Source organism: Schistocerca gregaria, chromosome 11 (genome assembly GCF_023897955.1).
Source record: "Schistocerca gregaria isolate iqSchGreg1 chromosome 11, iqSchGreg1.2, whole genome shotgun sequence".
Lineage (NCBI taxonomy): Eukaryota > Metazoa > Arthropoda > Insecta > Orthoptera > Acrididae > Schistocerca > Schistocerca gregaria.
In genome coordinates this window covers 150354702-150426790 of record NC_064930.1, presented here as the reverse complement: position 1 = coordinate 150426790, position 72089 = coordinate 150354702, and the positions used below count along the sequence as shown (strand labels likewise).

General features: G+C 41.5%; 1 protein-coding gene and 1 long non-coding RNA gene across 5 annotated transcripts; one reads left to right on the top strand and one right to left on the bottom strand.

The window, feature by feature from the left end:
* Window positions 1-16251: 16251 nt before the first annotated feature.
* LOC126295489 (uncharacterized) lies at window positions 16252-17087 on the bottom strand. The gene is made up of 3 exons (XR_007552497.1): window positions 16986-17087; window positions 16714-16862; window positions 16252-16634 (listed from the first exon to the last, which is right to left on the bottom strand). It is a non-coding gene; the product is annotated as an uncharacterized LOC126295489 (long non-coding RNA).
* A 25470-nt stretch (window positions 17088-42557) lies between these two features.
* On the top strand, window positions 42558-71352 carry LOC126295481 (uncharacterized). 4 transcript variants are annotated; one of them, XM_049988030.1, is made up of 5 exons: window positions 42569-44190; window positions 48010-48208; window positions 53404-53495; window positions 61591-61796; window positions 70694-71352. In XM_049988030.1, exon 1 carries the CDS (start codon window positions 42622-42624, stop codon window positions 43996-43998), a length of 1377 nt encoding a protein of 458 aa, XP_049843987.1. In that variant the 5' UTR covers window positions 42569-42621; the 3' UTR covers window positions 43999-44190; window positions 48010-48208; window positions 53404-53495; window positions 61591-61796; window positions 70694-71352. The 4 variants fall into 4 exon arrangements, with proteins under 4 accessions (XP_049843988.1, XP_049843987.1, XP_049843986.1 ...); XM_049988028.1 differs by having other exon boundaries at window positions 42582-44190; window positions 48010-49140; XM_049988031.1 differs by lacking the exon at window positions 48010-48208 and having other exon boundaries at window positions 42558-44190; window positions 61591-61803.
* The last annotated feature ends 737 nt before the right edge of the window (window positions 71353-72089 follow it).

The following is a 72089-nucleotide window of genomic DNA, read 5'->3' as shown; positions in this document are numbered from 1 at the left end:
TCGCTATCCGCGATTTCGTGTAACTAAATGTCCTTTTGTTACTCTGATTGTATACCGTAGTTATTTCAAACTCACCCCTATACTTTTTCACAATGCACAATTAGCACTTCTTTACTTGTTTATTTCTAAAAGTAAACGGAAGAAAATGACGCCCTATCATCGGCTTCGTCGACATAAAGCAAAACACCTCAATATGCCCAATTTTACCTCTTCTTATAGGATCGGCTACCTTACTCATTAACTTATTACACAGTATTTCCAATAACGCTAAACAGGTATCACCGTTATATTTTAATTGTATTCAAAAGCATGTTGTTATTATTATGACCGACCAAATCTTAACAAATCGCGCGGCGTGCGTTTTTAATAATAGCTTTACACTTGTCCAGCCTTTATTCAGGCAATATTATATATAAATATACAGACAGGACTGAAATATCGATCTATCTACTGTAACCAATAGAGGCAAATACGCTATTCAAGTTCCATTACAGCTATCTTGACATGTAATGTTACAGTATTAAAGCTATAAAATCTGAAAAGGGAAATACAAAGACTGAATCTAGATATAGTGGGGGTCAGTGAAGTCAAATGGACAGAAGGAAAGGAATTCTGGTCACACAGATATAGTGTAATACCGACAGAGGCAGGATTCATTACGAATGGGAAGCCAGGGCAGGGAGGGAGCTACCGTGAATCGTTCAGTCGCAGCGTCATCCCCGTCCGAGTCGGCAGCAAACCGAGGCCGACAGTGGTAGTTCAGGTGTACGTTACGATGCTGCAAGCAGAAGGTGGAGAAACAGAGAAAGTATACACGGATATCGAACGGGTAATTCGTTATGTAACGTGAGACGAAAACCTAATGATGATGGAGGGTTGGAATGCGGTTGTAAGGGAAGGAACAGAAGAAAGGTTTAGGAATGAGACAGAAGAAAGGCTAATTGAGTTCTGCAATAATTTTCAGATGGTAACTGAATACTCTGTTTAAGAATCACAAGCAGAGGCTGTATACCTGAGGGACACACACACACACACACACACACACACACACACACACACACACACGGAAAGATTCCAGCCGGATTACATCGCGGTCGGACAGAGATTCTGAAACAGATATTGCACAGTAAGGCAAACCCAGAAGCAGATGAGCACAATTAAGTAATGATGAAGAGTACACTGAAGTTTAAGAGAATCTTACAGAAGAATCAGTGCAGAAGGAAGTGGGATACTGAAGTACTGAGGAATGACGAGGGACACCTAAGTTCATTAACGGTACGGATACTGCGGCGAGGAGAACCGTAGCGGGCAGTAGAAGAGGAATGAGTGTATCTAAAATGTTGGACAGGTGGACACAGGTACACGGAAGATTGCATTGAAGAAATCTCGAGCAACAGAAGAAATACTTCAACTGATCAACAAAACGAAGAAGTACAAAAATATTCTGGGAAAGAGAGGAGTGTGTACCACTTACAACTGCAGAAGAGGGAGAGGAGGGGTGGAAAGGGTACAATGATGGCTTCTATGAAGGAGACAACTTATCTGATGAAAGCAAAAGAAACTGGAGTTCATAAGGAAGATATATGGGGTCCAGTATTAGAATCAGAATTTAAAAGAACTTGGAACGACTTCAGATCAAATACAGTGGAAGGGATAGATAATGTTCTGCCAGAATTTCTACAACTTTTGGGGAAAATAGCAACCAAACTATTCAAATGGGTATGTAGAAACTATGAGACTTTTAGAAAAATTTCATCCACACAATTCTGAAGATAGTAACAACAGATACGTGCGAAAACTATCACACAGTCGGCGAAATATCTCTTGCATCCAAGCTGCTGACAAGAATAAAGTACAGGAGAATGGAAAAGAAAATTTAAGATCTGTGAGATGACAATCAGCCTGGCTCCACAGAAGATAAAGGCACCGAAAAGGCAGTTCTGAAACTGTGCTCGGTAATGGAAGCAAGATTTAAGAAATATCAAGATACATTCTTAGGATTTATTAATCTAGAAAAAGAGTTTGATAATGTGATACGGTACAACATGTTTGCAATTCTGGGGAAAATAGGGGGCAACCTATACGGAAAGGTGGGTGATATACAATATCTGCAAGGGAACAATTAGGCTGGGAGTCCAAGAATGAAGTGGTCAGATTGAAAAGGATGTATGACAGGGATGTAGTCTTTTGCCCCTACTGTTGAGATTAAACTGAAAAAAAGACAAAAGTAATGAGAAGTAGTAGACATGAGAAGAGCAAAAAACTCAACATCAAAATTGTGGGCCACAAAGTAGACGACGTTAAGGAATAAAATCCACTACGTACGAAGCAAGAGGGACTAAAAAAGCCGATGGACCCAGACCAAGAGGCATTCCTGGCCAATATAAGTCTGCAGGTGTCAGACAAGGGCTTTAATTTAAGATTGTACGGTACTGAAGCACGGACAGTGGGAAAACTGAAACAGAAGAGAATTGAAGCTTTTGAGATGTGGCACTACAGAAGAATGCCAAAAACCAAACAGTGAAAACTCCAAGTAAGAATATCAACAATGTAGATAAAGACAGATTGCTACTTATCATCAAGAAGACACGTTTAGTTGCATACTGGTACAATTAATTACGTAAAGCTTTAGGCCACAGTCTTTGTCAGTAAAAAAGAGAAACACACCATTCGTACACAAGAGCAAGTACACACAACGCACACACGACTGCCGACACCTCACACACACACACACACACACACACACACACACACACACACACACACACACACACACACACACACACACACACACACACACACACACACGATCACCTACTCTAGCAGCTCAGGCCATAATGGGAAACATAGCGGTGTTTTCTCTCATCAGTGAGCATCGCATGAAAGATGTGAAGAGAAATATTTGTCTGATCTGACTCCAATGCACAACATAAAAATGAAATTGCAAATATCGGCTGAAACACCAGAGAAAATGTTGTTGTGGTCTTCAGTCCTGAGACTGTTTTGATGCAGCTGTCCATGCTACTCTATCATGCACAAGCTTCTTCATCTCCCAGTACCTACTGCAACTCACATCCTTCTGAATATTCTTAGTGTATTCATCTCTTGGTCTCCCTCTACGATTTTTAGCCTCCACGCTGCCCTCCAATGCTAACTTTGTGATCCCTTGACGCCTCAGAACATGTCCTAGCAACTGATCCCTTCTTCTATCCAAATTGTGGCACAAATTTCTCCTCTCCAATTCTATTCAGTACCTCCTCATTAGTTATGTGATCTATCCATCTAATCTTCAGCATTCTTCTGTAGCACCACATTTCGAAAGCTTCTATTCTCTTCCTGTGCAAACTATTTATTGTTCATGTTCACTTCCATACGTGGCTACACTCCATACAAATACTTTCAGAAACGACTTCCTAACACTTAAATCTATACTCGATGTTAACAAATTTCTCTTCTTCAGAAACGCTTTCCTTGCCATTGCCCGTCTACATTTTATATCTTCTCTACTTCGACCATCATCAGTTATTTTGCTCCCGAAGTAGCAAAACTCCTTTACTACTTTAAGTGTCTCATTTCCTAGTCTAATTCCCTCAGCGTCACCCGACTTAATTCGACTACATTCCATTACCCTGGTTTTGCTTTTGTTGATGTTCATCTTATATCCTCCTTTCAAGACACTGTCCATTCCGTTCAACTGCTCTTCCAAGTCCTTTGCTGTCTCTGACACAAATACAATTTGTTTTGTTTCCTTTACTGCTTGCTCAATATACAGATTGAATAGCATCGGGGAGAGGCTACAACCCTGTCTCACTCCCTTCCCAACCATTGCTTCCCTTTCATGTCCCTCGCCTCTTATAACTGCCATCTGGTTTCTGTACAAATTGAAAATAGCCTTTCGCTCCCTGTATTTTACCCCTGCCACCTTCAGAACTATACTAGAGAAAATACTATACCATACTAGAGAAAATATTCCCAACAATTCTCCAACATTCTGCACTATCTTTTAGAAGGAAGGAAGTGGTGAGACTGATGAGCAGTTATTAGTATCTGTGTGACTACATTCACTGTAAAGGGGTCAAGCAATAGCATATCTACGTCTTCGGAATGAATTTTCCGACTGTGGCACTGTGTGCACCGATACGAAACCTGCCGAACCCGGGAGGTGTACACAGACCGACCTCGTAGGCAGAGTCAATAATGAAGCTGTGAGAGCAGGTCTCAGGCAGGCGCCTGCAAATGGTGAGGTTTGGCACACAGTTGTAGCCTGACAGAAAGTTTAGTTTTTCACTCCTTCTGAAAATACCACTTACAGAAGTGTTGTAACGGGTATGTGATTGAACACAGTTTATATTTGTGAAGAACATTATTTTGCTACTTTACGAGATAGTATCAACTCCGTGAGAGTTTATGGATTCCAGGGAATCTGTCACAGTATTAATTTCTTCAGCAGTATGTGGCGTAATTGTGATTTGCCTGTACTTATCGGGATTCCTTAACGACAACGTCCTTGGATTAATTCGGGTATTTCCAGTTTCACTTTTCACTTTTGCTCCTATAAATTTTATTTTATTGTCCGAATTACTCATTTTGAACACTTACACAAAGATTCTCCAACAAGACAGACGTAAAACATCCTGAGAAAGTCTAATTACAAAGTTTTGAGAACTGACTGTAAATGATGGCTTTTGAAATATCCAACAACTCCCTACTTATTGTTCACATAGGCATCTTGAGGACAAGACTAGAATGTTTGTTTTGTTTCGCTTTATGGCACACAACACTAGATTAATCACGGCATACACAGCGGCATTCTTCCCACACTTTCTGCGTGAATGGAATGGGAAGAAATCCCAGTACATTGTACAATAATGGGATGTACTCTCTGCCATGCACTTCACAGTGGTCTACACACACACACACACAGGATCCCACATTCTCACGTCCGATCTCACAGCGGGCGGCTCCGCTGCCCACCCTCGGTCGCGACGGGCAGCCACCCTCATTCCCCGACAGGCGGCCCCTCGGCCCGGGTCTGCAGTCGGCGTTTCGGCACACTCGGCTGCCCGGCAGACACTGGAGTTCCACTTTCGTCACGAGATCTCGCAGCAACCCACTCCGATCCCAGCCTGCCCCGCGACCGCTACCTGGCGCCGTGGCCTCCCTCCTCCTATTCGACTCTGCTCCGTTCCGTCCCTCGACTTCTTATTGCCGGTCCGCCATAACCCCGTGTCGTTCTGTCACTGAACGAGCCTCTTCCCCTTCCAGACGTGGCGTACCGCGTTCGTTTTACAGGCCGGCTGTTACGGACCCGTGAAAACCGATCCCTTGTCGCCCCTTTCCTCTTCCCACTCCCCCCCCCCCCCCCCCCCAAAAGCTTCATCAGTTTCTGCAGCCATAATCTCTGTGTTCTCCTTCTTAAGTACCATCCTTCTTCACAAGGTGGCCGTCATTACAGCTAATCTTGTTCCTGACTTTGTAGATTCAAACAGCTGCAGGAAAGTTTATCTGAACTTCTTTCTCACATTATGAAGCCACTGGTTTTTTACCTACACCTTTACCTTCCATTACAAGTCTTAGAACACTTTATCTTTGTCTCGCCTTAGTATGGCCACAGTACTCTAGTTTTCTGGTTCTAATCGTGTCCCCATATTCCTTACCCTTTTGCCTCAGAACGTCTTTGTCGGTGATTCTTTGCATCCAGAAAATTTCTAATACTCGTCATCACAGCTACATTTCAAATGCTTCAGCCTTCTTTGTTCTTGCCTCATTAGTTGTCCTCATCTCCAGTCTGTACGAGAGTATCAGTAGTATACAGCACTCGTTCATTTGGAAGAGCCTTAGTTCCGAGTTTAAATTACAGATACTAAAGAAATGTCTCGTATAAAAAGACAGCAGTAGTCTTTTCAGTTCTGCTACTGATTTCCCAGGTCCGGTGGAATTTATCACTGGTCTGAATGGTGAGACATTTATATTTTGATAACCTTTCCGTGGGTATGGTGTTAATTGTAATACCTCATCAGATCTTTGGGAGCTTCGGCAATAATCATGTATGTATCTGACTTCGCTAAAATTCATTTTGAGAACCAAAATCATTGCCAACTCTCAATTTTTGTAAGTAGTGTCCACAGCTACATTATGTTCTCTGTAACTAATAGTGTGTTGTCAGCATTAATCGCTCTTCTATTAACTTTTGTACGTATTTCTACATTTTGTACGGCTTGCCTGAAGCGTGTCGCCAAATAACAGTAAACTACCAGCAGGGAAAAAAACCGAGCCTCGTCCTACACCCATCGTTATCTTTCTCTACCTGCAGTGATTTAAACTTTAGCACACAAGTCCAAGCACTTAACAGCTAAACTATAATTTGATTTCTATAAGCTATGGTGCTAGAAATAAGCTGTACCAGAAAGACAGCACTAAAGGCATATGAAGGTTGTCATCAGGTGGGGAGTAACATTCTGGGCAATGCACCATGCAATCAAACTGCATTCCAAACTCAAAAACACGTCTTTAGAATAATATGTACAAATATTCCTCACAATATATTTACCACGACTGAGTGCACATCAGCAAACAGCTCTACGAATAGTCGTAGGACCAAAAACTGTAAAAACATTCCTGCATCTGAACCCAGAAATCCTGTATATCAGAAAACTCTGCTCCACTGTGGAATACGATTGCACAACCACCCTCCAAATAATACCAAATTTGTGTTTGAAAGCCTATCTGAAAATATAATAATAATAATAATAATAATAATAATAATAATAATACTTCAATGATTTCTAATGGACCACCATTGTTACATTGTAAGTAAATTCCTTGAAAAATGAAGTGCAATTTTTATAACATAAGATTGTCACATTACCTTACGATATTGCATTAATATCCTCATAGGTAAAACTTTACAATGGCCCGTTGGGGATATCTAGAATGGTGGAACAACTGAATTGTGAATTAATGTTTGATACGATTCCCCCCCCCCCCCCCCGCCCCCCCTTAATTAAAGCACGGGGCCAGGGGCATTGACGGGTGCGCATAATGGATCATGCACTGAAGCAGGGTATACACTGAAGCAGGGTATTTTCCCAGATAGACTGAAGTATGCCATTGTTATACCACTGCATAAAAAGGGGGATACGTCTGATGTCAACAATTACCGCCCGATCTCTCTTCTGACTGCCTTATCCAAAATTCTTGTAAACGTAATGTATTGTAGAGAAGCTACACATTTTTGTAAAAATAAAGTTTGGTTTCCTGAAGGGTTTTTCAACGGAAAATGCTATATATACTTTCACTAATGAAATATTAAATGCTCTGAGTAACCGGAAGTCACATGTTGGGATTTTTTGTGATCTCTCAAAGGTTTTTGATTGTGTAAATCGTGGAATACTTCTAGATAAGCTCAACTACTGTGGTATGAATGGGACAGTGCTCAAATGGTTTAAATCATACCTAACTGGAAGGGTGCAGAAAGTTGAAATAAACAGTTCACATAATATGCAAGAAACTGGTGATTTCTCAAACTGGGGAACAACCAAGAATGGGGTGCCACAAGGTTCGGTCTCGGGCCCTCTGCTGTTATTAATATGTATTAATGACTTGCCATTGTATATTCAAGAAGATGCAAAGCTGGTACTTTTTGTTGATGATACAAGTACAGCTATCACACCCGACAGACAAGAATTAACTGGTGAAATTGTAAATGATGTTTTTCAGAAAATCATTAAGTGGTTCTCTGCAAATGGGCTCTCATTAAACTTTGACAAAACACAGTATATACAGTTCCACACAGTAAATGGAATGAACCCATTAATAAATATAGACTTGGATCAGAAATCGGTAGCTAAGGTAGAATATTCAAAATTTCTAGGTGTATGCATTGATGAGGGGTTGAACTGGAAAAAACACACTGAGGATCTGCTGAAACATGTGAGTTCAGCTACTTATGCTATTAGGGTCATTGCAAATTTTGGAGATATAGCTCTCAGTAAATTAGCTTACCACGCCTATTTTCATTCCCTGCTATCGTATGGCATCATATTCTGGGGTAACTAATCATTGAGTAAAAGACTGTTCATTGCACAAAAGCGTGTAATCGGAATAATTGCTGGAGCTCATCCAAGATCATCCTGCAGACACTTATTTAAAGAGGTAGGGATCTTCACTGTAGCCTCACAATACAGCTTCAGTTCCTTTCACCCATTAAACACCCATCTCAGCTATTTCCAACAACTTTCGTTTTATTTCCATTCCCGTTTTTCCCACATAACCGATCATTTTTTAGCAGCTTCCCACAGGTTTAAACGTTATCATTTCTTCATCAAACAATTGTTAGCCTCATTCTCATAACCTGCCAGTACACAACCAGTCTTTTAAATACATTTACACGCATTTTTTTCGAGAATTTTTCCGAAAAAAATTTTCAAGATTTTTTTCGGGAAATTTTTTTCGCAACTTTTTTTCGAAATTTTCCTGAATTTCCCCACCCTTTAACGTGTTTTGGAGACAACACAACTACCTAACCTTTGCACCCATTGTTGTTCACCAACCTAAGTTCAGCACAGGATCAACATAGCTCATCTCAAACCAACACTTTTTCGACTTTTTTCACACCTTTATCTCTCCCTATATATATTTCTATTTATTTTCACTTTAACCTCGTATTACCCTTTCCACCTTCTAATACCATGTCAACCTCACAACATCCCTACAACGACCCCATTAAATTTTATTTACATTCCCTCCGCAAACATGCCTTCTCCATAGCCAGATTACGCTCCCATATTTTATTTACTCAGGCTTGTCTGACATTTGGCATTACCCCCAAAGGCCTCACACTTAAAGTTCCCATCTCTGGCTGCAATCCTCCTTTCCATCAGTCCTATACCACTTCCAAACTGCACAATCCATAGCCCTCACCCGCCTAAGCCTTCACCTATACATCGACTCGGCCAATGAACACGCCCGTCAACTCCTATCCCAAATCAAAGTCCTCAATCTTTCCTCTCCCACATCCACACCGGCTGTTCATAGCATCCTCCTACAGGCCAACCGCAAATTAGAACAGCATGCCACCCTCCACCTCAAAAAACTATCCAATCTCCTGGTTTCCCACCTCCGGAAAGGCAACTCACTCACCCTCCACAACCTTTCCAACAAACCTCAACCTCCTCTCATTGCACACAGACCCAGTCTCTCCTATCTACTCAATCTCCCACTTCCAGCTCCACTCCCCCCAACACCTCAAAATTCTAGTCAACACAATCTGGAACCACAACACCCCAATTCAGTAGTTAACCTTTCCTCCAAACCCCTCTCCCAATCCGAAACCTCTGTCCTATCCAAAGGCCTCAACTTCAGGCCCACTCCCAGGTTAAACCAAACTGCCTTGTCAAAGATTTACTGTCCTACACTCGTAGTCTCTGCTGGAAATATCACTTTGCCACGAAGGAAAATAATCCTGATCCCACTCCTAATGATCCAACTCCCCAAGACACTACCCAAATTGAACCCTGCCTGGAAGAGTTCCGTCCTCCATCACAGCGGGACCCACCTCCTCTTCCTCAAAATCACCCACTCCAAACCTTCCAGGAATTTCTCACTTCCAGCCTTGCCGCTCAATCTTTCTTGAAAAACCTTAATCCTACTACCAACATCACCAAAGCCGAAGCCCAGGCTATCCGTGATCTGAAAGCTGACCGATCCATCGTCATTCTTCCGGCTGACAAGGGTTCCACGAGCGTGGTACTTGATCGTCGGGAGTATGTGGCTGAGGGACTGCATCAGCTTCCAGACGACTCTACATACAAAGTTTGCCAAGGTAATCCCATTCCTGATGTCCAGGCGGAGCTTCAAGGAATCCTCAGAACCTTAGGCCCCCTACAAAACCTTTCACCTGACTCCATCAAACTCCTCACCCCACCGACACCTCGCACTCCTACCTTCTACCTACTTCCTAAAATTCACAAACCCAATCATCCCGGCCGCCCCATTGTAGCTGGTTACCGAGCCCCCACAGAACGTATCTCTGCCTATGTAGATCAACACCTTCAACCCATTACATGCAGTCTCCCATCCTTCATCAAAGACACCAACCACTTTCTCGAACGCCTGGAATCCGTACCCAGTCTGTTACCCCCGGAAACCATCCTTGTAACCATTGATGCCACTTCCCTATACACAAATATCCCGCACGTCCAGGGCCTCGCTGCAATAGAGCACTTCCTTTCACGCCAATCACCTGCCACCCTACATAAAACCTCTTTCCTCGTCACCTTAGCCGGCTTCATCCTGACCCACAACTTCTTCACTTTTGAAGGCCAGACATACCAACAATTAAAGGGAACAGCCATGGGTACCATGATGGCCCCCTCGTACGCCAGCCTATTTATGGGTCGCTTAGAGGAAGCCTTCTTGGTTACCCAAGCCTGCCATCCCAAAGTTTGGTACAGATTTATTGACGACATCTTCATGATCTGGACTCACAGTGAAGAACAACTCCAGAATTTCCTCTCCAACCTCAACTCCTTTGGTTCCATCAGATTCACCTGGTCCTACTCCAAATCCCATGCCACTTTCCTTGATGTTGACCTCCATCTGTCCAATGGCCAGCTTCACACATCCGTCCACATCAAACCCACCAACAAGCAACAGTACCTCCATTATGACAGCTGCCACCCATTCCATATCAAACGGTCCCTTCCCTACAGCCTAGGCCTTCGTGGCAAACGAATCTGCTCCAGTCCTGAATCCCTGGACCATTACACCAACAACCTGAAAACAGCTTTCGCATCCCGCAACTACCCTCCCGACCTGGTACAGAAGCAGATAACCAGAGCCACTTCCTCATCCCCTCAAACCCAGAACCTCCCACAGAAGAACCACAAAAGTGCCCCACTTGTGACAGGATACTTCCCGGGACTGGATCAGACTCTGAATGTGGCTCTCCAGCAGGGATACGACTTCCTAAAATCCTGCCCCGAAATGAGATCCATCCTTCACGAAATCCTCCCCACTCCACCAAGAGTGTCTTTCCGCCGTCCAACTAACCTTCGTAACCTCTTGGTTCGTCCCTATGAAATCCCCAAACCACCTTCCCTACCCTCGGGCTCCTACCCTTGCAATGCCCCCGGTGTAAAACCTGTCCTATGCACCCTCCCACCACCACCTACTCCAGTCCTGTAACCCGGAAGGTGTACACGATCAAAGGCAGAGCCACGTGTGAAAGCACCCACGTGATTTACCAACTGACCTGCCTACACTGTGACCCTTTCTATGTGGGAATGACCAGCAACAAACTGTCCATTCGCATGAATGGACACAGGCAGACAGTGTTTGTTGGTAATGAGGAGCACCCTGTGGCTAAACATGCCTTGGTGCACGGCCAGCACATCTTGGCACAGTGTTACACCGTCCGAGTTATCTGGATACTTACGTTCCCACCAACACCAACCTATCTGTACTCCGGAGATGGGAACTTGCCCTTCTCGTTATCCACCAGGCCTCAATCTTCGCTAATTTCAAGTTGCCGCCACTCATACCTCACCTGTCATTCAACATCATCTTTGCCTCCACACTTCCGCCTCGACTTACATCTCTGCCCATACTCTTTGCCTTTAAATGTGTGTGTGTGTGTGTGTGTGTGTGTGTGTGTGTGTGTGTGTGTGTGTGTGTGTGTGTGTGTGTGTGTGTGTCCCTAAGGTAAGTCTTTCCGCTCCCGGAATTGGAATGACTCCTTACCCTGTCCCTTAAAACCCACATACTTTCAGCTTTCCTTCTCCTTCCCTCTTTCCTGACAAAGCAACCGCCGGTTGCGAAAGCTAGAAATTTTGTGTGAGTGTTTGTGTGTTATTTTATTGTGCCTGTCTACTGGCACTTTCCCACTTGGTAAGTCTTGGAATCTTTGTTTTTAATATACAGGGTGTTTCAAAAATGACCGATATATTTGAAACGGCAATAAAAACTAAACGAGCAGCGATAGAAATACACCGTTTGTTGCAATATGCTTGGGACAACAGTACATTTTCAGGCGGACAAACTTTCGAAATTACAGTAGTTACAATTTTCAACAACAGATGGTGCTGCAAGTCATGTGAAAGATATAGAAGACAACGCAGTCTGTGGGTGCGCCATTCTGTACGTCGTCTTTCTGCTGTAAGCGTGTGCTGCTCACAACGTGCAAGTGTGCTGTGGACAACATGGTTTATTCCTTAGAACAGAGGATTTTTCTGGTGTTGGAATTCCACCGCCTAGAACACAGTGTTGTCGCAACAAGACGAAGTTTTAAACAGAGGTTTAATGTAACCAAAGGACCGAAAAGCGATACAATAAAGGATCTGTTTGAAAAATTTCAATGGACTGGGAACGTGACGGATGAATGTGCTGGAAAGGTAGGGTGACCGCGTACGGCAACCACAGAGGGCAACGCGCAGTTAGTGCAGCAGGTGATCCGACAGTGGCCCCGGGTTTCCGTTCGCCGTGTTGCAGCTGCGGTGCAAATGACGCCAACGTCCACGTATCGTCTCATGCGCCAGAGTTTACAACTCTATCCATACAAAATTCAAACGCGGCAACCCCCTCAGCGCCGCTACCATTGCTGCACGACAGACATTCGCTAACGATATAGTGCACAGGACTGATGACGGCGATATGCATGTGGGCAGCATTTGGTTTACTGACGAAGCTTATTTTTACCTGGACGGCTTCGTCAATAAACAGAACTGGCGCATACGGGGAACCGAAAAGCCCCATGTTGCAGTCCCATCGTCCCTCCATCCTCAAAAAGTACTGGTCTGGGCCGCCATTTCTTCCAAAGGAATCATTGGCCCATTTTTCAGATCCGAAACGATTACTGCATCACGCTATCTGGACATTCTTCGTGAATTTGTGGCGGTACAAACTGCCTTAGATGACACTGCGAACACCTCGTGGTTTATGCAAGATGGTGCCCACCCACATCGCACGGCCGACGTCTTTAATTTCCTGAATGAATATTTCGATGATCGTGTGATTGCTTTGGGCTATCCGAAACATACAGGAGGCGGCGTGGATTGGCCTCCCTATTCGCCAGACATGAACTCCTGTGACTTCTTTCTGTGGGGACACTTGAAAGACCAGGTGTACCGCCAGAATCCAGAAACAATTGAACAGCTGAGGCAGTACATCTCATCTGCATGTGAAGCCATTCCACCAGACACGTTGTCAAAGGTTTGGGATAATTTCATTCAGAGACAATGGTGGATATGTGGAAAATATCGTACTATAGAGTTTCCCAGACCGCAGCGCCATCTGTTGTTGACAATTGTAACTACTGTAATTTCGAAAGTTTGTCCACCTGAAAATGTACTGTTGTCCCAAGCATACTGCAACAAACGGTGTATTTCTATCGCTGCTCGTTTAGTTTGTATTGCCGTTTCAAATATACCGGTCATTTTTGAAACACCCTGTATATATTCACTTAATGAAATTTGTTATTAACAATCCGAACAAATTCAAAAGTAATAGCAGTGTACGTGGCTAAAACACTAGGAGAAAGGATGATCTTCACTACTCAAGGTTAAATCTAACTTTGGCTCAGAAGGGGGTAAATTATGCTGCCACAAAAGTCTTTGGTCACTTACCTAATAGCATCAAAAGTCTGTCATATCAACCATGTAGCATTTAAAAGGAAATTAAAAGAATTTCTTAATGTCAACTCCTCCCACTCATTAGATGATGATGGTGGTGATGATGAAGAACATCTTTGCATGGACGGCCCATTGTAAACTTTAGCCTACTCATACATACTTAATGCCAAACTCATTGTCTGTAAGATCACGCCATAAACTGCATAAATGTTATGATACTCTACACGATTTTGTAATGTTTCATTCTGTGTCATTTACTGACAGGTCCCGATCTTTCCATCAGGTATCATGGGGCCAATATGAAATAAATATTCACCCCAGTGAATCTGGAAGTCAGAACTGTCACGAACCAACCCCAAACTATTAACTAACTGTAGCAGCATACACATCTGTCACTGACAGTCGTACTACTATTAACAATTACACACATATATGTTTCAATGTATTAGTGGCCTGTTACAGTTGTGTTTACAACTGGTGTGCACTGTAAACAGACTAGGTCTACCTTTGTGATTTCTGGCACTGAATAATCTTGCAAGACCTTGACAGAAGACAGACCTGCATTAATTCTGTATACACAAACACCTAACTTTTCACACAAAATAAGAACACAAACAAATCAAGATGAAATTCATGATACAATGCATTTGCAACCCAATTAGAATAATCTGGCACTTGATTCTTCTTGTGTTTTACAGCTCTCAATGAATTATTTTGAAAGTAATTGCCTAGGCAGCAAACCTTAGTAAGACCAAGTCTTGGCATACTTCCAACTAAGGTGTAAATCTGGACGGATTCATTGGCATGTCGGTCTGACAATGGCAAGGAAATTATACAACAGCTTTCCTTGACGTAATATCAGGCAGGCACCTGCCTCGGTAAAATCACATGCAGTTTTTTATGAAGTTGAATACAATGTTCAGTTCTGAACTTTGAGCAAATGTGTACATCAGAGCATCCACTCATCACACATGGGGATGTGCTGCAGCCAAACATACAAATTGCGTCCATCCCTCAAAATTAGTTAGTAAAGGATTCTGTGCAATCTCAGCTACAATGAGTTGTAGAAAGAGCTGTTCAATAGTACCAAATTAATTATACTGAAGCATTCCGCACCAATTCACGACCATACTGTTGCACGAGCAGGACTGAAGATGATAATGCATTCATTAATGTTAACACTAATCACATATTCATATCTTGTAAACTGCCTCGTTCCACATAATTTCAATTAATAAAATCATTTGAACAATTTACGTAACATGTAACTAACTACTGTCAAATTTCGACCTAATATAGATTTCAGTCTACACTAAAGATCTGAATGTCACTACAACTTAGACTTCATATTCACATTCGTCAGTTTTTTCAACTCTCGACCGAACTGTCTGCTTTTCATCTGACCTACACTTCTACAGGTCAGTCTGTCTCCAGAACCTATGCTCCAAAAATTAATACTGATACAAAGGCAATACTGCACATGTTCTTTTCTTCTTCCTGTTCACAAACATATAACACAAAGCGCTACCTCATCATCACATCACGGGACACAGCCAGGTGTTATGTTCAGCACACATACATTTCTGAAAGTACACAACTAACTACAAAACATGAGCGCTGTACGATCTAAACGGGAGTGCAAACATTATAGCAGTGGGAGAGATCTGACAATCACTTGGCGAGACACAGCACGGACAACAGGCCTCTTTACACAGGTATCGAAACTTACAACTGACTTCAGAGGTACTTAAAAAATTTAAAACAAAGCCGTTATGACGTGGCATAAAAAGAGTTTCTTATCACTAAAATGTATTTAAAGATCTCGTATCAGGGGAATAACCTATCTGCTCATTTCTACTTCTGTGGACACATTTTTAGCTCTCACAAAGGCTTTCTATCTGGTGAACTGCGCACTTCTGTCGTAGAAACTGAGGGTGTGTAATATCAAACACCCATCTCAGGAACTCCTGTCTACATACCTAAAAGGACATAAATACTGTACAAATATAAATTATTTTTTTAAAAACTGAGCATTTAGTCTACGGGTGAAACAGCAATGCAGGATGCTTGCACCAGGGGTGTGTAGATGATGCTGCACAAACTCCAACATCACACACAATGTGACTCGTGCTGACTAGTCAGTCTGCTGCTTTATGGTGAGAGAGAATGAGGAGGATGTAACACACGACAAAAGAAGTGACTAGTAAATAGTTTAGTAACAAGGGCCTAAAAGGCAATAGTACAAAAGCACAGTTACTGCAGTTTAAAGAAAGCAATTCATGCTACAGATCTGTAGGAAATATTCGTGGAATTCACGTACAAATAATGAACACTGTAAACATATTATTTTGTTCTTGGATGGTAATCTTCAGAGGGAAAACTGTGCAACATTGTACAACACAAAATTAGCAGCAGATTGTACCTACACATGTATTAAAACTTTGTACACAAATATTTTATATGTACCATACCTTTGTGAACAATATGATGTTTGCAAAAGTCACCATATGGTTACAACATACAAAAATAAATTTAAATGAATAACTACTAAATCACTGACTTAAGATGTATTGATTTTTGTTGTTGTTGTGATGACTGACTGCACACATGACAAACTGCAACATACTGTGTAACCATCCAAAATAAAATCTTGTATTTGTCTAAGAACACTAAAGAAATAATACAGGAGTCACAGTAATGGTTCAAGTTTTTAACATAATGTCAAAATCTGATCAAGAATAGAAATGGTGAAAAATCAAAATGGTTATTCACAAATACATACTCAAACAGTATTACGTTATCATATCAGATACAAGTGTAAACAAACAGGCAACATTTGCACCAAAACCGTTTCTGATACAGGATCAAACTATATGTTGCCAAATTACATTGCACAGCTGGAAATACCGGTAAAAGTGTTGCCTCGAAGTGGCAGAGGCGTCCGCCATACACCGCAGGCTGGAAATCTTCAAACATCAACCTCAGATTTGCATACGTGAAGTTTACCTACAAACGTAAGGAAATTTATGTTTTTTTACTAACGATCACCAACCGCCATATTTTGACAGCGTTTAGCTTTGCTAACCTGGAATATATGCTTGTCTTTCTTCTGACAGTTGACCTTAAGACGTGTTGGCGATTTCCAACTCAAATTTTCATGTTCAGAGTGTCAGCGAAGCATATATACACAACTAAGAAACGGCTGCAAGGGCGCCGTTAATTGGTGGTGTGCAACTGTGAACATGAAGTCGTAAAATCCATTACAGCCCATACTGACATAAGCAACATTAAACAAAAGCCATATTTCGATGTCAACGTGAAATGTAAATAAAACAGCATCAACAAGTATTTCGTCACCTGTCAACGCACAATTGTCTTGGCTCGTGTCCGGCAACAACAGACGGATCAGATCGATAACAAGTCCAAAAGCGCATACTGCAGAACCATCTACCGGTTATTCTGCCAAACAGTTCAATAACAACGCGGGAAATAATTTTAAAATCTAGTTTCATCTACATCGAACCACTGTGCAGTACATGCAGAAGATACCAAGTCACGCATTATTGTTCATGTGTGGGTTGGCAAAAAACCATACATTTTGTTTATAAGATGCATTTTAACCTTCAGCTGCTTGTTTGCCCCATTAATCAACTACCGGTTTCTGATATTAGCCGTTATCCATGAGAGAGAGTACAGCAGACTAGTTTCTTCTGTGATTGTACATGGTGGCGGCCAGTCAAGGAATATTTTAAAGAATTGGTTTAAAAAATTCATTTCGAAGGCCCAGTCAAATCTTTACAAGTTGACTCCTAGCGCAACTTAACGCTGTGCCTACGTGACACTAGTCGCTTGCCTTTCGAAACCGAGGCAGCTCTGTCCAGTTAAAGCTGCTGATGAGAGACGCCTCTCTGAAACTGCTAGCGAATTCACGCCATTGGTTTTAGCCAATAGCGTTCTTGGGATACAGGTCACGTTCGTGGATGCTGGAGTGTTCTGCGGTGCGGAACGCGGTTGCCTCTCTCTCTTGTGATCCAGACCTCGAGCAGAACAGACGTCTCTTTGGAAGTCAGAGCCTCTGGCTCTGCTTTTCATAACCGGCCACCAACGTATGTTAACTTGAACCGCTTCCCCTTCCGTTACCTGTTTCAATTAACTGTTCGACCTCCTAGACTGGCCCAAACGTGGCAACTTCCGACGCTAGGCGCGCCCCTTGTACGCTGTACCTCGAAGTACATCCTCTTCGTTGTACTTAATTTCCTGTTCTGTCATCCAACGGCAGCCCTGGATGCCCACTGCAGATCCTGGCACGCTGCCGCCACGAGGCGCACGTAACCGCCTAGTCCCCCCTTCCCTGCCCGTATACATCAATGTTGGTGTCAGAAGTATATTTAACACGATGTCTGTCCGTCTGGCAGGCATAAGATATGACTGTCAGTATTCTGTGACAAATTGTTTGCACAATTTCACTGGTTAATTTCAATATTGTTCAGCTTCAAACGAATCTATTGTACCCTACATGCTAGATGACGATGAGTAATCGAAACTGGTAGATGAGTAATGGGACAAATAAACAGCTGATGGTTAAAATGCATTTTATATAATATCTTACAGCTATTGAGTCTCACCTTGTGTAAACATTACAATATTTTTTGGATGCTATATTTGTTGACAAAATAGTTCGGTTGGCTTCAGGACTGCACTGTAACTGCTACCCTGAAAGAAACGGTACAACAATTCTATAAAAAAACATTTAAAATTCATTTATGTGCTTTCATTTTTCTGATGACTGCCAGTATGGATGCACGGTGGACTTGCAAGTAGTTGACGAGGGTTTCCCGGTGTTATCCATCAACGGGGTGTTGGGGGGGGGGGGGGGGGGGGGGGAAGCCTATTGCGACATATTCATGCACAAGACTTTCACCCACGACTTACTTATTATTTATTAATCTAAGACAATGAAAGATCGAAGTAGATGAATGTAAAGTTTATGGCACTATAAATCGGTAGACAAAATCTCATTTTTGTAACGTTTGCACATTGCATTTATTAAGCAGATCCTAGCAGAAACTATGCCGAAAGAATGGTCAATATGATGTTCACTAAAAATCATTGTCATCTTTGCTTGATTCAAGATCATCGTCATTTCTTGAGAGTGTGGTATTTATGATAACTTCAACAGTAGTCATTTCAATTATTCTATAATTATAGTCTTGCTTCAGCTGCTGCAATTTTCCACAGTAACCTCGCCAGTCCTGTGCAGTAACTGAAAAGAAGGCACCCTTAACAAGATTCTGCAGTGTTTCCTTCTACATGTAACCAGTTACATTTTTCTCCTGAAACCGCGTTTTATTTTGGCCCATTAAAATTCTGTAGGATTCAAATCGTAGTTACAGGCCAGCAAACAGCCTCTGCTCTCAGCGATTTTATCCATGACCTAGGCTGGTTTGTTGCATTTTATTTGAGCTAACAGTCCAGCCTTTCTCAGTCGTTGAAGTTTATTTTTCTGTCTCGAAACCACTCTAACATTGTGATCCTGAGACCTTATTTATTAGGCGCTCTGTCAACTTTGCTGGGTATGCCGCATTACCCGTCACCATTACAGAATTGGGTGGAATATTAGGAACTACCGTAACTGCAAACCATTTTTCGGAATCAGTGGAGTTCATTTGTCCACGATAAATTACCTACAGTTGAGTTCGCCCAAAACCGGAGGTGTGGTTACTTGCCGACCCTACGCTACCAATGATCTATCGATATTTTTTAAATTGTACCAATATAGTTCGGGGAAATTTTTCTTCATCGATATATTGATATCGAAATTGCAGTATCAAATGCCGATATTATTATTTTATATTATTTTTTTCCACAATTTCCGGTAAATATTTGAAGTTGTTAGTTGAAATACTAGTAGAACTTAACTTCACATTCATGCTTTCACCCCGACCAGTCTTTCTCTGTCACTGTGAGAAACAAATACAGATGGCACAAAGAAGAAGTCCGATAGGGGACCGTGAGAATGGAATAACAAGATATCCGACGTGTGAAGAAATAGTACACCAGTTCCGTTAAAAAACAATTTTTAACGCAACTAATATATCATTTATTCTTATTGACATTCTTCAAAAACAACTGTTGAAACTAATTTTAAAAAATCTAAATTACAAGTTTGGTCTTTGCGATGAGCAGGACGTGTGAGACGAAATATTGACATTGCTGCCAACAGAAACTGCAACGTCTAGTTTCACCACGTAAATTTGACACTATAACTTCTGGGTCGCTGGCCTTTGCAAAATGAAAAAAAGAATAGGGAAGACGGCATGATGTGTTCCAGATAAGTCAGATATGTTTCACCTTATATTGTGCCACTGACCTGTAGTTAACACTGTTAGCAAAGTGGTTGTCGCCAAGCATGAACATGCACCGTTTTCCTTTCAGTTATTGCTCTAAGGGGAATGCTGCCAACTTCATAATGTACAGAATATCTAATAATACATCAAATCTTAATTATACAGCTCTAAAACTGGCAGTATATTTACAATGTGCAGCCAGTACTTTTTGGCTGGTATGTCGATATATTTCCTGTCGACATATCGATAATTTCTTCGATACATCCATGTCCTACAATTATACCCTTAAAAATATCGATATATTGGATTCCTGTTCCTTACATTGGCATTACATCCCAGGTAGGGGCTTGGACTCCTCGATAATTTTCTACCATTCCTCCTTGGACTACACTGTAGACCTCTAGTTATGGCAACCAACTCGGACAGTGTCTTCTTCAACTTCATCACTCCATCTCAGCCTTGGTCGTCCTCTTGTTCTTCTTCCTCCAGGTTCACTGCAGCAGGTTTTCCTTGCAGGATCTGTCTCAGTGTGTCGTATTACGTGTCCAGCCCATCTCAATCTCCACAAATTTATGAACTCGACCACACCGTCCTCCTTACAGCAGACATAAAGCTCATCATTCCTTTGCATTCTCCAACTCCCATTTTCATACACAGAGTCAAAGACTCTCCTCAATGTACTCCTTTGTATGATGTCAGTCTACCTTCACCCTGCTCTGTAGTCGTCCACGTTTCTGAACCATATGTCAGTGCTAGGTGTATCAGCATTTTGTAGAATCGGCACTTTGTCTCTCGTGATAGAAGCTTGGATTTAAAATGTCAGAGAATTCCAAAATATCATGGATTTGTATGCGAGCCTTAATTTCTGTCAAAGTGCTGTCATTTGCTTCTATCTTCGCTCCCAGATAACTGAAACATCTCACTCACTCACAAGTCATACCATCGAAGGTTACTGTGGGCTGTGAAAGTTGATTTGTACCATTATACATCCTTCATTAATTTTCAGGCCCATCTTCTCTGCCCTCAGTCTTACAGCTGAGTAGGGACTTTCTAAGTCTCTAAATGTTCTACTCATTTGGTCCAAATCATCTGCTTATCCCAGTAATTGTACAGAGTTATACCTCTTGCCTGTATACCCAATACGTGCACCACTTTTGCAAGTGCCAGATTGAAGAGCAGTCACAGAAGGCCATCAGTTTGCCTTAGCCGAGTTGATGCGGGAAACTGGGGTGATGGCCTTTGGTGAACTCACACAGTATACTGTGCGTGCCTTAGGGTAACGACTATCAAACACATCAACTTCTTAGGCACCCGAAATTCTCGCATTGCCTCATAAAGTTTATGCCCTGTTTATTGTGTCTTATGAAGATTTGAAATCAATGAAAAGATGGTGCACACCAACATTAAATTCGTCGGTCTTTTCTAGTATTTGTGGAGAGTAAAAATCTGGTTCACAGTTGACTTTCCTGTTCTGAATTCACATTAATATTGTCCAATAATGTTTTCTGCTATTAGTGGGCGTCTACCAAACAAGATATTTGACAATACTTTATATGTATAATTTTGGAGTATTACGCCTCTGTAGTTGCTGCATTTAGCTTTCTTGTCTATCAAACACACTATCCCTACATTCCATTCTTCTGACCACTCTTTGTTTTGCCAGATAACGCACAAAATCTCGTATACCCTGCGATTTAACTCAGCTCCTCTGGCTTTCAATAATTCTAGTGCTATATTATCAGTCTCTGGTGCCTTAGCGTTCTTCAGTCAGGCTTTTTTTTGTCTTTTCTGCTTGAGAGAGAGAGGGTGGGGAGGGGGGGGGGGGAGTGTGGCCTCACCATCTTCTTCTGGTTGCTCTGGAGCATCATGCAATTCACCTGGTGTTCCAATATCTCTTGGGCATCAGTCAATAATTCTCTGTTTTTACTTTTACATTTATGAACATGCAGCTTAAATGTTCTTCTTTTACTGTCAATTGTCTGACAGAATTTTCTGACAACATTTTTTTCAGCCGTCTCCAATTCTTCAGTCTGCTTTGTTTTCCATTTCCTCTTCTTCTTCTTCTTCTGATCCAGTTTCTTCTCTTCCTTCCTTTTATCTTGATAATTTCTTTCCGCTAAACGTCTATACGATTTATCTAGCATTTTCCTATAAACCGAGTTCATCTCTTTACTTATTCTTTTACAGTCTCAATCGAACCAGGAATTTCTTGGTTGTTTTCCTTCTTTCCTTAGCCCTTCTTCTGCTCCCTTAATGACTGCATCCCATTCCTGACCCAGAGTACCACTTACATTAGGAGTGTATACCACAAGTTTCCCGGTAACCTTCTCAGAGTACGTTTTTGCTGACTTTTCAGTTTTTCCTTTTATACCATATACTTTCTTTGAGACGTTCCTCTGACTGTCTGTGCATTAGATATTCGAGCTCTTAGTTTTGCAATTACAAGATGATGGCCTGAATCCGCATTAACTCCTCCATAGGCATGTACATCTAGTTTGAGAAATACTTGCCATCAATAATTACATGATCGTTTTGGTTGAGGGTATGCTGATCAGGGCTGCATCATGTTGTTTTATCGATCATTTTGTGTTGGTACTTAGTAATACCTGCAGCCACGCTATGTGGTAGTGCAAACCGAACAACTCTGTGTCCATTACCTTTTGTGTATCCATGGAAGTTATGCTTTCCTATTGCTGGACAGTAATAATCTTCTTTCACAATGTGTGCGTTGACGTCTCCAATAATAATTTTAACATCAAGAACAGGGCATCTGCTGTAGGTACTCTCGAAGTTCTCACGACACGAGTCTTTGTTCTGGCCATCTCCTCCTTGTGGCGGTGCACGAACATTGCTCAATGAATAGTTTGCGTATTGGGTCTTCAATCCCATCAGTGATATTCTAGATGTTATTCCACTAAATTCACCCATTTTATGTCTAAATTTTTGTCTTACCGGGAAGTCTGTAGCAAATTCACAATCGCTCTCTGGATCAAGGTAGAAAAATATCCAGCTTCCCATATTGAGCACTCTGTGTCCATTCTGTCACATTTCCTGTAGGGCAGCTATGCGTGTCTCGTGTCTCGGTTTTATCGAGCTGTTCTAGCAGTGTCCTCAGCCCCCCCCCCCCCCCCCCCCCCCCCTGTATAATGATCTTACATTCCAGGTTCCAATAAACATACCGTTTTCCGTTTTCCATTTGCCTTTGCCTTCCCATTTAACAGTGCTGTGTCGTTGTCCATGCATCAGTCTGGCTTCTTTACTTTGAGATTACTGAACAGGTTTTTTTTACAGAAAGGGGATGTTGGCCGCTTGCCCAACTCCCTACTCGGAGGACAAGGACTCTTGTCGGGTTTCCTGCTTCAGAGAAATCGCCTTCTCGCCCCCGTGTTGTGGGGCACACTTTGTCTGGCCCCTCTGTCGAGACAGAACGTCTCCCCAGGTGACCCTGCCAGTAGCTACGCTACCGTCGGCGAAGCTCTCGACTCTGACGGAATACGCGAGCTGTGCCGGTGTCCTCTGGGATGGATATCAGATTTCTGATATTTGTTGACAGTTGTACCTCCTGGGTCGCATTTAGTGTGGGGGCGCTACAGTGGAACACGTGGTCCCAGCTGCCAATAGCGGCGCCCCCGATAGAGCACGTAAGTGCCTGCCTGTAGCTCATCCAGCCCCCACGCGGATCCTCGAAGACCTCCTTCCTTTCCCCCATCTGCTCCTATTCCTCGAACATCTCCGCACAGTCTACACCTCCCACCGCCTTGACCCCCTCACCCCCCGGCTGCTCCTCTCCTCTCCCATCCCCACCCCCTGCCACGTCTTCACTGTTGTGTCCCCCCTATCCTCCATCTCTACACCCTTCATCTCCTATCCCAAGGTGGCTTCCATCAACTCCCCCTCGGATGATGCCCTCTCCCCCTCCATTTATCCCTCCTATCAATTCCGATTCTCTCCACCCTCCCTTCCTCCGTCCTTTTCCTAGGCTCCCTCTCTCCCTCTTCCGTCCTCTTTTTTCCCCACCTACCCTCTCTCCGCCCCCTTCTCTCCCCCGAGTCCTTTTGCATTACCCTCCTCTGTCTTTTCCCATTCCCCCTCGCGTCTGCCCTGCCCCTCCCCCCCCCCCCCTCGTGGGTCCTCTCCCTTCTTTGGTTCCCCCCTTTTCGTTTTTCCTCTCCTCCCTCCCTGTTTTCCCCCTCATCTGTCCATCCCCCCCCCCCCCCCATCTGCACTAGGCTATGGTATGGCCTCTTTGTGCCGACATTTTAGTCCTGTGTTTACATTGAGTGTTCAGTGTTGTTTGTCTTTTCTGAAGAGTTGCGAACGGCCATCATACTGTTGCTGGGTGTGGTTTTATATCTCTTGCGAACAGAAACCAGACTGTCGCCATGTTTTTTAATTGTCTGTCTACTATGTTACCTGTCTGCATCCTGTGTACTTTGATTCGCTTTGCCAATCCTTTGCTTTATGTTTTAACTTTCCCCAAGAGCAGCGTAGTAAGCTGCTGGGGAAAAACAAAGCTCAGCCAGCCAGTCTAACGACGCGTACGTCGGTTGACACCTCGACTCCCGTTAGACAGTTTGCTTTCTCGTTCTGTGAACGTACGAGTGTGCGCGGCTGTTCGGTTTTCTTGTCCCTCTGTCGTCTCGGTCTCGTCGTTGTTCGTTCCGTCCATCTGTCGCGTCCGTCCTCTCCCGTTGTGTTGCTCGCGGGCCTCTTCGCGGCTTCCGCCACGCTTTTCGTCATCGCTGCCCCGCGACCGTCCTGGTCGCAGTTACAACTGGCAAAAGCTTCCGCAAGCTGGGCACAAGCTGTCTGATGTAGTAGAATTTCCCCAGAGTGTTTCGAATGTCCTGCATATTGAAATCGTTTCTCTCGTGCATAACCTCACCGCGCCTCGTCTTAAGTGAAAGCACGTACATTCGTCAGATAGCTGGACAGAACTGAGAGTACGTACGTGCACTGCAGGTCGGTACTTCACGTGAGGAATGCTGGGAGCAGAGGAACGGGAGACTCCTGCACGTTTATTCCAACCCGGCGTGCGACACGTCAGAGCTACGGCGCGTGTACAGTAATCCCCTGCATGTACAACTGAGCTGGCTTCAGGAACAATAGAGCATGTGTTACTCAAAAATGATGTTATTGAAAACTGGAACACACCCTTCTAAGTAACTCTCAACTTATAAGCACTCATTACGAATTACTGGCGGATATGGGAAAATATTGAAAATGTTGAAATTATAATAATGTAGCAACAGTTACCTATTCTTTCGCCCAGACGAGGTTCGGAAAACCTCCTCGGCAGTGTACTTTCCTGCGTACGTAGCAGCTCTCAGTTGAGTCTGCGTGGAATAGGCCTTTCTTCTCCTGCGCTGAGTCACAGCACTCTAGTACGATCTCCACCATTTTTCGTTCACAGCTGCGAGTTGCCGGTTTTCAGGAGTCGACGGGGAACCAGAAAAACCTCGTGACGGACCAGGTTGGGCCTCTCGACGCACTTTATAAATTAAGACAAGCAAACGCAGCACAGCACGACACAGCACAACTACAACGAAACGCACAGCAGTAAACAGCCCTGCATGACTGTAGCTCGAAACACTCCCAGCTTCACCGAAACCTGCGGGTTGTTTCCTGTTGACGTAGGGTCGTCGACTCGTGCCAACGGGAAAGGTTTCAAAGTAAAAGTAAAGAAAAAAGTCCGAAAAGTATTAATTTCTAATTTTGTAACATGAAAAAACATTTTTGTCGTTTTTTATCCGACTTCAGACTTGAAATTAAATCATTCTCGAAATTCTTGGAACTCCTGGGACCGATACCTTGTCAGCATCAGTGCCGATGGCAGGCAGAAACCGTCGGGATTCTCAGTTCCCAATACGTATGGAGTGGCTACATATATACCGGGTGATAAAAAGTCAGTACAAATTTGAAATCTTAATAAACCACGGAGTAATGTAGATAGAGAGGTAAAAATTGACACACACGCTTGGAATAACATGGACTTTTATTAGAACCGAAAAATACAAAGTTAACAAAATGTCTGACAGAGGGCGCTGGAAAGCAAAACGTCAGCGACTGTGCATGACAATCGCGTATAAAAGCAGCTGTAATGAGAGAGATAATCAGATGCGGCAGCAGTCGCAGCATGTTGACGTTATCTGAAAAGGCATTTTTAGTGAAGCTGTATTATCAAAATGGGGAATGTGCTAGTTCAGCGTTACGATCCTATCCATAGGGAGGGAATTCGAACAGGTAAAGGTCCGTTGACAAATGCAGCTGTGGCGAGAATGATTTCCAAGTTCGAAGCCACGGGTTGTTCAGACGATAGACCCCGCAGTGGCTGACCGAGCACGAGGCGTAATGCTGCTGAGACAGTTCAGGAAGAAATGGAGACTGTGGCGGGTTCGTCTCTGCACGGGGAAGTCAGCGCTCGTGCAGTCGCACGTCACACCGGCATTCCGTATACTACTGTTTGGTTGGCACTGAGGCGTACCCTCTGATGCTATCCGCACAAAATCCGTCGGCATCGTGAACTGTTACCTGGCGATTTAGTGAATCGGAGGTCATTTGCGCTGTGGCCGTTTCAAAAGATGGCGGAAGATGACGATTGGTTGAGTAACATGTTGTGGACCAACGAAGCTCGAAGCTCTTTTCACGTTCCGAAGGTCTGTCAGCGCCCACAACTGCAGAATTTGGGCTACTGAAAATCCTAGAACTATCGTGGAAACGCCATTGCACGACGAGAAAGTCACAGTATGGGTTGGATTTACCACATCTACTGTTATCAGGCCTTTTTTCTTCGAGGAAATGCGTGATTCTGGTTTTGTAACTGCTACCGTGACAGGTGAGAGGTACGTCGATACGTTACAGAGTCGCATCATCCCCGGCCTGGCTGATAAACATCTGCTGGAACGTACGATGTTTATGCTGGATGGCGCTCCACCCCGTATTGCTAGACGCGTGAAGATCTTTTGCACGCGTCGTTTGGTGGTGATCGTGTGCTCAGCCGCCACTTTCGTCACGCCAGGCCTCCCAGGACCGCAGACCTCAGTCCGTGCCATTATTGGCTTTGGGGTTACGTCAAGTCGCAAGTGTTTCGTGATCGACCGACATCTCTAGGGATGCTGAAAGACAACATCCGACGCCAATGCCTCACCATAGCTCCGGACATGCTTTACAGTGCCATTCACAACATTATTCCTCGATTACAGCTGCTGTTGATGAATGATGGGGATATACTGAGCATTACCTGTAATGAACATCATCTTTACTTTGCTTTGCTATTCTGATCAGATGAAGCGCCATCCGTCGGACATTTTTTGAACTTTTGTATTGTTTTGGTTCTAATAAAACCCCATGTCATTCCAAGCATGTGTGTCAATTTCTACCACTCTATCTACATTATTCCATGATTTATTGAGTTTTAAAATTTATGCTGACTTTTTGATCACCCGGTATAATTAAGTTTTGTACGGAACCCTCAGTGTCCGAGGCCCACTCATGACCAGTTTTTGGCGTATTTTTTACCCTCTTTCGTGGCGAAATTTTGGTGGGACTTTGAAAAGACATGGGTCCAGCATCAGTTCATGGGTTGCGTTTTCTGAAGCGTCCCGCTTACTTTAAAAAAAGAAGGTATTGGTACTGACGGATTTCTCTTGTTATTTCTCAGTTCACTGCTTGCAAGACGTAAGCGCGATTAAGGTGCGCTCCCTTCCAACAGCCCGCAGTCGCGAGCTTCGTGGCTGTAGTGTGCGCCCTTGCAAACACTTGTGGCCCACAAATGTATCGCCGGGCAAGGGTCTCCTGTAATGTTGTTGTAAAAGCGGCTGGAACCACTCGTGTGGTCGCAATATTGGAGGACTATACTTTCGGCATACAACGTCAGCAGTACGCAATTTTTATGGACCGTGTGAAGGTATCTTTCACAATGCGGAAATATGGGAATCTTAAATAGTACCGTAAACTGAGGCTACATTGCTCCTATGGTGATCACTTTCTTCTCTGGAGGGGAAGTCATCAACTAAAATCAATACCTTTCATCTTTCAATCTTTAGATGGCATCACAGTCTCCCGTTCAGTACTTTCTGGATTTGCCATTTTGTGTTAAGTTGCTGAGTGGAAGCCATTGAGTTGCAGTATTTTTTTATCAAACTGGAAGTTCGTTTCGAAAGTTGTCTCTAGCAGAAAAAAATTTATTACTGAAAGGGAAGTATACAACCATTTGTTGTAGAATTTAACGCTGAATTGAAATTTAGTCAGTCTGATTATGCGGTTACGTTTGTTTTTCTCTTATTCAAAAACAAATAAGTGAAGTTACAACTTCAACAATTGTGGGGCTACTTTGCACCACTCATAAAATGGAGCAAAATAACCCCACTCATTTCTATGAGATGTTTTTTAGTTATATTTATGTATTATTTCTCATAGATATGGTTCGTGAATACAAAAGGAAACCAGGACCATGTCAATACATCGACTATTCAGCCCAACATTTAGAATAATGCCTGGAAAGTATGAGGAACGGCACACTTTCCAGCAGAAAAACTGCGGATCACTTCACAACCCCAGGATGTGCGATTTTTACCAAGCTTAAACGGAAAACACCAAAACACCCCCAGGTTGTTAATGAAGATGAAGAGAATGCGTTTATATCGTATATAGAAATAATGAGTGATCACGGCTTCCCCCTAAATTCTGCTGTTCTGCATTATGTAGTAAAATCTTATCTGGATAGAACGTAGTGTAATGTGAAAGCATTTTCCAACAATATACCAAGGAAAAATTAAACAAAAGGTTTCCTTCAATGACATACTCAACTGACTGAAAGATTTGCCGCCAACATCACGTACAGCAGGGCAGCAATTGATGAAACCGTGTTCTGTAAATACATTGAAAATCTGACCAGCAGCGGCAGATACAACATAATCACACATCTGGAATTTAGATGAGACGAATCTCACAGACAATCCTGGTAAAAGCAGAGTTATTTGTCGCCGAGGTGCAAAATACCTGGAAAGAATTTGTAACTTTTCTAAATTTAGTTGGTCCATTATGATGTGTGGCAGTGCAGCAAAGGAACTTTTGCCAACCTATGTTGACTTCCAGTCTAGGCAGCTGTGGAACACATGGCCAGAGAGAGGTCCAAAGGGATGAGGTGAAGTCATTATAATCATCTTGTGGTGTTGCAGTTCTTCTTATGTCCGTGCTTGCCTTGAAAATAGGACGAGGAATTGCGCCTCGTGCAAGACACCTTTTTGGTTCCGTTTTACCCATCACCTTTCAGCACCTTTTGTGCTATCTTCAGTGGCTTATTTTATTTTATTGCTGTAAAATTGGTTTTATATATTAACATTTAGATAAATGTTTGGTACAAAATCGTTAATGAATAACTGTTGTAAAATATTATACATCATTTGTTTACACATCACAGGTGAAATATGCATTAACGACATGAAGCACTGTATGTTGTTTGTTACATGATGTTTAAATTTCAAATTGTAGCTTAATCGGCAAAAGAGTGGATGTGTGCATTAGTTTACATACCTTACATGAAGCTGTTGGGTATTTATGCTGGTAGCAAGTCTGCTACACAATCTACAGCTCGTCATCTACAAACATCAAAACATAATTTTTATTTTTCTGTTTATTATGCATTTACGAACGGTAATGAGAATATGTCACATTTTATTGTGTAATATACGGCTTTGATGATGTAGTATTTTCTCATATATTTTGGACAAGGTGGATACACTGATTTCTGTGACTTTTGGTCGTCTAACAGCACATACTTCTACGTATTTTCAAACATTCCACGATGCTACTCCAGGTGGGTGTAAAATTCATGTGCGCAACGGAAAATATTTAACGTTAAAACGATCATTTGGCCCTGTCTGGCTACATCCTGAAGCAGATGTTAGGAGCTCTTAATGTTCTTTAACATATAAATTACAACCTCATCATAAATGAATGATTAAAGCAACTAATACTTCTAAATGATAAACATTGTTTCTCATTATACATTTATTGTAGATTAAAAAACAACCCTTTATAATTCAATTGTCTATATTTCCTGACTAAAAATTGCTGATCAATTTCCCAACTCTGCCCATTTTTATGACCACCTGATCTAACATAAATAACGTGAAATGACTGACATCTTCTACGTACCAAACACTAGAAGATAATCTACGGTGGTGTGGATCGTCAGTGGAAATAAACTAGAGTAATCACAGCTGTTTAGCTTCATAGCCCTAATAAGCCAAAGCAATTAGCATTATATATATGAAGACAGCAACTGTTCTCGAAAGAACAGATTACTGTTGTTGACCGTGCAGCTTTTCCCTGGAATAAATGATGACTAACTGAAACCCTCAGCTGCTGACAGGTGTTGTTGATATACCTCGATGTGGACAGCTGAAAATGTGTGCCCCGACTGGGACCTGAACCCAGGATCTCCTGCTTAACAACACCTGTCGGCAGCTGAGGGTTTCAGTGAGTCATCATTTATTCCAGGTAAAAGCTGCACGGTCAACAACAGTAATCTGTTCTTTCGAGAACAGTTACTGTCTTCATATATATATATATATATATATATATATATATATATATATATATATATATATATATAAAGGCTACCCAGCCATAGACCTTCGTCTGTGTGTTTGCGCACAGGTTTCCCAAACTCTTACGGGAATCGCCAAAGCGTGCGCGAGTAATGAGTGAATGGGAAAATGTCTATAAGGTACATTACATATGTAGAATTGTGGATAGTTGGGAATGTGAGTCTCACGGGAAGCGTGCAAGAGATAAGTCCCTGCAGTCGCGCTATTCATCTGTGTCCTCGGTGGCTCAGATGGATAGAGTGTCTGCCATGTAAGCAGGAGATCCCGGGTTCGGGTCTCGGTCGGGGCACACATTTTCAGCTGTCCACATCCAGGTATATCAACAACACCTGTCGGAAACTGAGGGTTTCAGTTAGTCAGCAATTAGCATTATCATCGTATGTACTGTACCCGATTCGTTGGAATGATAGTTCTCGTACATGTCTACGGCGATGGAAGAACTCCAGCCACAAAATAAAACTCTTTCAGACACTAGGACAGCAGAAGGCGGTTCTCTGACTTGTATATTCTAATACTGTCTTCTCCAGTCTGTGTTCAACAGACGAGAAACGCGAACTCACAGCCACAAGGACAGAGTTCAGATAACGTCTCAACGTGAATATATACAGAAGGAATGCTCTCAATCACTGAACGCTACATACTCAGTGACGACTTCCAACCCGGAGGCGAAGTCCAGAGCCGTATAGGTTCACAACAGCACAGTGCCTAACCCTTCTAACTGTAAACTCTCCTGAGAGCAAAGACAGCAAGCCAGCCTGTACCAACAAAGCTGACAGCGTCCGACCGTCACGCAAGGGCGCTCGAAAACGGAAGGCCTCTTCTCTCCACCGTTGGCTCCCGAACAAGGCTTGGCTCCCCACCCCCGTAACTCAGAAAACAAATCACCTTCTCGAAACCACGGAATATTCTCCCTCTCTACTTATTCTTCTGTACGCCGACCAATCATATTTTTGTCTTTTGTCATCCAGTGCAAAAAGTTTGCCAGGAAATATCTATACTCATACAATGGTACGCTTCTGAGTAAAATCCTCGAAAATAACCCAGCCTGCGTGATTTCCGAGGTGACACTTCCTCGTTCCTCTCAGCTGCATCCAAGATTTTCATAGTTTCCAAAGTACAATGTTGGCCAGCCGCCGCTGTATTGTGTCCAGACCGTCCGCCTTGGCCCTTCCTGTGTGAAGCAGCAGCACCAGCAGCACACCTGCGCGGGCTTCTTTCTCCACCCAGGGCTCGAGTTCCGTCTGCCGTCTCATCTTCACTGGCTTTCCTACCTCTACTAGTATCGGCAATCATTCATTTTGCTGTTTTGGTAATAAAGACACTCGATCACCTTTCATGGAAAAGCGTTAACAATTGTTTACAAGGCATACGTGACAATGTCAATCTTCTTTAAATATTCATATATAGCATGTACACCCTATCAAATGATACCTAAATGTGGTTGATGAACACGGCAAAGTATGTAGATGAGTGCTTGTAAGGTGCGAAATCACAGCTACCTTACAACGTGGGTAGAGTTTTTGACGTCATTACCTGTTGTTGTAGATTTGTAGTATTCATTTCTTTCGTGGCGTGTTTGTTTGGGTGAAGCGTCCAAGTTTGAAGTGTATTTGGTGTTTTGTTTGTGTGTGTTTGCGTGCGTGTGTGCGTGCGTGTGTGTGTGTGTGTGTGTGTGTGTGTGTGTGTGTGTGTGTGTGTGTGTCTGTGTGTGTGAGTGTGTGTGTGTGTGTGTGTGTGTGTTCAGCACTGGGGCAGAGAGAGAGAGAGAGAGAGAGAGAGAGAGAGAGAGAGAGAGAGAGAGTGAAAGAGAGAGAGAGAGAGAGAGAGAGAGAGAGAGAATGGGTGTTTCTTTCTCATGAGTGGTCTTGGTGTGGGTGTTATTTGTATAGATCTTCAATTGTGACAAAGAAAGTTTTATATATATGAAGAACGTATCTGTTCATTCGAACATATCCGAAAGAACAGATACCATCGGTGACCGTGCAGCTCGTTAGAATGAAATTACAATGAAATGAATAGCCTTAGCTGCATACAGGCGTTGATATAAGTCAACGGGGACAGTTAAAAATGTGTGCCTCAACTGGGACTCGAACCCGGGATCTCCCACTTACATGGCAGACGCTCTGTCCATCTGAGCCACCGAGGACACAGAGGATATTGCGATTGCAGGGACTTTTCTCTGACACGCCTGCCGTGAGACCCACACTAGCAACACATTGCCCCGCACTATACTCATTACTTGCAGCTTTACTGCCGATTCCCGTAAGAGTTCAAAAGAACAGATACCATCTTCATATATATAGTTAAGGCTCGCGGGCCATTTGGCCATCTTCTTCTGTGCGGATGCACAAACAGTGCCCGAACTCATGGAAGTGGGCAGCAAAGCCGCGGATCACGGGTATGATGGACAGGGACACTATGAGTGTAGTGCGCGGCAATGTGTTGCTAGTGTGGGTCTCACGGCAGGCGTGCCAGAGAAAAGCCCCTGCAGTCGCAGTATCCTCTGCGTCCTCGGTGGCTCGAACGGATGGCCGGCACTGCGGCTCAGTGTGCTCAGTCAGAGAGCTGGTTGGCCTTTGTAATAAAAAAACTGAGTGGAAGGATCAACAAATGAACCTGCCACGTGGCGTCCGCAACGACCAAACACAACAATAAAAAAAGATGGATAGAGCATTTGCCATGTAAGCAGGTTCGAGTCTTGTTCGGGGCACACATTTTCGACGCCTGTATATGGCTAAGGGTATTCATTTCATTGTAAAGAGGGTTTTATTGCACAGTGATGTCACTCATTTAGTTCTTTCTTTCCTTGGTCTCTTGATTTTTGGATGTTATAGTTTTATTCTATAGTTAATTTTTGGAATAAGGTGATACTAGTTTTAAGGAACTGTAAGTTAGTTTCAATGTTTGTTGCGTGGTGATTGTGTGCCATCAGGTGGGCAGTGAATGTTGAGTGTGAACTATTGCTTTTCAGTGCTCTGAGATGTTTTGTGTACCTGGTTCTGAAATTCCACATATACAGACTGATAGCAGTTGGAAGTAAGTTGGTATATACTGGACTGGCTGTATTTGTCATTGTTGGTAGTATTTCTTCTAATTCTGTTTTGCACTGTGTTGTTGGTTCTGTAGGCTATGTTGAATCCTTGTTTCTTTAGTATGTTACCCACCCTGTGTGTGACTTGGTTGCTGTACGTCATTATGTGCCATTTCTTCCTTACTGTCTGCTGATTTGTTGTGTGTTATGTTGTGTTTTTTTATTTTGTGGTTTGTTTTATCTACTCTCTTTGCATCATATCCATTCTCATGTGCAATTTTTTTTATTATATTCAGTTCTTGTGTGTAATCATGTTTGTTCTTGGAAGTTTTGTTCAGTAAATGCATAATAAACAGAAAAATAAAAATTATGTTTTGCTGTTTGCAGATGAAAAGTTGTAGATTGTGTTGCAGACTAGCTACTAACATAAATACCCAATAGCTTCATGTAAGGTACATAAACTAATGCATACATCCACTCTTTTGCCAATTAAGCTGTAACTAGTACTTCAGACATAATGTAATACACAACATAAGTGCGTCAGGTCATTGCCACACATCTCAACTGTGAACTGTAAACAAATGATGTATAATATTTTACAACAGTTATTCATTCACAATTGTAAATGTTTTGTACCAAACGTTTCTCTAAATGCTAATATGTAATAAAAATTTTACAGGAATAAAACAAAATAAACCACTGAAGATAGCACAGAAAATGTCTGGGTAAAACGAAACCGAAAAGGTGCCTTGCATAAGACGGAATTCCTCGTCCTACAATCATTGAAGCTCAGGATGGTTTGATGCAGTGACATACAGTAACTGATCTGAGACCATACTGCTGTCCAAGCTGAAGAAACTGGAAGGAAAAAAGCGTGTGATTGCTGCCAATCTTTCTACACATTTGAACATCCAAATTTTCCAGACGTGTGGAGAAAATGACATTAATTTTATGTGTCTTCACAAAACTCGCCTCATTTCACTCAACGTTTAGATGTTACCTTTCATCCCATGAAAGTTGCATGGCGGCAGGTACTGTTTGAGAGGAAGCAAATACTTGAAGGAATGAAGTGTGCTGTTCTTCCTAAACACAGTTTCCTGTTCTGCTGAAAAAGACTCTTTATGTTATCCAGTCAGATGTAAAAAGTAATCTTGAAAGAGGCTTTAGGAAGTTTGGGATATTCTTCTGTAATGCTGAACCATTTCTTGAACGTATCAGACACAGAGAGGTGCAACAAGATGATCTGAACAATTCATTTCTGCTCGTTCTTCAAAGAGAGGAAACTCTCAATATTCCTGAGGATAAAGATCACACGAAAAGAATACAGGTTGTAGTCTCATCTGGAAAAAGTGTCTCTCACGCAACTAGTATTGGTAGTAGAACGATGGACAATGTGGATGTTGCTGCAGAACAGAAGACACTTCACAAACTCCTAGAGACCAACCATAAAAATCATAAATGAATGCAAATGTGGTATTCTAAGAGAGGCGAAGATCACCATACACAGGACTCTTCTGACGAAGAATACTGGGAGTCATACAGAGTTGTCTTCTGTAAGTAGAGCACGAAGAAGAAGAGGAAAACTTACAGAACTCGTGTGGGAAGAACATGGCATACAGTTCAGCTCAGGTTGTAGGATCAGTCTTTGGCCCCAACTACATGATGCACATAAACCGTATATCTATGTGTCAGCGCTCCAAGTGTGCATACCTACTTATTTGTTTAATTATTTAAGCTGTGACTGCAGTCTGCTTCGTGTAGACGTGTTACACCATCCATGCGCGATATACCCGGCGCACATGCGCAGTAGAGGGCAATAACACGAGAAAAGCAAATAGAACTGTCTGATCTCTTGTAAAGTCGTTCGTTCTACCGCACGAAACACAAGGGGGACCATCTGACACGTAGTAACCTCATTCTTGCAAATTATTTTTGTGAGCTCAAGGTTACCGTTTAATAAATTGTTTTTATCATTATTTATTAAGTGGTTGTTATTCTCTTATGTAGGTTACTAGTGTTCTTAATTACAGATTCAACAATTAGTTTTATATTATGACACTTGGTTATACAGGTATATGTATATCTAAACCTACATTTATACGGCATTTTGCACATGGAGGGCCCACTTGTTTTTGGAGCTATTGCCCTGTCAGTGACAGTAAATCTTAGGATTTGTGCAGAATGACGATGAAAACCAAAAAGCCAGACATTATTGAGTTCGACCCTGGCTGAAAACAAGAGCTGAAGCAGGAGATTATACTCACTGCTTATGAAGGAAGTGAGACCCTAAGATCCACAAGAATTTCAGAACTTCGTGACGACGGACGTGGCCTGTTTCGAAGCGCTGAAGTCCATCACAGAAGATGGAATTAGCGAGTGTGGCGTAGTCATAGGGGACATGATCTCACATTCTCGACAGCAAGAATTAAGTCATACGTTTATACGTTTTGTGATCACACCAGTCTAGATCCCATATAAATACCGGTAAGTGCCCTGTTATGAAGCTGGCTGGTTGTAACATTACGTTTCCTGGTGACTGGGGAATCTTTTACGAGTGTGTCTTTTACCCACAGAATAGCACAGCCGACCATTTGAGAAGTTGTCATGGATGTATGTGCTCCAATTTGCAACGCTTTAAAAGATCAATACTTAAAGGTGCACTTGTGCTATGTTTCCGAGTTTGCAATATAGAAAAACTGGCAGTGATAGGGGAGAAAGTCCGTGCAGTTTGAGCCAGTGCACACACTCAGAGTTTTGGAGTCCACTCATATGTATGATGAAGCTGACATGGGACATACGATACTGCGTGAAGAATTTGGCAGAGCACTGAAAGACCAAGTCGAAACTAGGCCCCAGAGTAGACAACATTCCATTAGAACTGGTGATAGCCTTGGGAGAACCAGCCCTGACGGAACTCTACCATCTGGTTAGCAAGATGTATGAGACAGGCGAAATACCCTCAGACTTCAAGAAGCATATAATAATTCCAATCCAAAAGAAAGCAGCTGTTGACAGATGCGAAAATTACCGAAGTATCAGTTTAATAAGTCATGGCTGCAATATACTAACGCGAACTCTTTACAGGTGAATGGAAAAACTGGTAGAAGTTGAACTCGGGGATGATCAGTTTGGATTCCACAGAAATGTTGGAACACATGAGGCAATACTGCCCCTACGACTTAGATAAGTCTTAGAAGGTAGATTAAGGAAAGGTAAATCTACGTTTTTAGCGTTTGTAAATTTAGAAAATGCTTTTGAGTATGTTTACTAGAATACTCTCTTTCGAATTCTAAATGTGGCAGGGGTCAAATACAGGGAGCAAAAGGCAATTTACAATTTGTAAACAAACCAGATGGCAGTTATAAGAGTCAAGGGGAATCAGAGGGAAGCAGTGGTTTAGAAGGAAGTAAGACAGGGTTGTAGCCTACCTCCAATGTTGTTCAATCTGTGTACTGAGCAAGTAGTACAGGAAACAAAAGGGAAATTTGTAGTAGGAATTAAAATCCATGGAGAAGAAAATAAAACTCTGAGATTCACTGAGGACATTGTAATCCTGTCAAGAGACAGCAAAGGACCTGGAAGATCAGTTTAACGGTATGCACAGTGTCTTGAAAAGGGGATATAATATGAATACCAACAAAAGCAACACGAGGATAATGGACTGTAGTCAAATTTAATCAGGTGATACTGAGAGACTTAGATTAGAAAATGAGACACTTAAAATAGTAAATCAGTTTTGCTATTTAGGAAGCAAAATAACTGATGACTGTCGAAGTAGGGAGGATATAAAATGTAGACTGGCAATGGCAAGGAAAGCGTTTCTGAAGAAATGAAGTGTAGCCACGTATGGAAGTGAAACATGGACAATAACTAGTTTAGACAAGAACAGAAACTTTCGATATGTGGTGTTACAGAAGAATGCTGAAGATTAGTTGGGTAGGTTATGTAACTAATGATAAGGTACTGAACAGAATTGGGGAGAAGAGGAATTTGTGGTACAACATGACTAGAAGAAGGGATCAGCTGATAGGACACGTTCTGAGGCATCAAGAGATGCCTGTATCTGAAGAAAGTGTGAGGGTAAAAATCGTAGAAGTAGACCAAGAGATGAATACACTAAGCAGATTCAGAAGTATGTAGGTTGCAGTAGGTACTGGAAGATGAAGAAGCTTGCACAGGATAGGGTAGCACGGAGAGCTGCATCGAACCAGTCTCTGGACTGAAGACCACAACACCAACAACAACATAGGTCAATTCTGTTTACCGATTCCAATCATTTGATGATTCATTAATTAGATCGTTATTTGAGGATGTATGGGAATCGAGAACTAGAATGGACCTATATAGAATGTCAGTTCTAGTTACCGATTCCGATTTTTGCTGTACACCACAGTAGTTTTAGAGAGCAATTACAAAAATTGTTACTGTTGTGTTGTGCCCGCTCAGCTCTTATAATGTGCCTAAAGGAAGCTGGTTTCTCAGATAGCTATACAACAGCTCAAGTCAATCACATTAATGGTTTTTATTACACTAAAGTAGATTGACAATACCTAACTTTGGGTCGTAAGCAATTGGCGACATGCAAAAAATCGATGTCCTTCTCTATATAGAATGTCCACACAAGTAATTCACACAATATCACATGGATGACGGCCCTTCTAGTGCCTCGTGGTTTCTGGTCTGGGTCTACTTGTGCACGTCTGCTGCTGTCCATCGAGGCTGGCAGGAGCGGCGCTTGTATCCGCTTCGGGTAGAGGACGCTCCTGGCACGGTGCGGTCCTAGTCAGAGTGGTAGTGGCTGGTGTCCTCTCACTGGCTTCTCTGCTCTTACGTTCTTCGTCTTCGTGTCGGCACGTATCGTTACGCCGGCACAATTACGTTTCAGTGTACACAACAGCAAAAATAATGTACATATGAGTCTTGGAGCGGTTGGAATCTGTATCTGAAATTAACCTAGATTGGTTAATTCTAGTTATCATTTCCAATATTCTTTAATTTTTGTGAATATTTGTTTGTCATGTGTTGGTTTTCTTTTAGAATTTAGTACCTCGGTTTCGCCACATGTTATGCTACTGTTTCGTATTTGTTGTCATACATTTAATTTTCCCGTTTTTCTGATACATTTTACTTCCTCCCCACCCAAAACCCCCACTTTTCTGCGCTTCTCCCATTAGATTCAATAAGTAATATAAGATTAACGCTATTTTATAACAGTATGACTTCACCAAGCACTTTACTGCACTGCAATAAAGGTTCTCTGTGATTTCCTAGTCACATTGATTATTAGAATACATCTAACCAGACATTAAAAAAATTTTAATTCGTGTTAATTATTTTCGTTGTCTTCAGTTCGTTTCGATATAATTCATGACTAAGTATAGAACTACGTGAACGTGATTGTGATATTATCATAAATTACATCGTTTGTTTACGAGTATGATCTCTTGCTTTCATAGACTGCCTATACATATCATTTTATCTATATGCATGTATAGTGGTTAATAAAAAGGAAAAAAGAGAAGAAAAGAAAAGGTTGAAAATGTGGGAAGAAATCGTGAATAAAAAGGAAGGGGGTTTTAAAATCGTTAATGACCATGAAAAAGGGAAAGAATGAAATGCAAATCGGACTTTGTATTACAGAAAAGTTATCGGACTTCGTGATCGGAAAAGCTATTGTTCGGGTGGTCTTTGTGGCGTTTTTTAGCAAAAGTTAAAGCAATTTCTAGTTCAAAAATTATTGAAAAAGAACAGAGAATAGCAAAATGTAACTGACAGGGGGAAATTGCGTAGATTAGAGTTTATCCTTTACCATGTTAACATGTCTTCTTTCGTACGGAGTTCACGTCTTCAAAAATCTCCTACTTCGTTTCTGCATGAAAAGTAGTAGCTGCTCCGAAATCTTGCAATCGTCAAGGAATCACTAATTTATACAAATCAAAATCGTCTTGAGATTACATGCAATGTATTTTACGATGCTGCTTTCAACCTCCAAATTTCATACAAATTTCCACAATACGCCTGCACATCAATAAGTTGTTTTTCGTCTTAATCAGACCAAGACTAGCTAATAAGTTTTTAAGTCTGCATTAAGCTTTCTCTCTCGAGAGACAAAAGACGGATAGAAAACAGAAGGAGTTACAATTTTAGCACCTTCATTTTCATATATATTTTATCTCCCGTTGAGCGCTCATACAGCTGTGATTGTATAATTTATATCTGAGGAAACGAGTGTAGCGCGGTGAAATTCAAACTCCCGTTACATATGACGTCATTGCTCAATCGGACACTAGAATTTATCCCGATTTCGGACTTTCTGATGACGTCATGAAGCAATTCCTTGCGGCCCACAAGTCGTACGCCATTTTATGCACTGTGAAATTTATTTTGCTCTGCTACATTCAGTTGTTATGGTTTAACATTGGGAAATTCCGTAGGAATTTGTAAAGTATATCTATGATAATTTCTGATGTGTTATTTGGGAGAAAGAATCTGTACTGTACAGAACATAAATTGTTAAAGTACTGCAGTTGGTTCATTAAATTCCAATAAACATGCATCATCAACTGTTATGGTGAGGGAATTTATCATACTTATTATTATTATTATTTATTATAAGTACATTAAGCTGTCAGGGATATACTGGTTAAATTGGTAGTAGCAGACACGGACGGTGATGAATCTGCACTCACATAGCAAAGATCTCAAACATAGTCACCAGAAAGACATTCATTATTCCATATTAACATTGTCTTTAGCATAAACAGAGTACACTATTCTCCAACAAAAATATTTTGATCATTTAAGCAATGATATAAAATGTCTGACAACCAGCAATGTAAAATTTGAAAACACAGTGAAAAAGTTTCTTCTTGACAGCTCCTTTTACTCTGCGGAAGAGTTTCTATTACTGTATTGTGTAAAAGGTGGCAGATAGGAATTACGAACTCATGTCTCTATAACTTTTTTCCTTTTTGTAATGCATATTAAAAATAAAAGGGAGTAACGCGTGATGTCTTCAGTAACTATTGCAGCAGAATATTGTCACATGATCTTTCACACAATCCAAAGAAATTGTAGTCATATGTATGGGCTGTTAGTGGCACCGAAGTCTGTGTCCAGCTCCCAGCGAATGCGAGGGTAGCAAAGCAAAAGCTGAAATTCTTAACTTCGTTTTCAATTGTTCCTTTACAAAGGAAAATCCAGGAGAATTGCCCCAAATTTAATCCTCGCACCACTGAAAAGATGAATGAAATAAGTATTAGTGTCAGTGGTGTTGAGAAATAGCTGAAATCGTTAAAACTGAACACAGCTCCAGGGGCCCAAGGAATCCATACCAGATTCCATACCAAAACTATGGCCGAGTTAGCCCCCGCTTCTAACTATAAGCTATTGTACATCCATCAAACAAAAAACATGCCCAGTAGATGGAAGAAATCACAGGTCACACTTGTCTACAAGAAGGGTGGTAGAAGCTATCCACAAAACTAACGTCCAATATCCTTGACATCGATTTGTTGTATAATCTTACAACATATTCTGAACTCAAGTATAATGAGGTATCTTGAATAGAATGACGTCATCCATGGCAACCAGGGTGGATACCGAAAACATCAATAATGTGAAACCCATCCTGCAGTTTTCTCAAGGCATACTACTGAAAGCTTTGTATCAGGGCAGTCAGATAGATGCAGTAAGTATTTCTTCATTTCCGAAAAGCATTTGACTCAGTACCACACCTATGCTTATTGTCAAAAGTAGGCCATATGGGATATAGCATAAAATTTGTGATTGGATTGAGGACTTTTTGGTAGGAAAGATGCAGCGTATTATCTTGGATGAAGAGTCATTGTTAGACGTAGGAGTAACTTCAGATGTGCCCCTGGGGTGTGTGTTGCGCCCCTTGCTGTTCATGTTGTGTATTAATGACCTCGCAGACAATATTTATAGTAAAATCAGGCAGAGGACGCAGTTATCTGTAATGAAGTACTATCTGAGAGAAACTGCATAAATATTCATTTAGATCTTGATAAAATTTCAACGTGGTGGAGAGATTGGTAACTTGTGTTCAGAAATGTAAAATTCTGCAGTTCACAAAACGAAAGAACGTAGTTTTGTATGACTATAATATTAATGAGTCACTGTTGGAATCGGCCAACTCATACAATTACCTGGGTGTAACACTTTGTAGGGATATGAAATGGAGTGATCACATAGGTTCAGTTGTAGGTAAAACATGTAGTAGGCTCCGGTTTATTGGTAGAATACTGGGTGAGGGCAATCAGTCTACTAAAGAGCTTGCTTACATATCACTTATGCGACCCATCCTAGAATATTTTTGAATTATGTGGGACCCATACCATCTGCCATGCATCTCATGGTGGTTTGTAGAGTGTAGATGTAAATGTAGGCTTAGAAATGATCATAATGTAACCATATGTACAAATAAATTTGCGATGTTAATGTAAAACGACTAGTTCCACATCATTTCGATCTATCGTGCAAAACTAACTTACCACATCTAATTACTAACTAACTACCGGTAACATAAAACTGGTCCACTTGACAACGCGGTACACTTTGCGCGAGCACAACCACACCAGCAGATATTTCTAACTTAAACACATCAAGAAGATCATTCAGAGACACGAAAGTAATTGTCCCGTTCACAACAACAGCAATATTATGAGCTTAAACGCGTTTTTATGACACATTTAAGAATGGGGACGGGGCGATAATATACCGTTTATCTACTGTCCTTTGGAAAAATAATATCGCAGCTTTAAAACTAATTATAAAATTCACTCCAAAATTGAACCTTAGTGTGTCAAATCACCAGAACACTGAGAGCTGTCTGTACGGCTTCAGGCCAAATCCGACAATAAATTAATAAATAAAACTTGGAATTTTCTTTGTCCATAGATATATAGCCTAGAATCTTTGACGTTTGCCCTGCACGTAACGTTTCTGTATTGTTATATTGTGGTGGCTTGTTTGTGACTGCAATGGATGTTGAATGTGAAGTTGAATCTAGCGATGGCAATTGCTGTTACACAGATTCTTCGTCATCCAGTGGACACAAAGAGGATAGTGACCGTAGGGATCAAGGAGTTGAAATAACTAAAGCGACTCTTAATTCGATTTTAGACGATAATTCACGTACGTTTGAATTTCTAAGAAGTTTTGGTGTTCTTGCTGATAAGTACATATGTGCTACATGCCGAAAGCCAATGTCCTGTACTAAGGTTCCACCAAAAAGAAGTAGGGATCAGCTTATGTGGCGATGCCGAAAAGACAACGTGTGGAGGTCCGTTCGCAAAGGGGCATGGTTTGAAAGTGCGAGGCTTACCATTAGAGCTATAGTTTTGATGACGTACTGTTTCTGTATGCGTAAGTCTGTGTTATCGACAAGTCGCATTGCAGGATTGAGCGACAGAAGTGCCTTCGACTGGTTTCTGTCGTGTAGGGAAATTTGTTCAGCGTTACTGAAGAGAAGAGGAAAGATTGGAGGCCCTGGTGTTGTGGTTGAGATGGACGAATTGCCTTTTAGGCGTGTTAAATATGATTTGGGAAAGTGGATGGCAGAAGTCTGGGTTTGGGGAGCAGTCGTTTGTGGGAAGGAACATGGGCAGCTGGTTTTGAAAATGGTTGAGAAGAGAAATGCGAGGACTTTGCAATGTCTTCTCGAAGAACATATCGAGGACGGGACTGTTATATGTTCAGATAAGTGGAAGAGTTATGACGATGAAGGGGAAGTGGACCTTCAGACATTTGCAACTGATCACAATTATCAGTTTCGCAATAAATTGATTGGTACTATGGAGCAACATTGGGAGGGCATACAGAGAGTTGTGGGGAGAGGGAAGAGAAGGCTCGGTAGTTTGCAGGGCCATTTGGACGAATATGTTTGGAGGGAGAGTGTGTTTGGACAGGGGTGTGTGTTTCATTCTTTCATGCGAGGTGTGGGAACGCTTTACGTACCGTGTGTAGAGGACCCTACACCGGCACTGCAGGACTCTAGGCGTGTAGCAGAACACTCTAAGCCGGCAGCCGGTGTGCTAATACCTGTAGCAATAAAGAGAGAACCTTCGCTGTCGGAAACTGTTCTGTCCTCTCCATTAGCAGCTGGAGACGCATCGCCAGAGGCAGTAGAGCGAGACCCTTCACTGTCACCAGGTGAATTCGAAGGTCTGACACCAGCAGCAGTAAAAGAAGACCCTCCGCTGTCAGCAGCAGGTCCGTCTTCTCCAGTAGCAGCTGCAGTGAACGTCGCAGTGCGGCCAAGGGAGAGGCCTACGAGGCACAGGAAGCGAGTCGTACGCGAGGATTTTTGGTACCCCACCTCGTTTCAGGACTTCTGTGATGTGGAGTTGGAGGATTAGGACAAGGTTTTGGTGTAATGTTCCTTTATTTTCTGTTCATCTGCCAGGTGTGGCGTATCTGGCAAAACACTTTAGAATTGGTCATTTTGAAACTTTGTCTGTGTGGAGGCATTTTGTGTGATGGCCCTTTGCTCATTTGCACTGTCAGTTTATCCTCGTGACATTCGAGTGGAGACTGTTTCTAACTTTGTGGTAAGTATTCTGGAGTTTACTCTTCCATTTACATTATTGATTTAGCATCATTTGCTGCACTGCAAAATGTAACAGATATGCCATGTTACGTTGTAAGTACAAGAAGTAACTGTGAAATATCAGCTTTATTTTAGGAAAGATTGCCATCTTGCTCTTTTATGGTACATCACTTCCAAAACACAGGTACTAAAAAAATGTTTTCAAACACATAGTACACTTATTATCTTGTCAGGGTTTTTCTTTTCTGATAGATATCTTTAGTTAGAACCATCTTCCCTATATCACATTCTTGACGTGTCTCGAGGCATGGAATGTGTCAAGTAAATCAGAGTGAAACCTAATTATCCTCAATATTGGGCTACTTGTTGCTCGTGTTTACCTGTCTGCATTTCAGAATCTCATTAAGATATTGGAGCCATTGATCAAAAACAATTTCACTAAACATTTGAATTTGCTTCTGCTTTCCTTTAGACTTTTTATCTTTCTGTAGGAGACTTATATGTTCTTTATTTCACACTTTTATCTGCAGAAGTTAGGTTTGCTGGTGGAAATGGTAGCTTATTGTACCTTACTCTTAAATTACAGTGAATTATTGATATATGGTTTGAACAGTGAATTAATCTGCGATGAGGCAATGGTTAATATTTCCATTTGCTTACACAGATCTTTTCCTAAGTGAGGAGTCACCCCACGAATCATCCTGCAGAACATCAGTAAATGAAAATCTGAAAGAAATGTTAACTGCATTCTTCCGCATCAGCCTTAGCATTGGAGCCATCCACTTCAAATCAACGTAATATTTGCACCTCATAGTCTTAAATATTTGATTTTTCATTCATTGAATGTAGGTCTACCTAAAGAGTTGGTAGACAAAATGTGGTATTCTTCGATACAGCCATAATTGGGCTTTCAAACATCAAAAAATAATAATTGCTCATTTTTCTGAGTAGTGTGAAATGAAATTGGTAATTTCAAAAGATCTGATGCTAAACGGATGACATTGTAAAGGTCTTGGTTTAAGCTTTTATGTAATATGTAGAACAGTTATGCTGTAACATTTACTTGAGTTTGCTAAAATTAAAAAAAAATGTATATACATCTCAGAAAATCATTAAATGCCCCTTTTGCGTAAAAGCATTTTCAGACAGTAGTTTATATGTCCAGATGGGAGGAGAATAGAGTCTTAAGGTATACTGTTAAGGTCATTGTGTTATATAAAAGAAATACTGATTTTATATTAAAAACAAAGATTCCAAGACTTACCAAGCGGGAAACTGCCGGTAGACAGGCACAATAAATAAAACACACACACACACACACACACACACACACACACACACACACACACACACACACACACACAGAGAGAGAGAGAGAGAGAGAGAGAGAGAGAGAGAGAGAGAGAGAGAGAGAGAATTTCTAGCTTTCGCAACCGACGGTTGCTTTTTCAGGAAAGAGGGAAGGAGAGGGAAAGACGAAAAGATGTGGGTTTTAAGGGAGAGGGTAAGGAGTCATTCCAATCCCGGGAGCAGAAAGACTTACCTTAGGGGGAAAAAAGGACAGGTGTACACACACACACACACACACACACACACACACACACACACACACACACACACACACACACACACACAGAGTGAGTCAGACAGACATAAGAACAAGACAAATGTCTGCTTGTGTCTGTGTATGTGCGGATGGATATGTGTGTGTGTGTGTGCGCGCGAGTGTACACCTGTCCTTTTTTCCCCCTAAGGTAAGTCTTTCCGCTCCCGGGATTGGAATGACTCCTTACCCTCTCCCTTAAAACCCACATCCTTTCGTCTTTCCCTGTCCTTCCCTCTTTCCTGAAGAAGCAACCATCGGTTGCGAAAGCTAGAAATTCTGTGTGTGTGCTTGTGTATGTTACTTATTGTGCCTGTCTACCGGCACTTTCGCGCTTGGTAAGTCTTGGAATCTTTGTTTTTAATATATTTTTCCCATGTGGAAGTTTCTTTCTACTTTAAATACGGATTTTAGTTAAATCATGAAATCAGTACTTTTCTTCAAAAACCAAACAGCGGTATTTAGGTTATTAAAGTTGATTTACCTATTTATTAATCCTATAGTGAAACTGTTATGATAGTTAAGTAATAAAAATTACCTGAAGTAATGAACATGAACATGAACATGATTTGCATTTTTGTAGTAAGCAAGTTGTACATGAACTATTTCTGATACAATAAAATAAAAAAGCCGCACAAAGCAATCACTTGGATGGTGTTACTTGTAGTCTCACTTGCATGACCTCTTCGATTTAGACACCTTTTTATTAGAATAAGTGATTAATGGTCTGTACAGACCCTTCCAGCAGGTATCGTGGACTTAACCTTTGTTTGGATTCAGTCAACTGGCACTGCTAAAATTTCAGGCTTGGAAAAAATTAAAATAAAATACAAAGCAGCAAGGTTCTTGGAAGAACATTGATATAGAAATCCGCGAGGTGAGAATCGTTTCAGACAGTGCAGATAATCACCCACTAGTCCTACTGGTCAAGAGCTTATTTCATTTAAAATCACCCAAAAATAAAGAAATCTCATTACCATCACGTCACAGATTGGCCATTCCATGTCAGTTAGACCAATTTGAGAAAATATTCCAGCTGATAGTCTCAGATTTGGCTGAAATGTAGCACACCAATGCTACCAAGTGTAGAACACTCATGTACAAAATTTTAAGTTCCCCTGCCAATTAGTTTCAGAATTATGGCTTGTGAAAGGTGGTGTGACCCAGGAATTGCAACGCGCAGCTGCCAATCTGTCTTCAGACCCAACTTCAGGTCTTAATAACTTTGGAACTATTTCGCACAGTCCAGTGAAATTTTTACAACCCAGTAACATCCATTTAGAGAACACACTCTATGAATGAAGACACAAACAATGTATTTCTGAGCGAAAAAAAATTCCAAAATATGATTAAAAAAATGTAATATGTTAAAAGGTAAATATTGTAGGTGCCTTCTATGTCAGATATAATTCACTCACAAAGGGTATTATTATTATTATTATTATTATTATTATTATTTTGTGGTAGGCTTAATGTGGCCTAAACACACACAGAACTCATCTTGCCCATATCAGTCACACAAACAGTGTTACATGAACATGAAAATACAAAAATTTGAAAAATTACCTGAAAAACGTGAATTTTCTAATGTGGTACAAAATTTCAAACACTGCATAAGTAGACCATAATATAATATGTGCCAAAATTTCAACTTGTTATAGGCATTTGTGTACAATAAAAGCTGACAGAGATGGTTTTAAACACGATTTAGCAAGTAATAGTGATGATGCAGACAGCTTGTTTCAGATAAAGCTGCAGCAATTGTTGGGAACCATTAGGCAACAGAAAGTTAAACAATGGCAGTTTTCAGGGACAGGATGAGTCATTGTTAGGCAGGAATAACAAAGGAAAAAAGCAACAAATACAGGTTACTCGTGTTTTCAAAATTCTAGTACAGACTGTTCAGTACTATTGTGGAAGGTCAGTATGGACGCAGAAGAGTGTACTAGTGGTGCTTTTGTTCAAACAAGTTGCAGTATTGATAGAGCACAAGCATCTGAATGTCATAAAACAACATTTGGAACAAAATGTGGGATTCGCTTTGTACTGTATGATCTGGATGAATCGGACAAAGATTTGTTGCTGTGGAGATCCAGGACACATCCTGTGGGTACAAGTAGTACAGTTCCAGGAAACTTTAGTGTTTGTTATCATCATATGAAAGTGTTTCTGGATAAGTATTCTTTCCTACAAAGAAGTTGTTTTGATCCATTTCAGATTCATAAGAAGACAGTGAAGTGTAGCCTCAGAGAAATTGATATAAAATCAGTATTGAAAGTGAATCAGTGCATGGGACTTAAGATGAAACCAGGAGAAAAGTTATGTTCCAGGTGTTTTACACTGCTAAAAAATGAAGAATATTCTGATAGTTTACATTACAGTGACGAAGAGTGTCAGCCACCTGCAACCACAGCGGGTGAGCAATTAAATACTTCAGTAGCTGCTCTTGGTTTATCTCCCACAAAGACATACAAAGTTGGGAAAAGAGACAGGCCCAGCTATGGCTGAAGAAAACTACAAGAAGAGATAAGCCGATTGGATTGTGCTGTTGCTGTGAAGCTGTGTGTGGTCAGTTTGTCCGTTTTTTTTGACAACACATTTCAACAAAATCTTCCACTGTACTGCTTCGTTTCAAGACTTATGCGATGCATGTGTGTCCATTGTTTATAAGAAACTCAATTTTGTAAGGATAATTTGTAACGAGATGAAATTATGGTAATACTAGACTTTTCTGAAAGTTATGCATTTATAATTAAAGATGCCATCGAAGGATATTATTGGGACAAAAGTGAAGCAACTGTCCAGCTATTTGTGATTTACTATAGAGGTGAATCAGGTGATGTGTCTGTTATGAACCTGTTCGTTTTTAGTGACAGTTTAATTTGTGATGCCATTGCAGTTCATGTCCACATTTGCACTGTAATGGCATATGTGAAAAACAAGTTGCATTACATACATTTTGCGATATACTTCAGTGGTGGGGCAGCTAGTCAGTACAAAAACTTGAAAAATTTATGCACGCATTACCATGATTTTCAGAATCACGCACAACAGAATTTTTTCGCAACAAGTCGTGGTAAAAATGTATGTGATGGTATTGGTGCTACCATTAAGTGCATGGCATCACAAGCTAGTCTGCAGCACCCTACAGGAGGTCACATTCTAAAACGTCTTCAGTTATTTACCTGGGTACAGAAAAATATCTCTGGCATACTATCATTCTATGTTTCAAAAGATGAGTTGAAATCAGTTGAAGAGTTGCTAAAAAGCAGACTAGAGAACATTAAAACTGTTGCAGGTGCAAGGAGCCATCATCACTTCTCTCCTGTGGACTCTGACAGTGTGCAGGTGAGCAGACTGTCCGGTTATAACTATAGGTTCGTGCACAGCATGTGTCTTCAACAGTGCGTCTGACTCGGGATTCAGAAGCAAAGGCAGCAACATACAACCAGGTCGCTATGTTATTGCTGTTTATGATGACAAATGGTACTTAGGATGTGTTGCAGAGTGCTGTGAAGCAGAAGGTGATGTATTTGTGAACTTCATGGCACCAGCAGGGCCAGCAAGATCATTTCACTGGCCACGCTTGGCAGACAGGTGTTGGATTCCTTTTGAACGTATTCTTAACGACAGTTCCAGTTCCTACCACAGTGCCAGGAAGACAGTACAATTTGCCACTCAATGTACAGAGTACAGCAGCTAAAGTGTGGGAGAATTCTGTTCACAGCACAATCGACTGGTTTTTAGCAGTTAAGATGCAGGAACATTGATAGGTTGTGTTAATCTGTGTATATGTTGTTGCTTAGTGATTAGACAGTTGTGGGAGAGGATAAGAAGTGGCTGAATAGTTTACGATATGTTTTTACAAAATTGCGTTGTGCGACAATGGCCACATCACCAAATACACCTGTCAACTTCCATTGTACACAAATGTCTTGCAATAACATGCTGAAATTTTGAGATATATATCATACGGTCTACTTATGCAGTGTGTGAAATTTGGCTTGGATACCACTTGTCCCTATTGTGCTACCACACTTAGAAAATCCACGTTTTTCAGGTAATTTTTCAAAATTTTTGTATTTTCGTGTGAATGTAACTCAGTTTTTGTGACTGATAATGGGCATGATGAGTTCTGTGTGTGTTTAGTTGAGTGAATTATATTTGGCATAGAGGATACCTACAATATGTACCTATTAACGTATTACATTTTTTAATCGCATTTTGGAATTTTTTATTTTCCCTCAGAAATATGTTGTTGGTGTTTTGATTCATGGAGTGTGTTCTCTAAATGGATGTGACTGCTTTGTAAAAATTAAGTTATTAAGACCTGAAGTTGGATCTGAAGATAGATTGGCAGATGCAAGTTGCAGTTTCCGGGTCGCGCCACCTTCTTTCACAAGTCATAATTCTGGAACTAATTGGTAGGGGAAGCTAATACTTTGTACGCGAGTATTCCACACGTGGTTGAATTAGTGTACTGAATTTCAGTCAAATCTGAGACTATGAGCTGGAGCCCCTGGTTGAACTGACATGTAATGACCCAGATATTTGTGAAATTTTGGTGTAAGGAAGTACATAAATAGAAAGAGATGAAATAATTTTTTCAGATTTTAAAGATCAAAATTGTAGTCAGTCGGCCATTTTGAAATGTCTAGCATTTCTCCATCTGGCATCAGTACCGAAGATATGTTGAAAATTTTTAACTACTATAACTCCCTTATTTATAAATCAATTTTATTCAGTTTGCTGCCATTAGAAAGATAAAAGGACCAACTATATAACTAAACTATAAAAATGCTGCAACTGTGCATATAAATATGTGCAAATCTGTAATTAGTAATTTTTCAGAATTTTTTTTTACAAACATCACAAATTTTTTTCGTTACAATCTCACGTTTTACCATTTTAAATTTTGTCGCAAAGAATTCCTATTGTCATACATTTCAACATAAGAAAAATCAGAAGGGTGTTTGTTCTGTTTAATCATTTAAAACAGAAAGAACATAAATAATAATGTACACATTTCATTTTGTGACTCTTACCTAGTGGTCCTAAATGATCACATTCATAAAATTCTAAAAAGCATTCATTCTTTCAAACAAGTTTTCAGTGGACAGTATTATGTCTGATTCAAAAGTATGTAAAGGACCAGTACTTGTGCTTGCACTGGGGGCAGGCAAAGCCATTGAAATGTTTTCATAATGTATCCAGTGACCATGAATAACTTGAGGAAGGGCCACTTGACTTCAGCATCTCTGTATTCTTCACTTATCTCTAGAGATTTTCCAAGCCACCACTGGTTATCGTAGATAGCTGCGACAAATGTTTCTTCTTTAGTAGCGTTAGTAGCAGTGTTTTGAATTCCTAGAGGAACTTGAATGAATTTAGTAGATGAGGAGTCGAGCAGTATATTGCTACCACCTACGTATATCTCGCGAAGAGACTGTGAGGATAAAATTAGAGAGATTAGAGCCCACACAGAAGCTAAACCAAGTGTGCTATGCCCTACGAATCCTTGAATATTGCACAAGCCCAGAAACTGTTCACGCAGCCTACTGTGCACAATTCCCCAGTGTAATGCTGTATGGTATTGTATTCTGGGGAGACTCTACACATAGTCCAAACATTCTCATCACCCAAAGAGGGCTCCATAAGAATGATTAACAAGGCAAAGCCGACTGATAACTGCAGACCTCTTTTCCAAAAGTTGCTCAGCCTACCCCTTGGCAGCCTGTATATACTAGAACTATGCAGATTTGTAAAAAGTAATATAACAAAATTTAATAAAAATGTAAATGTCAATGTCCATGACTATGGTACTAGACAGAAAATAAAACTCCATGTTAAAGAAATGTGCATCTCTGCCTTAAAAAATCTCCCTTCAACAAACACATTAAAATATACAATAGCCTGCCATCAGAATAAAAAGCAGTAAGCCCCTGACTGTATTTAATAAAAATTTAAAATCATTCCTACTCAATCATTGCTTCTACAGTGCAAGCGAATTTATGCTCCATATGGGTGGAAAGAAACATGAAACAATTGCAACAAAGAATTTTGTAAAGAGTAAAACATTAATGGAAGTATGTGCAAAATCTTGCATCTACATCATCTGCTACTAAGCAAATTAAGTGCAGAAAGAATATCCGTCCTGGTACTGTTGTGTATATGTGTTAGAGGAATACAGCACTAAAATACATATGTGTAATGAGTATGTAATTTGTGTTTTCATAAATTTGTGTGTTCATAACTTCCCAGAAAATATGTTTGCGTAAACTTTTGGCATATTACTTCATGCCAGCAAATTATCATAATGTCACCATGTGCATGTCATGTACAGTATTGATCCAGAGGACAACAGACAGACAGCTCAAGCTCAGCCTGTACATTCAGCACTGCCAGTTTCTTCAGACAGCGCTTCTCATGCTGTTTGCTGGAATTTTAAAGCTAAGCGGCAAGACTTGGATTGAATGTATTCTGGATGTCTGTCTTGGTAACCTTAAATGGTGAAATCTCGTGTAATTCACAACTTTCATTAAGTTTCTGAAAAGCTGTAGGTGGATCTGGTGTATATTCTTGATCTTCAGCTTCACATTCATCCATCCCTGGAAGGTCATCCCCCATAGGAGATAAAATGTACTTACGGGATGTTATGCACAGCTTGGTACCTGGGATAAGTTTGAGGGTTTTATATTTCCTTGCCATGGTTAAAGAAATAGGTTTCAAAGATTTCTTAGCAGTCTTTTTTACCATGCTTCTTAAAAGGGTCACTGCAAATGCTTGTCTGTCTTCAAATGTTCCCAAATAGAGCCTTTTGTGAGAAGAAAAAACACTCTCAGTGTTTTAGGTGTTTCGTAGCTTCAATAATCCAATATCAGCTTGATTCAGGCTTGACATGTCTATTAAATGAAGCTCTTCACTTCTACTGCTGCTACTACTACGTCAAACCTTCCTTGGGAAAATTGAAACAATAGATTAAATAAAAACAGTAGGTAGTGAAATACAAAACTGTCTGATTTACAGATATTTCTCACATATGAAATTAAGCCTAGAAATACATCTTTAGCACAAGAAGAAATAATACACTTGTTACATGATTTTACTATGATTATCCCAACACTAACAACTTCACTAATGTAAATATACTTAAATTATGTTTATTCAGTGAGCAGTACTTTAAAGTTGTTTGAAATCTAGTATTTATTTCATTATTTATGAAATTCACAACATTATGTTAACATAAGCTGCTATTAATCTGAGCCTCAGTTAAACTATGTTTGTATTCATTCACTACATAATCTGTGGATATTGTGTTCCACTGAGTGTCATTTTTCTGTTACTTTGGGGTGCTTTTCTATGTGATTATTGGGTTTAATGTTGTGGTATATGAGGAATGGTTTCTTTGTTTTTAAAAGCCTGTTCATCTTAAAGTTCATAGTTTTTTTGATTGTACTGTGGAAGAGAGGGTAGGTGTACTTCAAAAACCACAATACAAGAAGTACAGATATTTTCCATTTTTTCGGTATGACTGAAGTATGTGACAACTGTTTATAAATGGTTATTGGAAATTACTGTAACATAATATCGTATTAATTTGTTATGTTTCAGGTGTGTGAAAGTGTAAGGAAGACAGAATGCCAGTTGAAATAGCTGATCAGGAAATGATGCAGTTTCCTCATCAAGATCTAGATTTGAAACAGGTACACCATTTTTCAGTTATCAATTGCGATTCTAGCAATGAGTAGAATAACCTGCAGATTGTAGCGGAATTGGTTGATTCTGTTGTATTTCAATTTTCATCTCAATGCTTTGCTGATCCCTGAAATGTACTAGAGTATTCGGAGAGAATTGAAATTTTTAAAAGCACCCTAAAAAGTATAATATCGAGTACTAACAACCGCGCGTGATGTGAACTCGAAAGGGCCTGTGTGATTGAACTCGGTCAGTAGTGTGCAGTATGACATTTTGTCATCATCATCGTCGTCAGTCCTGAGACTGGTTTGATGCAGCTCTCCATGCTACTCTATCCTGTGCAAGCTTCTTCATCTCCCAGTACCTACTGCAGCCTACATCCTTCTGAATCTGTTTAGTGTATTCATCTCTTGGTCTCCCTCTACGAGTTTTACCCTCCATGCTGCCCTCCAGTACTAAATTTGTGATCCCTTGATGCCTCAAAACATGTCCTACCAACAGATCCCCTCTTCTAGTCAAGTTGTGCCACAAACTCCTCCTCTCCCCAATTCTATTCAATACCTCCTCATTAGTTATATGATCTACCCATCTAATCTTCAGCATTCTTCTGTAGCACCACATTTCGAATGTTTCTATTCTCTTCTTGCCCAAATTATTTATCGTCCACGTTTCACTTCCATACGTGGCTACACTCCATACAGTATACGAGTACTCCTTCTTTCACCGAGTGGAGCAACCCTGATTTGGCCCGTCACTTGGGAAACTTTAGAATCGATTAAATTTTGTTACCTACACCCATTTCTCATCTCCTTGCCGAGTGGATGTGAAAACGATTCTACCGAGGTGATGTCGAAGATGTGGAAAGCAGTCAACTCACTCGATGTCATTTTCCGGACACGAGAAGAGTGCTACCCGTGAAGAGTGCTACCCGTAACGAAGGACTGGAGAAACTGTGGCGATTTGTCGATGCCGAGCGGAGGCTGTGCCGATTTGAAATTGCCAGCTGTTGACGTTTTGTACGTCGAAATGTCCGACGATCTTCGAGGAGGTGGATAAATTGATGGAGGAGATGCTGCCAAAGGAATAAATGAGGAAAACTGAGATAGGCCAAATTTTAACAGACAGAGATATAATAAAAGTGTGGAGTACAGTAGTGATGAAAGCGATAGAGAGGAGGGCACAGGGAGAGATAGCACAGAGCTTTTGACACTTGACTTCTTCCCGGAGAACGTTTTGCAGCAACCAGGTACCTGCAATACTGGCGTAGTACCAGATAAAGAATGCCACTGTCTAAAAATTTGGTATGTGATTTATATTGACTGACATTACTTTATATGTATGCGCACATAGGAGAACTAAGTTTTCTGCTAAAACGAAAGTATCTTTGGATTAAAAAAAAAAGTATAGTTCCTATGTGTTTAAGTAAATTTCAGGCACACTCAATAATCCAGCATACCTGTTATCCGGACCCGCATGTGCAAGGAATGGACCAAACAGTGAAAGTCTGGTGTATAAAAACATTTTCACGATCGATGTGTAGTTATGCAATATAAATTGTTTTTTGACCTCCTTAGTCAACTTCACCCCAGTGGTAAATTACTCCACATTTTGTGGCACCGTTGCGCAGTCTCGAACTTCTCAGAAAGTAGCTCAGTGTACCGGTTCTCTCGTATCGGTAGAATATCGTAGACTTGCCACCGCTAGTGATGAGTTTTAAAGCAGCGGATGACACGTGTAGGCGGGCACCATCTGGCCCGTCCCTACGGTGTGTGGGTGCTCACCCGCACCAGTAGTTCTGTGGTTCGTGGAGGGTGCAGCCCACAACTAGTCTTATACTGTGGACATTGTACTCCTATGCTTGCAACTTGAAAGTTACCTACCTTTTGCCATTACAAAGCTAACTGTAGCTGCCAGTTCTGAGAATCATTACACACCTGTGACGGTCAGTCGTACTTTGATGAGTCACTTTCTAACGTATTAGAGTGTGTGTAGTTGTGCGCAGAACTTGGTTTGTGTTTTTAACTTGGTTTCCTAATATTTTACCGCTTACTCTTTTCAGGTCATCTCGCGATATCTTGTGTACAAACTGAAACTGACAGTTGTACCGCTTGTGTGTCCTTAAGCTGAAATATATTATTAAAAAAATGTTCATAATGTTTCCCATTCACCATACACGTTTCAGTACCTGCGTGGCAGATCTCACATTATTGATGTGTCTAGTTCAGATCATAAATTTACAGGGCACCATTCGTGGGGACATTTGTGTCAGTATATTATCCTCGGGTGTTCCGTACATTTTATGAACGATTTTTTTAAACTTTTACCTGCTTCACTGTTGCCTGACTTCTGTTATATGCTCTATTGAAAGAATGAAAACAAACTTTTGAGCCGATATTACAAGGGTATGCTAAATGTACGTGTACATATGAAACTGGCTCAAATGTATGAACTGTCCGAGAGAGTGGTACGTAATGCTGTGTTTCGAATAAAATGACAGCCTCAGTAGTAAAGGATAGTTTCTTTCAATTTACTTGTTACGAGTGTGGGCACAAGTACAAAAAATGACATTTATCAGTCAGATTTCTTTAGGAAACTGATAAAAATGACACCTCTAATGTTCCACAAGATGTTTAATGATTGCTCTGCTAATAGTGCTGTTATACGATCAGGGAATGAAAACTAAAGTCAGTGTAACAAGTATTTTAATACTTCAGTCCATCCCAACTGAGCAGCTGAAACTTCGCACGGCACCTCCTCGCCACAGGAGTCTCAATATATTTTTGTCTGACGCGATAGTGAGGTGTCTGTACACTGTCAGCTCTGTACACATTACGAGCTGCAGGTCGAGGAAATTACTCGTACTCTTTCTGACTGTTTGTGACTGTCACGACCAGTTTGACACGGGGCCAGAACGACTCGGTGTTCGGCCCCAAACGATCGGTGTTGGAAGAACTGCCATTCGATCGCACACTTTTGTCTGTGTGCACTCGTGTCTGTTAGTCAAAAACTGTTCCTCGAGCAGAGCTGTTACCTTCGAGTTTTGTTTACGTCAGTCCTTCCGTGTATCCCCCCCCCCCCCCCCCCACACCTCCCCCGAGCTCGCGGTCTTCTCTTCGTCACGAAGCACCGGATCGCCGTCTGACCCCTCTTTGACTGTATGGCTGCTTCGCTTTTCTCTGAAGGTTTCTTCAGTTTTGCTCTGTCCAGTACCTGTTTTCAACAGCTTTGCTCCTTTTTTTAAAAAAATCCATTTGTGACACATTTTGCGCTTTCTGTCGATCTACTTTTTTTTATAGATCTGTACACCCTTTTGGCTACTGCACATTTATATTTTCTTCTTTCATCATCGAATTTAATATCTCGTCAGTTATCTGAGGATTTCTATAGAGTTCCAGCTTTTTGGAATTCTCTCCCTACTTTGTTCTCTATTACATCTCAAAGTGCCCTGTGTATCTCGTTTCGTATTTCTTTAACCTATTTCGGTAAGTCATCATCTGACATCCCCTCTGAAGCGTTCGACAGTCTCCAGTCGTACGAACCTATCTGGGTCCCGTCTCCTTATTTTCTATCTTTTAGCAATTCCTTCAGTTTTAGCTTGCAGTTTTTTACAAATGGTTTAGTCAAATTTCACATCTATGTTTTTCATTTGAAAATGTAGTTTTTATGTCTGTCTTAGCACCGTATAACCTGGCTGAGAATTTCTCGGGTCTCCCGCTCTCTTCCTCGCATGAAAGTCGCCATCTCTCCGATTTGTTCATCGCGGTTCGTGTCCTCCGACTACCACATTGTCACCCAGTTCTGGCAGTCCTGCTGTCGCCAATACGAGCTGCTGCTGCTGCTGCCTGTCGGAAGAGTCGTGTCGGGTGCGCCCGGCCCTCACTTCGGGGGCGCCGCAATGTGTGGACACTCGTCTGGCAGTCGGACACAGTAGATTGATTATCTCGTAGTAGAAATAAGGGGAGGGCACTGAATTCTCTCGCAATACTCCTCGTAACACTAGCGACACGGTACCGGATCCTTGCAAGTGAACAGTTGTGTACGTACCTAGTATTTTTCTTCCCGTCCTTTTCCAACTACATTATACTAGTTGTTGTTGTTGTTTGTTGTTGTTGTTGTAGCTCGCCACACCCCATACTGCCTCGTCGCTGCGTAGGTTGTGCACGCAGCGTCCACTCGAATGTGCTTACTGCAGTCGATCTGTGACGGAGCCACCCTGCATTGTCTCGGAGATAAAACTCTTGTAGGATAACTGCAAGTTCTAGGAATCGTGCAAATGATATGCACTACACAGATTTCTAAATGATGTGGGGACCGGTGACCTTACAGTTTGGTCCCTTCTCCCCTCTTTTAAACCGACCGACCTAAATGATGTGGCACTTTTCCACATTTAATACCACCGTAAAAACTACAGTGATCGTGTTCGGTATCACATCAGACATTTTTATGCGAGTACGTACATCTACCACTCCATTTCACTATACACAGACGTGGCATTATGACATAATCACTGTGAAGTTAAGAGTCCTTTGTAGACTCTGTATTTGCAGAACACGGTGGCTGTAAAGTACGTAAACGGTGTACAGACTCGAGTTTTTGAGACGGTCACCGAGACGATAAAAAGTACAGTGCGTAATGTGGTACGTTCGTAAATTTGAAATAATCAGTACAGTCACTGTGCGAGAAAAGTACATTGTATAAACTGCACCTACAAGCTGAGTAGATGTATACGGTCCAAACATTTTTGTACAAACGTTAAAGTGAACTCCGTGGACACGGAATATTTGTACAGGTGTCGACGAGGTAACAGTGAGCTGTAACTTTTGTATACGGAACTGACACGTAGAGATGTGCCGTAAACTCGAGAATTGACTCTGGCGTGACCTGGACTAGCTGCAGCAACTCGGGATCGTGCACACTTGTCGTACGAGTGCTATCTGGTCCCGTATTGAAAATTTTGGCTGACGTCTGGCATATGAACGAATTGTGATCTCAGAAACTACGAAGTCATTTGAAAAATGGCTAGGTCAGATTTTTCCTCTGAGGATAGACTTAAGGGTATTAACAGTAACTTGGCTTATAAAATGCGTTGTGGTTTAGAAAACCATTTTGTGTGTCTGCATTTGGAATACCACCCTTACTGTTACGAGGGCCGTATTGAAAACTGTGCAAAATTGTGCAAAAATCTCTATTGGTGGCTTAATTGATTAGTGAAGTATGCCTTCTTTTGCTTAAAACCCAGGTCAGCAAAAATATAATGGTAAAGGTCGGAATACAATATGCACAGAAGCAAAATTTGCAAGGGACAATGTAGTCGGGTAATTAGGGTAAATGAAATTTTAATATGTTACAGAAAATTTAGACGTACATGACTGGTATCACTACATCCATAAATGCATATTAGCTCAGTCGTGCTGTAGTAAAAGTTGAGTTATTTGTATCTTTCAATTACTGAGGTTTCCAGGAAAAATAGACACCTCACTGTGATTGGCACTTTGTAAAGAATGCCTCAAGTAATGAACTGAAATGGGGAATGGCTTAGTTAAGATTTTGAAAATGTAATGTAATTAGATAGATAAAAAATCTGCTCGCCAAACAGTGGAAGGAGAACACTCGTATAAAGATATTTAAAATTTGCCTGCGTTCAGAGCCAGTGGCTACTTCTTCTGGTAGAACGGTCGAAGGGGAGGGAAGAGGGGTCAAGGAAAAGGACTGGCGAGATTTTTGGTAAATGGGGAGAGTTCGGAAAAGTTGCCCTGAACCCGGGATCGTGTGTGACGTACCAGAGAGGACGAGAAGGAATGACCGATTCTCGGGGACTGCATCGGACGAGATTTGTAAACTCGAGAGCTTAAAGGTGCAACAAAGGGTAATAAGCGAGACAAAGATTACAGCCAAAACATAGTGCGCTAGTAGAAAACCAGTGTGGAATTACGCTAAGTAGCAAATATGGATGAAACTCGTTTTACTCGGATCTTCCTGTAGAGGTCGATTCTGAGCCGTAAATAGTGGTTTCCGGTAGGGGTGTTACCATTATTATTAGGGATATTATATGTTCTGCATTTGAACTTTTACAGAATGTATCAATCAGTCAAAACTTTTAATTTTACGTACAATCGTAGTTCGTGCTCCCCCCGAGTAAATAGCAGGTAGGAAATTTTCTGTCAGTAAGCACAAACAGCAATGTGGACTAGCAGACTGAAAAAAATGGTCATTGCGTTCTCCTTCACTTTCTCGCCGACCGCAAAAATTGTTTCCAGGCTCTCGTCGATGGTGAAGGTAGGCGGAAAGAATGCACAGACAATTTGAATACCTTTTCCGTAAAGGTATACCAGAAGTAACGACCTTTTGGATATTTATCCACCGACCCGCACAATTTCATTATATTTTCAATAACTGATTATTTTCTTTGATACTTTAATTTAGGTTTTAGATTATTTGAATACCTACCACAAGATATTTCTTAGAAAGTGTATGAAAATTGAAAAAATAAGTAATGAGAAAAATTAATTATTGCAGGGACGGAATAAGAGCAGACGGGAGACTCGGTGCCTGTGCCTACCTCTGCAGTTTTTACCCACCCCCACGTTTCCCTGTTACTAAGTTGTCTTTCACTTCATTTCCCTCCCCGAGAACTGTGAATGTCACCGAGGTGGGGTAGCTCACGTGCTGCCGCCATTCAGATACGAATACTGTAAGTGCGATTGTGCCGCTACTGGGGACGGGTGAAAGCGAGGGGAAACTACGGCCGTTGTTTTTCCCCGGGGTGTGCAGCTCTGTCGTACGGTTTAATGACCGTGGCAAGCTCCGGGGTAAAATATTCCGGAGGTAAAATAAATATCGATAGGTGTATCGTGAGCTCGATCGTTCAGATCTCCGCGTGGGGATAAACAAAACTGGCATTCTACGGGTCAGAATGTGGTACGTTAGATCCCTCAAGTCAGGTACTTAGGCTAAAGAATTTGAAAAGGGATGCGGCTATGTCAAATTTAGATATAGTGGGAATCGGTGAAGTGCCGGGGTGGGAAACACGTCATTTGTGGTCAGATGAGTACAGGGTTATCGAGAAGAAATCGGATAGCGCTAATCTAGCCCCGGTAACGAATAAGAGAATAGGAATGCAGATAAGCTGCTACGAACACCGCAGTGAACGGGTTACAGTAAGTGGTACTGGTACGAGGCCACCAGAGCAGTAAGAGATCGTACTTCGACTCGCTCCGTACGCGACAGACGGGTCGAAAGAACATTAACTTTCCTCTCGAGTAGACACCGGAAGCGAAGTCCGGAATGCAGACGCGGTGCCATCTGATGTCGCCTGTCCGATTTCCCTCCCGGCATCGACAGTGTCACCTTGCCGGTAGTGGCTCGACTTTATCTGTCGCTCCTGACTCCCGAAACGCGAGCCTAGGAACTGTCTGGCAGTTACACCTGTAGGCGTGTAACACACTCGTCCTCCGGAACTGGCAGTACGCTGATTCCTACCCACGCCTCTACATTTGCCAGCCACCTCTGCTGACGAGTTTGACTTTAGTGCCAGATGAGATAGCTGGCAAGGAAATTATTATGTTACTGTCTCCTCACTTTGTCCCAGATTACAACTCAATTACAAAATTGCAATATGGGAATGTAATGTATTTTTGTTTTGTGGTTTCCAAATGTTGAAACATATGGAGAAGGCAAATTGAATTCTCAAGTATGTCGTATATCACAGAGCTGCCGCCACCCCTCCAGCCCTGCCTCCCGTCCTACACACTCCACACTCGTATCCATGCAGCTGTATCGCACCGGCCTAGTAGTGCAGTGAGTGGGCGCGCATGTGTACCTGGACATATGTCTGTTTGCAGTAATTAGTAATATTTTCGGCATGCTGGTAGGAAGCTGCTGTTCTTGCGTGTATTTACAATTCTTAAACAGAAGTGTAACAGGTAATACGTGTGGTACAAAATGCACATGCTAAGCTAAAACTGTGTTTGCATTTAGATATCCCTTTGCCTTCCTAAAGAGATATTGTTTAATGCACGTCATTCTCAGAATTTGAAGTACACAGTTATTTAGTATTACTGTACATAACATATGTTTAATTATGCCCATTTATGTTTATTTCAGAATACCAGATAGACCCGATCAAGTGTAAGGCTGTGATTATACATCAGAGAATGGCCCTACCGGTGTGACTGCCGAACAATCTAATGTGTGTGGGCCGACACAAAAATGGGAAGAACTGACAGTATTGCAAATGGTGCCTCTCCTTAACGACAGAATGACATTTTCTTCTGTTGAAAATGAGCCCAGACCTTCACCTAAGGATAAAGGTTTGTGGTAAATGCCATTTCAGTAAAAATACAAATCAATATAAATTTAATTTCCATTTTATTACCAGAGGGAAGTAAACTAACTAACAAAACTTACAACTTCACCAGTAGAGTTACAGTCCACTCCTATTACGGGTGACACACGTCCCAGACAATCAGCTCGGCTCACTCCAGTGGCTGTACATTTACTAAAGAACTGACCCTCAGACTGTAATAACTCAGTTGGCAGGTTACTGAAGTAATTTATATATAAAGAAACTGCATATGTAAAAACGTTTATGTGACGATTGCCACGTGTGTGAATTTTGGCGTTACGCGGTCGAGGATTCGAATAGAAATGGAGGTAAATAATAATTAACAGATTGCACAGTAGCAACACAAACTGAACACATGCGTGCAAAGTTAGTTTCACAGTGCACTAATCACAAAATTCTTAAGCAGACACTGAAAGCCGGCAGGACTCGTCGCCACTAACAGTCGGTGTGAAAATGAGCAGACAAGTCCTTAACAGTCGAGTCTCGATATTGACTGCAGCAAAACTGCCAACGTACCGAGAGGGCCGTTAAAGTACGAGCCTCCGTTCGCTAAAATTATTTGGAGTCCGACACTCGGCACCCGAAAGCAGTCGAAGTACGTAACCAGTGCACCCACTCCGCCATCCGGACGACCTCGAACCTACTCGCGACGGACTGAAGTCTCCGACAGAAGTGAGGTGTGGGCGAAAGACTGCCATCTGTTCTCAAATACTTTCCACGCTGTCGCACATTGCAGAATCAGTATTATGTATCGAAACAGTCACCACTGTTTCAATGACACACTATTTACATGTGTTCAATCAATGTTAGAATAATCTACAATGTTTACATTCATTTTGTGACCCACTGTTACAAAATTGACACAGTTTTTTGGGAAATTGAGAAATGTGCTGATGTTCAGTTTTACAATACGAAATAGTTACATTAAAATTACAAAATACGTACTGCCAGCCTGGAGAAAATTTGTGCTTTGAGCCTCTAGACACACGTTGTTTCGAGCAAATATTTCACATTCTTTATTTGCACTTCTGTAGCAATTTAATATAACTGTTATTAATAGTCATTTACATACATAACGATTTAAGTATATCTAGTAGTTATATGTAGGCAGTCATTATCGGGAACGATTTGTACTACTATGTGTAGCTTGTCGAGGACTTACATCCGTGTCACATCTGCATATCTAACTTCCACAGGATTGTGTATAACGCTCAAACGATAGAAAATCAGGGACGGAATGTAACATTGTCACGTATAAGAAGGTGTAATTAGACGAATGACCAACACTAACTTCGCTTAACGGAGGTTTATTCGGCGAGAGTGTGAAGCGATCTGCCCGTGGCCAGAACACGTACGGTACATATACAGTTACAGAACATTCCGGTACAACGATTCTAGACATTTGTGGATACTTCTAGAATGTACTCAAACTGAATATAGAAATTAAAATTTTACGATTCGGGCGAGTTTCGAACTCTCGACGCTCCGTGCGACAGTCTGGTACCGTTACCACTACACTACAGTGACTGTTCTACTCGACTTCTCCTGCGACAATATTACGAAAAGGAAAGTAGCCACTCGCCACTTAGCGAAGATGCCGAGTCGCAGGTAGGCACGAGAAGAAGCCCGTCCCGAATAAAGCTTTTGGCCCGTAAGACCTTCACGAAAAACACACACGCGTGTGCACGCGCGCGCGCGCACACACACACACACACACACACACACACACACACACACACACACACACACACACACACACACAACTGCAGTCCGAGACAACTGTAGCCAGACTGCGAGCAGCAGCACGGGTGTACGGTGGGGGTGGGGAGGAGGCAGGTGCGGGGACAGGGAGGGATGGGGGACGGTGCAGTGTGCGGTGCTGTGCTGCTAGGGCGAGGTGGAGGGGGCAGGGCAGCTGTGTGCACTGAGGATATTAGAGGGGGGAGTGGAAAAGGCTGGGTGCTGTGGTGTGTAGTGTTGCAGTGGGAACAGGAAGGCAGAATGGGTGGGGCCAGGAGAGTCACGGGAATGTCAGATATGTTACAGGTAAAGTTCCCACCTATGCAGTTTGGAAAAGATGGTGTAGATGTGGAGGTGCGTAGGGCACGGGCTGTGAAGCAGTCGTCGAAATGGAGGTGCTCACGTCTGGCGGCGATCTCGGCGATGGGGCGGTCTGCGGGTTTCTTGGTTGCAGTCTGTCTGTGGCCGTTCGCGTGGACGGGGACCTCGTCAGTTGTCGTGCCCGTGTAGAAAGCGGCAGCTTAGCTTGTAGATTTGGTTTGACAGGTAGCCCTGCCTCTGGTGGAGTAGACGATGTTTGTGATCGGACTGGAGTAGGTGGTGGTGGGAGGATGTATGGGACAGGTCTCGCATCTAGGTCTATTACAGGGGTACGAGCTGTGAGGTAAGGGATTGGGAGCAGGTGTCGTGTGAGGATGGACGAGTACACTGTGTAGGTTCGGTGGATGGCAGAAAATACCAATGTAGGAGGGGTGGGGAAGATAGTGAATGGGACATTCCTCGTTGCAGGGCACCCAAATCGTATACACAGTGAATTGTAATGATGTGGAAAGTGTCTGCTGTCAGCTGCACTATTTACTATAGTTACTTATTTAGTTTCATTTTCCACAAATCATTTGCACAATCGTAATGGTGCAGCAGACATTGGAGATTAATTTGTAAGTATGGGTACATGCTGAACATTTTACTGTTTTTTCTTTCTTTCTTTCTTTCACCACCTTTTACATTACAATAATAGAAATTCTTCTATGGAATAGAAGGAGTTGTCAAGCAGAAACTTTTTCAGACATTTTATACCACTGGGTACGTAATAATAGCTGCAGATTGTGCACCTTTTCTTGTGCTGTAACAACAACATTAACATTGAGTAGTGAATGTCATTTTTCCATTCAGTAATGTGGTTATGTACATCACAGTCCCATTTGAGCTTTAGTGGATTACTTACAACAAACTTCAAGGGAACGAACATACTGTGACGCAGTAGTCGGAAAGCCCAACTTCTGAGCATCACGTATTATCCTTACGGTACATTTTTGAGTGATGAAAACTTTCTTTCTTAAAGACAGAGTTACCCCAGAACACTGTTCCGTGTGACATTATCAAATGAAAATATGAAAAAAAAAGTCAGCCTACCGATTTGCCTCTTTCCGAGACTTGCAGTGATTCTAAGTGCTGATGTTGCTCGACTGAGTGTGTTTCTTCCAGTTCAAAATCCCATCAGTATGGATACCTAAGAATTTTTGAGTTTCCACCCTATTTATTATTTCTTCACTACGTGCTACTCTTATCATTGGTGTAGTACCTCCAGACCTTTCTTCTCGTTACTTTGTGAATGCTCGGATTGATTACAATACTGGTGCGATCTGCAAAAAGAACTGATTCCGCTTGTGGTGTATTACGCAGGCGATCATTTATATATGTGAGGAACAATAGCGGATATATGAAGAACAGTAGTGGATCTAAGACTAAGCCTTTTCAATTTCGACATTTAAGAAATTTCCAAGTCGATGAGTTGCAACTGATAATAAATACTAAAGTCAGACATTCCGCAGGCAGTAAGCAGACGTGTTTCGTAGAACTCTGACGATCTGGATTGGTAACTGATAAAAATTACTCGTGTGGTGTCAAAACACAGCAGTTGTCTACGTAACTAAAATAAGTGTAAAGCACGTGAGCTTATACATCTCATCAGCATTTGTCACGTACACTGTCTGTATGAAGGAACAAATACAGTACCTCGTTATGAGAATGTGTCGTGAAACTGACAGATTAATAAAGCACTCTTAACCAAAACCATCTGGATACAACCATCTTTTGTAGCGTTAACAAATATACTCCTAAGTGTGATGCGTAAAGTAACGGGAAAAAACTGAGAAATGCAACACTTCATTCAATGTGGAAAGGAGACAAAGATCTATAAATTAGCAAATTAATTACAACACTATCTATTCGTGAAGACAGATACTCCTTTCTAAGAGTATATCTTCTTCCGCTACCGAGATGCGTGCACAAGCCTTTAATATAGTCCTCAGACTGGCTTAAGTTACTGATTTTACGAATGCCGCAACTGGGTAGTTTATGTCCACAATCAGTCGAGATTATTTCTTGAAAGTACCGTGAAACACATACTTATTGCCTGTGGAATGACCAATTTTGTATTTACTATTGCTCCCAGTTTACACACTTGAAAATTTACTGAAATGCTGAAAATGAAAGTGCAGATATTGTAACAAATTGTACAGTCCACCGCAATATGTCGTCGCTCAAAAAATTCGACCAGACTGTGAACTGAGACAAATAACATTTTGTCAGGCATAAGACAATCTGTACGAGAGAAGCATTCGAGAAAAGAGAAACAGCTCTTTTTCATTGTGATGGCATAATTATTTCAGAAAGAGCTGATATTGTTGTTTTTCAATACATAAGTCAGTGTCTATGATTAAATTTATAGTCCCCACTGATTTTAAATAAAACCCAAAGAAATATTCTTCACAACATGAGTAAAATTACTCTGGTCTTTATTTTCATTAAATAGGATGTAGTGACAATTTTAATGTGAAAAAAGGTACAATTGTGATGGAAGCCTATAATCTTGGATAGGGAAGAGAAAGGAAAAATTAGGTTTGCGCAAAAGTTTATTGCATTTTTCCATAAGTTTAGTAAACACAAGAGATATGCGTAACAGAGACTTTAGTCACCAATAATATATTCTCTTTCACTACCTGCAAATTAGCAATTTACTGACGCTTTTCGACCTCCTGATTAGAAATCCTGTGGTTTTGAGGAGAATGTGATGTTCGAAGCACATTTTGAACCGGAAAGAAAGTTCCTTGAAGGTCGTTTGATGGAAAACAGAAAAGGTGGAAATGTGAGAGTGCGAGATCAGGTGAACGAGGTGTGTGCAGAGCGACTTCCTAGCCCGACTCCTATGCAGTGTTTTTTGTCAGCCTAGCAGAATGTGGTTGGGCATTATTGTGGCGTATCATCACCTGTGGCAGTTTCCCGGTCTCTGTCCCCAGACTGTGTCTGCCAGGCAGCTCAGTTGTTGTCAGTAAATGTCGACGGTGAATGTTGCACCTCAGTGAAGCAATTCGTAGTACGCCACGCGGTTGCTGTTGCACCGGATGCATAACATTATGTCTTGTAGAGATGTGCAGGTCTTTGTTCGGGGAGTTGCTGCTCTGTTTGGGCTCGACCGTTCCTCTCTTTTAATTATGTTAGCGTAAAGATACCATTTCTTGTCACCTGTAATGACACGAGATTGGAATAGTCAGTATCGTTCATAAGCCAAATAATAATGAGTGAGCAGAGATGCACATATGGCCACCCATTAATTTTTGTAATTTTGGCTTCGAGCATGCGGTACCTGTACACTTGATTTTTGAACCTTCCCCAAAGTGTGCAAATTTCACATAATGGTGAAATGATGACAGTTGTCAACTACACTTAAGTGAATCGTTGTGAACTAATGCGTGTAAGACACGGATAGCCACTAATGTGAAAATTATCCTCCTCAAAATGAGAAAGGCATTTTCTTGCCGTGCCCTGTCCGGTGGCATACGTGACGCGAATAGTTTCTGGCTGCCTCTTCTGCTGTCGTTCCTCTGTTGATCTCGAGCAGGAAAGTATGTCAAAAGTGTTCTGATTTCTCCTCTTGGCACTCCATTTTCTAGCTCTGAGAGCTCCATTAACTTTCTCCAAATGATGAAATGACAGTATGTAAATTTAGAAAGCAACAGTGAATTACAAATAAAAATTGAAAGTCTATAAACGAACCTGTAGTGACTAGAGCACCGATGTAAAAAAACAAAAATGCTATGAACTTGTGCACCAATCTAATAGTCAGAGAATATGGACACTGATCAGCTATGAACTGTAGACTACAACTGACCAAATTGCAGAATCCCATAAATCAGGGATTTGGGCTTTATGCCAACCGGAGGTTGCCGGATGTTTTAGGCAGAAATTACGGAATATGTAACTAAAACAGGTGGAAAAATACCAGAAATGGGGGACGGGCATCTTCGAGAGACGAAATAGTGAAGCGAGCGAATGGACAGAGCTCAGTAGAAATCTTTGGATAATATACACTATATTAAATTTAATTGATGAAAGGAGAAAAAGTATAAAATGCAGAAGATATAGCAGGGAAAAGGTAACCTGGCTGTCTAAAGAATAAAATTGACAGAAAATGTAAAATGGTGAAGAAGGTACTGTTAGAGGAGAAACGCAGAGCACATACTCGACTAGGGGAAAGTTAGATGCCGCTTATGGGAGAACTTGAAGAGAAGAGTAGTCGTCGAAGAGAGAGTAGTCGTACACATGTCAGGGACTCGGTAGGCGAGCCAGTGCTAAGTGAGAAGTCTGAAAGGTGGAAGAAATATGTAGAAGGGCTTTGTAAAGGAAAGGAACTGAAGACCGTACGATGGGAAGGGGAGAAGAATGGACAAAGATGTGATGGAATAGATAATAATATGAGAATAATTTGACAGAGCACTGAAAGTGCTAAGTTGAAACGACCCCTGGAGTAGAGGACACTGCCTCAGAATTATAGAGAGAGAGAGAGAGAGAGAGAGAGAGAGAGATATCCTTTCTTCCGGGAGTGCTAGTCCGGCAAGGATTGAGGAAAAGTTCTGCAAAGTTAACTTCGTACAACTCGACTAAATTGCAGGCGGATTACAGTCAGTGAAATGAGTGACTGTTCCTCACACGAGCTACTGTTCTATAATTAAAACAGTTATCAAACTAAATACCGTGTGTGTATTGACAGATCGATCCACGAGCTCAGTCGAGGATGGGATAAGTCTGGCACACCCAATTGCTGTTCCAGGTCAGAGCTCAAAAAACTGTTGTGGATAACTTTTCAGAGTCCACGAATCTACGCAGAAATTTTACAAGTACGTAAACATCGCACCGATATTCAGGGTCCGAGACCACGAGCCATCATAGAAATTTTACACGTCTTTAATGCCGATCTGCCAGTAGTGCTCCTGTAGAAAGTGTACGAAATAAAGACTTTATCACCCGATGAGGGAATCGTGACCGACGCTCCGCTTGTGTGACCCTGATGCTATCAGTGATACTTTTTACCTCAGCTACTTTCTCGTGCAGTTGTCTTTCCAGAATTTTCTCAATGCGGTAGGCGTGCTGTGCACTGCCACCAACTTTTACCACGTCAATTCTCCTCAATCTGCAAAGTATTGAACACTGGAAGAGAGCTTTGTAGTATTCGAGCTATGAAATGACGTAGCTGTTTTGTAAATAGCTGTTATATAACTTATTGCTTGTGTGTAACGGCTAGTGAACCCAACGCAGTTTTGCAATTGCCAAAATTTACCGGAATTCAATTGCCAAAATTTACCGGAATTGGATATAAATTCTGATCTGCTCATAAACCCCCACTGCCCAATAATGTCCACCGCCCCCCTCTCTCTGTGCATTTCCTTCCCCCCCCCCCCCCCCCCCCCCTCTCTATGTCCATTTCCTGCCCCCCTCCCACACAGACACTCTCCTTTCCATCTCATCTACCCATTTGCTGACCTTGAGCCCGTTTTATTGTTATTGCCAATGAAAACTTTAATGAGAATTGAAGTTGCTGAATATAAGGGGTAAATCAGTTGCTATTATTGCTATATGGGGTACGACAGACTTCTCCAACCACTCTATCTATGAGGATGGTAGCTTCAGTGACAATATTTCTCATAGTTTTAATCTGCAAATGGGTGGGATTACAAAGTTTTGCACAATACAGAGTCCATAGTAGTATTCTAATCGTAAGGTGATAAGCTGTACGTACAGCTTTCGTGTTTTCTGCTGAAACCGATGCAATGAAGAAGACAAAAAAGCACATAGTTGTGCATACTATTTGTGTCTAAAATTACATGTAAGTAGTACGAATAGTTTTTCTGCCACCAGCAAAATTGAGGAATTTATTGTGCTCGGTCAAAGACGACCTCGGCCTTAGGAAACGTGGTGTGTATAAAATCCCGAGCCAATGTGGAAAATTTCACATCGGACAGATGTGCCGAACCGTGCAAAAACGTCGCATCAGACACCGTCGTCATAAGGGCCTGGGGCAACCTGTTAAACGAACAATAGCGGAGCATTGCCTGGACACGGGACACCGTACGCTTTACGAAAAGACAGATATTTTATCCCCGGCGTCATCTTTCTGGGACTGTTGTCAAGGAGGTCATATGCCCCCTTACGGTGGACAATCTTATCGACAGGGATGCAGGTTTTCAACTGAGCACTGCCTAGAATCCAGTACTAGCTGCCATTTAATCAAAACGGGGGAAACGAGAACTTCCGATTCGTCGAGTGACGCGACACACGACTGAGGTTTCGTTCAGACTTTAACCCCGGGAGCGTCCGGCAGCATAGCTGTTGCCCATAGTGCACGTGCGGATGGCCTTTCTGCAGCCCCCAGCAGGGGTACCGGGAGCGCCGCTTTCCTCCTCCGACGACCATTTTCCCGTGCACGCTTATTGCCGTCGCCCGATCGTTGTCAGTTGCGGCTTGCAGCAGTTACCACCAGCTGATTGTATCAGGCAGTTGCATCGAAGAAATAGTGTGCAAATTACACAGTACGAGCCTGCGGCAAAACCGAGAAGCGTATTTGCAACAGATCCGTCGGGAAAGCATGAAAAGTCACAGTATGAATATATGTGGGAGGAACAGTGCATATAATTTTTAAATGCACCGGTATTGTAGTTGACTGTGACAAGGAAAATGATACTGCACATGTATGAGGATATAAATAATTGCAACACCCTGTCTGTGTATTTTGTGTTACTTTCTTCTTCTTTTTCTTTTGATTTATTTCTGTTTTGTTTTTTGCAGGTTCAGATTTATGTCACAATGTAGAAAACAGAAGATTTCTCACAGAATAACATTCTTGTACACTTGCACCAATGACAAAGCAGTTACAGCAGAGGTAGAGAAATTTGAATACTTAGGGACACACATTAGCAAAATTGGACTGGGCAATAGTGAAGTAAAACACAGAATACAACAAAGCAGAAGAGCAATTGGATGTATCAGTTCCTTTGTGGACCGAGAACATTTCTAACGACAATAAGAAAACGGTGCTACGGATCGGAACCACGGATTTTAAATGTTCACCTTTGAAGAAGAGTAACAACTGTGGAAACCAATTATTTGAGGAGGAGCTTCAGAATATTGAGAGTTCGAACAAGCGCAGATTAAACAGTGGTAGAACATCGTTGAAGTGGTATGCTTATTCACTGACAATGCCAGATAATTGGGGTCAAAGAAATTTTTTTTAAGGGAGACCACGTGACAGGTATAAATGTGACAGACTGTAGCGTTCTCGGAAATGCCACATCGACTAAATAATGGAATGTTGAGGTGTGCACGAAGAGTGTGCCTCAGTAGAGAGCCATGGCAGAAGACAACAACAATACAGCATAATGTGTTATTTATGTATGTATTAATCAATACTATTATAATAATAACTGAAATAAATATTGTGAAACTGAGAGCTTTCTTATTTATTATTACAGTTAAGGTATTCTCGTGTCACAATTCTTTGGTTTCGTGGTTCATATATAGACTCTGTGTTATTAGACAGTATTTTCTTTTGACGAGATCTGAATGACTGACACAAATGCCACAGTAAATTTACAGTGCTTTTACATTCCATTTGTTTCTGATTATTACAATAGACCAGAATGAGGCTATCCAGTGTGGCTGCCCCCCCCCTCCTCACCTCTCTCTCTCTCTCTCTCTCTCTCCTTTTCTTTCTCAGGTGTTGGCCGGCAGACTCCATCGTGGTGACCAGAGGTGCAGATTCAGAAAGTTGATACGGCAATAGCAGGATGTGCGGATTTGTTGACATTAAACTAATGTAAATACATTGGTGTGTAAAATTGTAAATGCTTACCCGGCATCGCTCAGCCAGAAAGACAGTAGTGTTACCACAGGCCTTTGTCACGCTCTGTGCAGTGTAACCACAACAGAAATAATCGAAATATTATTCTGGGAATGTCAGAGTGTTTACAAAAGTCCTGTCTTTGCAGAACCCGTGGTATCAGAAAGGGAAAGAATGAAGTTGGTGTGTTCTATCCAGCAATAACTTTCCTTTCCTCCCCTATCCCCCAACCTCGCACCCCAGTATGACATCTACTTTTTCTCAGTCTTTGCTAATTAAAAAGATGAAATATTTCTTTCTAATACTGGTACAATTGTAACACAGTGAAAATGTTTAGCAGCAGAT

What these genes read in the sequence shown, in the direction of transcription:
- LOC126295481 (XM_049988031.1), top strand. Translation starts at nt 42,622, where the DNA reads ATGGATGTTGAATGTGAAGTTGAATCTAGCGATGGCAATTGCTGTTAC.